Source organism: Phaseolus vulgaris, chromosome 3 (assembly GCF_051622355.1).
Source record: "Phaseolus vulgaris cultivar YP4 chromosome 3, ASM5162235v1, whole genome shotgun sequence".
In the NCBI taxonomy this organism is placed as follows: Eukaryota; Viridiplantae; Streptophyta; class Magnoliopsida; order Fabales; family Fabaceae; genus Phaseolus; species Phaseolus vulgaris.
The window spans coordinates 6,479,848-6,542,804 of NC_143500.1; the positions used below are offsets into that span (position 1 = coordinate 6,479,848).

General features: G+C 31.7%; 4 protein-coding genes, 2 non-coding genes and 2 pseudogenes across 7 annotated transcripts; 6 read left to right on the forward strand and 2 right to left on the reverse strand.

The window, feature by feature from the left end:
• The first annotated feature begins 3,589 nt into the window (after positions 1–3,589).
• LOC137806351 (putative methyltransferase TCM_000336) lies at positions 3,590–6,675 on the forward strand. Its single transcript, XM_068606402.1, has 4 exons — positions 3,590–4,255; positions 4,376–4,780; positions 5,014–5,286; positions 6,155–6,675. The coding sequence occupies exons 1-4, from the start codon at positions 4,181–4,183 to the stop codon at positions 6,485–6,487; spliced, it is 1,086 nt and encodes a 361-aa protein (XP_068462503.1). The 5' UTR covers positions 3,590–4,180; the 3' UTR covers positions 6,488–6,675.
• A 6,933-nt stretch (positions 6,676–13,608) lies between these two features.
• On the forward strand, positions 13,609–18,239 carry LOC150028639 (uncharacterized; annotated as a pseudogene).
• Positions 18,240–25,144: 6,905 nt separating this feature from the next.
• TRNAD-GUC (transfer RNA aspartic acid (anticodon GUC)) lies at positions 25,145–25,216 on the forward strand. Its single transcript has one exon. It is a non-coding gene; the product is annotated as a tRNA-Asp (tRNA).
• Positions 25,217–29,210: 3,994 nt separating this feature from the next.
• Positions 29,211–29,282, forward strand: TRNAD-GUC (transfer RNA aspartic acid (anticodon GUC)). The gene has a single exon. It is a non-coding gene; the product is annotated as a tRNA-Asp (tRNA).
• Positions 29,283–33,838: 4,556 nt separating this feature from the next.
• Positions 33,839–36,831, reverse strand: LOC137806352 (putative UDP-arabinopyranose mutase 1). 2 transcript variants are annotated; one of them, XM_068606404.2, is made up of 4 exons: positions 36,452–36,831; positions 34,929–35,179; positions 34,613–34,781; positions 33,839–34,373 (listed from the first exon to the last, which is right to left on the reverse strand). In XM_068606404.2, the coding sequence occupies exons 1-4, from the start codon at positions 36,773–36,775 to the stop codon at positions 34,026–34,028; spliced, it is 1,092 nt and encodes a 363-aa protein (XP_068462505.1). In that variant the 5' UTR covers positions 36,776–36,831; the 3' UTR covers positions 33,839–34,025. The 2 variants fall into 2 exon arrangements, with proteins under 2 accessions (XP_068462505.1, XP_068462504.1); XM_068606403.2 differs by having other exon boundaries at positions 34,613–35,179.
• A 1,551-nt stretch (positions 36,832–38,382) lies between these two features.
• On the forward strand, positions 38,383–41,020 carry LOC150028640 (nodulin-26 pseudogene; annotated as a pseudogene).
• Positions 41,021–46,059: 5,039 nt separating this feature from the next.
• On the forward strand, positions 46,060–47,572 carry LOC150028641 (uncharacterized). The gene is made up of 2 exons (XM_090299514.1): positions 46,060–46,100; positions 46,780–47,572. The coding sequence occupies exons 1-2, from the start codon at positions 46,060–46,062 to the stop codon at positions 47,570–47,572; spliced, it is 834 nt and encodes a 277-aa protein (XP_090155640.1).
• A 6,461-nt stretch (positions 47,573–54,033) lies between these two features.
• On the reverse strand, positions 54,034–58,345 carry LOC137806353 (uncharacterized). The gene is made up of 2 exons (XM_068606405.1): positions 55,041–58,345; positions 54,034–54,789 (listed from the first exon to the last, which is right to left on the reverse strand). The coding sequence occupies exons 1-2, from the start codon at positions 57,934–57,936 to the stop codon at positions 54,290–54,292; spliced, it is 3,396 nt and encodes a 1,131-aa protein (XP_068462506.1). The 5' UTR covers positions 57,937–58,345; the 3' UTR covers positions 54,034–54,289.
• Positions 58,346–62,957: the final 4,612 nt, after the last annotated feature.

Here is a 62,957-nt window from a genome sequence, read left to right on the forward strand (position 1 = left end):
TAACTTATTGTTTATAATGATTATTATTAAAAAATATAATATATTAATATTTTCTTAAAATTCTTCTGCAAAACTTTTCCTAAATTACCAAGTTTATGTTGTTTCCACGTGTCATTGTCCTATTAATTCATAGACCAACTTAGGTTAGAATACTTTTATAAGTTTCCACACTATCTCTTATCAACAAACAAACAACTTCCGTGAAAATTTGACTTGATCCATTTGTAAAATAATACAGGTTTCCTTTTTTATTTAATAAATCTCACATATAATATTTTATAACTTTAAGTTAGTAATAAAAGTATATATTAAAGAATATAATTACCATTTACATCTTTCTAACGAAAAATCAAATGCATAAAAACACTTAGTGGTAAGTTTAAAAAAAAATTAAAAACTACAACTAACTAATAATTTTTAAAAGTGACTTTAGTTTCTAAAATTGGATAAAATGTATTGTATGGTAACGATATTAAAAAAATGGCCATTCCTATAAGAAAAAAAAATTTGATATAACATTATAAATTGATTTAATTAACGAAGATTTTTTTAACCTTCGATATTAAGTTTTAAAGGTTATTTAAAAATCTCAGCAAAATAATAGAAGTTTTTTAACATTTGTTAAATTTTAAAGGTTTATTTTAAAACCTCAGTAAAATAATGGAAATTTTTTAACTTTTGTTAAATTTCAAAGGTTTATTCTAAAACTCCAACAAAATAACGGAGATTTTTTTAACCTTCGTTAAATTTCAAAGGTTTATTATAAAATCTTAGCAAATAAACGGAGGTTCTTTTAACCTTCGTTAAATTCCAACGATTTTTTCTAAAATCCTAATAAAATAAAAGTTTTTTAACCTTCTTTAAATTTTAAAGATTTATAGTAGAACCTCTATATTTTTCAAACATCAATAAATAAATATAATCAAATCTATTTATAAATAAATAATTAAAAATACATAGTTTTAATATATTTTATAACTAAATTCTCTAAAATTTTGAAAGTGTAACTTTACATTACAAATAAGTTTTCTAAAGTTTCAAACATTTATTTTAAAAACTCAACAACATAACCTTTGATATCAACAACTAATCTTGGATAATAAGTATTTCAACAGTACTTGCATATGTTTTATGATTGATGGTAGTTGGTTTATTTTTTTTTGTTACGAATTCATACTTCAAAAAACTTGACTTATTTTATTTTAGCTTTTGATGTACTTATATTTAATGTACAATTTTAGTTTTAGTTATAATTGTTAATATTTAGTTCTCATAATTTTGAAATATTTTAAATTAAGATCTTTATTTTAAAATGCATCTAATAATTAATTTGTTGTGAAAGTGAGAAGTGATCAAGTTAATTTCTCCTTGCAATATGTTCTTGCAATCTTTAGCCAAGAGCACACATGACTTTAAAACCCACATCTGATAGATAATGCAATTATTTAGGATATATAAAGCAGCGATAAACACCAGTTGTTATCGAGTTAGGTAACATAAGGGAGTAAGGAGAAGATAGTTCCTTATTTAGTATTTCTTCACCTTAGATATAATAGACATAAGTATGGCTAGATTGTGATTCCTTGTTAGGACTGTCATCGGTGGTCATTGAGCCTGTGTCGGAGAGCAGTGTGTCTACGGTGAATGAGAGAAGTCAAGAGGATCGTTAGAGATAGTGGAAAATATGGTTGAGGGTTATTTCAAACGACAAATCATTTTATGAAAATTTTCAAACTCATAGTATTTTGCTGAGGTTCTTAAACCTATGATGTTTTACGGAGGTTTTTAAACCCATGATATTTAACAGGGGTTCTGAAAGGCTTTTCCTGAGGTTTAAAAATCTCCGGAAAAAACATTCCCCAGGAATGGTTTAGCGGGGGAAACTGCAACCTTAGGTAAATAACTTAATAGAGGTTTTAACCTTTGATAATGTAAAAATAAACTTTCGTTTTAACCATTTTTTCTTGTAATGATTCTAAAAATACAAGGGTATACATTAAAAATAATAATGATAATATAATAATAAAAATAGTGATAATAATGATAATGAGTTATAAAAAATATTTTTCAAAAATATAATTTAAATTAATTTTTATTTTAAAAATAAAAAGTTAGTGTTTCAAAATAAAAAATGAGAGTGAACTTATAAAATTTAAAATATCATATTTCAATCTAGTTTATACAGTTTTTTTAATAAATTAAACTAAAATAATAATTGGTGTCAAAAGTTTTTATACAATTTGATCCAAGTGAATACAAATTTTAGTTTAGTTCATACTTTATGAACAACCCTAATAAAAAAAAAGGATATTGGTCTAGTTGTTTTTTGCATAGGTATGAAGAAGAAGAGAGGTTTTGTTTTTTATGGAGAGAACATATTCTCTTAACTCATTATTGATGGAGTTCAAAGTCGGCCAAACCAAAACCTAGTGTTAATAATAATGATGGGACCTCCTCATTCCCAAAGTTTTCAACCCAATCACGCTTCAACACCTTTTTCTGCGAAATTTTCCTAGTTCTATTGAGCAAACACATAATTTTTGACACTTTATAATTGAGAATAATCCTTCTTTCGTCAATTTTTTATTAAAAATAAATTTTAAGTTTAACTATTTTTATAAAGTTAATTTATAAAAATAATTAAATTTATTGAATTTATAAAGTTATTTGTTTTCAAGATATTATCGGATCATCTATATTACATAATCTCATATGTAAATTCACAATCTATACGAAAGAAAAAATATAAAAACGTGAATCAAAGATCTTACTTTATTTAAAAATAAAAATACTTTACAATATATAAGTTGATATAAATTTTATCTTATAAATTAATTTTATAAAATTAAGTTAAACTCATAAAATTTAATTGTTAATATTTATTATATTGTGTCTAATCTACCAACATTTACCCGTCAATTCCCAGAGTGCTCAATTGGTAACCACTGCCTCCAAAACTGGACCTTTTTTTCATGCTTCAAGCACTGGCGTGGGACAAATTATGGTCCTGTTTGAAAATTCGTGTTTTCCCAGTGCATGTAGGAATGATTGAATGAATATTCATGACAACATACCATCCACTAAGCACCACATTTTCCCACACTTGTCAACAACCCATTGCTTCGTTCCTCTATTTCAATATACCTTTTTTTTTCATCACTTTACGTGTCTTTTTAGGAGAATCACCCAAAAATTCAACCATAATCAAATAAAACATCACCAATTCACACCATTTTCCATTTATGAATTTTTTATATATACTTCTCAACTTCATGGTTTATATTCAATGGAATAGTTAGACTGGAATCAGATTATATACTTGTAGAGGGTAAGGTGCATACCACAAACATATGATGTATTTATGTATCTGCAACACAAACTCAGGTCACTGGTTAAACTAAAACAACAATCTGATACACCAGTGGAGTAACTGAATAAATGGTTTTGAATTTAAGGAATTGTGTGCTGTAAAATACAATATCTAATTACCCATCTAAAGCTATACTGATTTGATGGACTCAAAGTTGTTGATCCAGACAAAGTGGCAGTGACTAGCACCATCACAAGTTGGTCCAACTCCTACTCAATCACAGGCCCTTCTAACCAAATGATCAAACTTTTGCGGGGACAAAATAGTGAATATCCACTATAGGACTTTCACTTCAATGATGCCTAACATCAAACTTTTTGACAGATTGAATCATTAGTGTCAACAAAGAAAAAGGCAGAACCACCCCATACATTAAGCCCTTTAAGGTAGGAAAGGAGAGGGGGATGAATCACCAAATACATCAACTCCTGCTCTCTGAGTACTCTTCCATAGACAACATTTTGGACTTTAAAATTAATCAAATTCTCTTCAAGGATCTGGTTTAAGTTAACTTAACCCTCCCTTTACCACATTGCTTGGTTAGACTTGTTTCTCAAGGAGCATCATCAGCAGCAACAATTATGGTCACTTGTGAGGTGTGAGTTTTGTGGTTAACGTGCCACTCTAAAGGTGATTAATTCTGAAATACCATGATTAGTAATGTGCCATATTTTTTGGAAGAGCGGGGCTAAAGAGAAATTAGAAAAGGAAATAAAAGAGAAAGTAAATGGCCACATCATTGAAATCTCCCTTTATAAGATGGCCACAACTTCACTCACAAGCTAGAAAGGCTTAATCCAACTGAAAAAAATGGATGTAGAGAAAGCCTTCCACATGACTGGAGGAGTTGGCAAAACTAGCTATGCCAAGAATTCCTCACTGCAGGTTCTTTCTTTCTTTCCTTCCACCTCTCATCTCAATCCACAACCTCTCCCCCATCATTTTCTTGTTCTGGCTATGAATTCTTTGTGATTGTACTCACCTGCTTTAATCTTGTTCCTGCAGAAGAAGGCATCTGATAAGGTGAAGCACATAATCATACAAACAGTTGAGGAGCTTTACCTTGCAACAACTCCCAAGAGCATAGGCATTGCTGATTTGGGCTGTTCCTCTGGACCCAACACCCTATCAATCATCAAAGATATCTTTCAGACCATCCAAGGCATAAGCCACAAGATCATGCACCACTCCACTGAGTTCAGGGTCTACTTCAATGATCTCCCAACAAATGACTTCAATTCAATTTTCAAGGCCCTGCCAGAGTTCCACAAGTTGCTCAGGCAAGACAGGAAAAATGGGCTCCCTTCCATTTTCATGGGAGGCTACCCTGGCTCATTTTATGGAAGATTATTCCCAAACAGTTACTTGCACTTTGTCCATTCCTCCTACAGTCTACACTGGCTTTCTAGGGTATAATACACTTTCCCCTTCCTAGACATCCTCATCATCTTACACTGTTTTATTTACCCATATCTATAAGCATACTGTTTTCTAGACACAAGTTTTAGTACTGTTATAAGGTAATAAGTGATATGATGTGATAAGAAGAAAGAGACAGACAGTTATACTATTTGGTGTCCATGTTTCATTGTTTTACCTTGGAACATACTTAGAAGTAGTTATTGGTGGTTTGTGTCATGCAGGTTCCTCCAGCACTCTTTGATGACCACGAAAGGCCATTGAACAAAGGTTGTGTTTACATTTCTGAGTCAAGCCCTTCAGTGGTGTCTCAAGCATACTCTCATCAATTCCAAGAAGATTTTTCCTTGTTCCTTCGGTCAAGGTCAGAAGAACTAGTAGTAGGTGGGAGAATGGTTCTGATATTTCTGGGAAGAAGGGGCCCAGAACATGTCGACAGAGGCAACTCTTTCTTTTGGGAGATTCTTTCCCGTTCATTTGCTATTCTAGTCTCACAGGTACGTTAATAGAGGAGACATCATTATCATTATCATTATTATTGTGCTCTTCTAACTGACAAATTGAAATTCAACATACAAGGACAAAAAAATAAGGTTGAAAATATGTAACTTCCTTCCTAATTACTGAAGCAAAACTATATTGATTTAGATGCTACTTTTGTGGAAATTCTGTAATGTCACCCTTGCTAATTTCAGCAGTGTATTTGACAATTGACATGATCTTTCAATGATTTATTGATTGCTATATTTTGTTGTAAGTGGTTAGCTAATCAGAATTAGCTAGCTTGACATTAGAGTCAATGAAACGATTTTGGTTGGAATTTTATTGGTGAACTTGCATTATCATCAGTTTTATCATAAGCTCTCATGTCATAAAGAAAAACAACTTTTAAAAGTTCATGGAATATATAAAACTGGAGTTAATAATCAGTCTAAAACTGATAACTTGTGTTATTTTATTTTTCATACAAATTAATCCAGCAAGATATGAACTACTAACTTGATAAGATAATTTAGTAAACACAATACTTTTGACCCATATGATATACTTTTGGAAGTGAAAACAACATAAATGGTCGATTTTAAGAACCAAATTATGTAATATTACAAACTCTCTCTCTCTAGACACACCTAGGATATTATGATTTGTGCTTTTTTTTTAGGTTTACACAATCAAGGACTTTGCTTTTGTTAAAATAGAAAGAACTGTATGGATAACTATGAATGCACTTTACTCTTTCTTTTCTGCTTCAAATTCTGACCAGGTACTCCTAAAAGGTATATATGGATAACTATGAATGAATGAATGAATTCTTTTGTCACCTTTGCTTTCTTCTTTACTTCACTTTTGTTTTTCATTTTCCAGGGAGAAATAGAGCAAGATGTGTTTGATTCATATGATGTACATTTCTATGCACCATCAAGGGAAGAGATAGAAGATGAGATAAGGAAAGAAGGGTCATTGAAGTTGGAGAGGCTAGAGATGTTTGAGATGGACAAGAGTGAACATGGCAGTGAGAGCCATGGAACACAGGTTGCTGTAGCAGTTAGGGCCATTCAAGAATCAATGATCTCACACCACTTTGGAGAGAGGATCTTGGACAGTTTGTTTGAGAATTATGCAAGATTGGTAGATGAAGAAATGGCTAAGGAGGATATCAGACCAATCTCTTTTGTTCTGGTTCTCAGAAAAATATAATTGATTGTACAAAACAAAAACATTCTATTAAGGTCTATTAATCATTTTGGTTTGCTGTAATGAGATGTGTTTAAATTTCATCACTGTAATGTAATCATGATCAGTCCAATGTAAGTATATTGGTGTTTCAGTTTCCTCCATTTATGTATACTTTTTCAATTCAGATCATATTTCAAGGTTTTTCATCATATTTATAGTATTAATATTAATCGTGTGTTTGCAAAAGCAATGCATATGGGACCTCCAAAAAATGAGGAACAGACATTCTTTTATAAAAACAAAATTAATGTAATATTTCTAAAAGTTGTTTCTGACGTTGGATTAAATTTTTTTAATATATATAAATTATATCAAGATTTTTTTAAAATATTTCGTGCTCATACTTCAACATTATTATATAATAATGTGTATTAGAATAATAAAAATTTTATTATTTTCTTATTAGACTTGACATAAATAATTTAACTATAAAGTTCATTATATTAACATTTAAGATTACCCTCCCACAAAATACTGGCTAATTTATATAATTTAATTTTAAAACCGTTGAATAAACATGATTATCCATTTAAGTCACTATAGATTTATTCCTTTTTACAAGTCACATGGTTGTTCTGTTATATATATCAGTCACTTCAGAAAATCTATCAAACAATAAATGTTTTTGCAAATCTACTTTTAGTCTCTAATTACGTCATATTTATTTACTCTAAGCTTTTCAATTTTCCAATAACAGTGAGTGATCCCAACAGTTTCTAATATATAAAAATTAATTATATATTAGAAAGATAATTAAAGTGGAGTCTCAAATTAATATAGTGATGGATTTTTAAATAAGGATAATGTAGAAAGTTGTTATCATTCTTATACTTTAATTTGAGACTAACATTTTTAGCAGTTTTTTTAGCCTCTACAATAAAAGAAATATGTTTAACACTTTATATATAGTGTATAAACCTAATAATGACTTGTATATTTCTTTATTTAATTGTAGTGTAGTGTATTGTACGTGCATATATTTTTACTTGATCAAGTATACTATTTTAAACAAGTGTTTATAATATTTTTAATTTAAATGTATATTGTATTAATAATATTTGTTTGAACAATACTGGATATATTACATATTGCATGCACATGTAAAAATAATATAATGTTTGAACATATGTATTTTAACCACTTATTCATATTCATAATATTTTTAATTAAAAATATTTTATATACGTAATATTAAAACGTGAATAATTTAAGATTTGATTTAAATAAAAATATTATTTTAACTTATTCTGGTAATATTATTTTGGGAGAAATATTTAGTATATAATTTTCTAAGATATTAACTTGGATATGATATGTGTTAAATCACCATATCAAGGGTTTTCTTTTCTTTTTATATAACAGCTAACATGCCTTGCATTATTATGAAAGATGGACATTCCAACAAAAAATTCAGCTCAAATTTCAACCATCATTTATGCCATGTTACAATATTAAAAAAAAAGATTTTTTTCAATGACTAATTACAACTTAAAAAAACTTACATATTAAAGAATACATTTCTGACATGTGTTTAATTTTTATTATGAAAAAAACAACACTTACTACAAAGATGAACTTTGAGCAGTTAGGTTCTAAACAGAAAGTTTCCGTGCATTTTTTTTTTTATATAAGAAGTTAAGAACTTTTGGGTAAGAGATCTAAATGTAAATTTATTAGATTAGATTTGTTTCAAATTTTCATCGATCTTCAAAAGAATAGTAGCTCAATAATGTTTAGAAGGAATTGAGCATGCACTTTTAACTACCAATTATTTAGTTTCTAAATTTGGTTTCTAAAACTTTGGTTGCTAATTAGATACCAATTTAGAAACTACTTAACAATAATAGAAACTAATTTAAAAACCAGTTTTTTTTAGTTTCTAAAATGGTCTCTAATTAAGTTACTATTGCAACTAATTATTTTGGTATCTAAAAATTGGTTTTTATTTCATCATTTTCTTGTAGTGTTAGATTCATGTAATATTTATAAAACCTTTATGTGTATGAAAATTAAGAATGTTTGGTATTATATACTTGATAATTAAGATGGATGGTTAGAAAAGTGATTTCATGCTAATGAAGAATTGATGTAGTTTGAGTACACACAGTTAAGCACATGTACTCAAACTTTACTAAAGAAAAAGTCATAAGATCCAAGTTACGGAAGTTTTGTCAAAAGATAAGCAATTTGTGATAAGCAAATTTGGTTTGCTCTTATGAAAATAAAGATAAATATATCTTTAGATGTAAAAAAAGAAGTAAGAAGATGTTGAATTGTGTGTTTTTAGGAAATTTTAGATTTTTTTAAAAAAATTATATGAAGGTGTGGTCTTTGAAGTTGATATTTTCACAAATGATATAACTAAAATTAAAAGTTAGCCTTAAAGATAAAAAAAACAAATAAGTAACGGATAAATAATAGAGATAAAATTTTATATTAATTTATATTAACATGATATACTGTCCAATTTTTAACCAATAAGTCAAATTTTAATACAATAAATATTCAAGGTCACACCTCGCTTACACACATGATTATATTTTACATAGGATAAAGAACTCAAACTAGACTTAAAGTTAATCCCTAATATTGAAATACAACCTTTGCTTACTAAGTGTAAGTGCTCTCAAGATACACAAATGAATAGAGACTTATTTACATGAAAGAGAATAATTAAATATTGCTCAAAATACAAAGGTTGTTTGCAATAGGTTCTCGTATTTATTTATGTCTTTTTTTTTTCTTTTATAGCGAGAGACTCAAATTAGTAATTATCTTATTGGCTTTTTTTTTTTTTTTTACTTGCACCACTTGTCTTTGTGAATTTTAAAGTACTTGATGACATGTATTTAGTGTTTGCATACTTCTTTTATTGACGCATTAAATGCACTTAACTCACTTGTTTTCTCTTCTCTAATAGCCCATGTTGATTATCTTCTTGAATTGAGTTAGAGCAAAATTGCAACAACCTTATAATTTTAACTAAGTGCTTAATTAAACAAAGTATGAAACATGAAGAAGTTGCGTCTAACAGATGTTGTGTTAAAAGAGAAAATCATGTCAAATACAAGTGCTTCATCTAACAAATGATATAACATTTTTGAAAATCTTTCACTTCTTCTAATAGGTGTTGATGATTATTAGACCATAAAAGAAACAAATTTTAAGCTAACATAAACATAAAAAAATATACCCAAAGCTTAATTTTGTGTTGTAGGGAATGTCTTCATAATCTGTCTCCAAGATGATCCATGTCAAAGTCAAGTCTACAACAAGATCTCGTGGGATATGAGTTAAAACTACAATGTTCATCAACTATCCTTACACAATCATATGCCACTAGCCCAACTATCGGTCGAATATGATGTGCACTTTTATCATGTTTTGGTGTAAAAGACTATGCAACCTTGGAAGATAAGTAGGATTTTTTATCATCATGGGGTTACTTTTTTTGCTTTTTACCAAAATGGGGTCTGTTTAAACAAAATTACAAATCTAGGCAAGTCGTGCCAATTCGGCACGACTTCATATGCACAAATCGTCCCAATTAAGCACGACTTCTGCCTTGTCATACTCAAGTCGTGCCAACTTGGCACGACTTCTGCCCTGTCATACTGAAGTCGTGCCAACTTGGCACGACTTCTGCCACGTCATAATTTGTTTAAGTTCTAATTAATCTCTTCTCATCATTACGTGTTCTGTAAAATCATTACTTCTCAAGCTATTTATTTTGCAAATTCACAACAATAATTTTCTATTCAATTTCCAAATACAATAAATTTTCATTTATCTATTTATTTTCAAATTCAATAACAATTTTCTTCATTTTTTAATTAATCAAATGATCAAGTTATTGTATTACATTACCGTCAAACATGATCCATACACGATTATCCAATTTTTGTTTCCTTAAAACCAACACTCTTGGAAAATTATGTATCAAATTAATTTTTAACATTACATAACTTACTACACAATATATAAACAATAAAAAAAAATTATGACGTGGCAGAAGTCGTGCCAAGTTGGCACGACTTCAGTATGACAGGACAGAAGTCGTGTCAAGTTGGCACAACTTCAGTATGACAAAGCAGAAGTCGTGCCTAATTAGGACGATTTGTGCATATGAAGTCGTGCCGAATTGGCACGACTTGCCTAAATTTGTAATTTTTTTTAAACGGACCCCATTTTGGTAAAAAGCAAAAAAAATAACCCCATCATGGTCAAAAACCCAAATAAGTATTGTCAGCTATCAAAATTGTTGCGTGAAGAAGAGAAGATAAACTAATGTTGCATGAAGCACATTCAATACTTCTAAGATCATCAGATGATAAAAGAAAGATGAAGATACTCAAATGATTTCAAAGCTACTCAAGGACCAAAAAAAGGATTTCAATGACTACATCCTTCAAGTGCCTATATAAAGACGTGCTTAGAAGAGAAGAACAAGAAGTCACGTCGTTATTCGCAAGTGCTAAAATGTTGTCAAATTTTCTTTATGGTCAAAAAGCTTTAGAAGAAGACTATTTGAGCTCATTATTAAACTAGGAGAGAGTGTTTATCCTTGTAATTGGCGAAAGACACAATCCCTCCTTAGTGACCAAAACCTATGATATGTTGATCACATTATTAGACAACAATAGTATAATCTAAAACATTATTTTTTTTCTTAATTATTTTAGCAAAAGGAACATGAGGCATGCAAAATGGGATTTTGGGAAGGTTAGAGGTAAATATGGAAGTTTAGGTGGAAAATGGAAATGCTTGAGTGGGAAAGTGAGTTATTGGGAGAATTAAAAATAGATATAGAAAGGGTTGAAATCAAGTTGGATGTGGTGGAAGAATGACAATAAAAAGTAGATCAATATGGGAGGTATATAGCTAAATCTACATATAAGTATATTCACAATCTTATAGTAGGAAGTCGGCATATCAATATCTATATAGTAGGAAGTCGGCATATCAATATCTATATAGTTGTATGAGAGTTAGAATTACCTCAAAAAATAAGGGACTTTTGTGGAAATTGATAAGGAATAGATTACCAACAAGAGATTAATTAAGAAACGAATGTAATACTTTTAAACTTACCAACTATTTTTTTGTCCTTCTATCTTCTAGTCTATTGACCATGCTATGTTCTCATGTAGTAAGTTTGATTGAGTTTGGAAACATGTTATGGGTGGGAAAAATTAAATATAATTATGACATAATTTGCACAAGATCATTTTTGGAAACATAAGGAGAGGAAAAACTTTAAAGAGGAGGTGTGGAGTATACTAGGTAGCTTGCTTGCATGGTACATATGAAGGTAAATAAGCATATGTGTATTTTAGAGAAAATTATTATATGGAAATGAGGTTATTTAGATTGTAAACTTTTAATGTTGGGAGTGGTAAAAGAAAATATATAATTTCCCTATTTTCATACAATGGTATTTTTTCCTTGGCTTATGTTTTGCCTTATAGAATGGGTAAAGGAGAAATAATATGAAAAGAAAGTTGGGATTGACGTATTCTTTAAGGCTCTAATTATGGTGTTGATAACTATTGAACAAGATGTTTTGATGCCTCCAAATCTATGTGCAAAGCTTGAAGACCTTGTTGTTGGGTGTATGTGTGTTGTCTAGTACTTTTTAACTTTTTAATTCACTTCTTGAAATGATTCAAGCTCATTTGATCTTTATCTCTTTTGAAAGAAGTATTTTCTTAAAAGGTGAGATATTTTTATTCAGCTGTTTTTCAAATCAACTAGTTGAAAAAGCTGTTACTCAAGGGTTTGAGGCTAAGGCAAGTTTTTCAACCTGTTGAATTGTCGAAACAACCTGTTGTTTGACACTTAGTGATTTTCAAAATGATTTGGAAAAGTTATGCTTGTTTTGTCTTTGCTGTCAAACAGAAACAATTGGTTGCTTTTATGAAAACCTTAGGAGAAAAATTATTTCAATCGATTGTTTTGGAAAAGAACCTGTTGTTTTCATAACATAATCACTAGTACAAAATTCTTCAATAACGACATCCTTCAAAGACGGTTTGGAGACAACCATCGTTAAAAACTACGCGGTGGCAATCCTGTAAAATTTTCGAAATTTTTTGGACTTTTAATGACGGTTCATCCCAGAACCGTCGTTAAAAGTGCGCGAGTGGAGATACAACGACGGTTCATCCCATAACCGTCGTTAAATGTGGAGTTATGGAGATACAACGACGGTTCATCCAGAACCGTCGTTAAAACCTTTTTAAAACTCTTTTCCCACACTGTTTTCCCACTCTCCTATTTTCCCACTCTTTTTCGCTGCCCACGACCCAGCACAGTGACTGCCGTTCCTACGCGCGACCGCGACCCAGCCGTACCGCGACCGCACCGCGCCGCACCGTGACCGACCGCCCTACCGCACCGCGCCGCGACCGAGCTGCCCCTACACGCAACCGGTATCCCTGACCGCGACCGCGACGCACCCCGCCGTGCGACCGCACTGCACCGCGTCCGAGCCGCCCCCGACCGTCGCACCGCACCGCGCCGCCCCCTACGCGCGACCGGTACCCTTGACGCACGACCGCACCGCGCCACCCCATACTGCGACCCCGCTGCGCACGACTGCACCACGCCGCCCGCGAACCCTAAACCCCTGACGCACGACCGCACCGCGACCCCGCCGCGCGACCGCACCGCCACCCGCGACCGTGACCCTGCCCCAGCCGCCCGCGCGACCGCGACGATCGTTCCAGCGACTACCCTGCGTGCGACCACCGACCTTGTGCCGCGATGCACGTCCGTGAACACCGACTCCTTGCTGCAACCACTTGTCGTGACCGCCCATCCATTTGAGGTTAGTGTATTCTTATTTATTATCACCTATATTTTGAAAGTATTTGTTTTGAGTTTGATATTGATTCTTTATATTGAACGCATTGGTTCTGAGTCTGGAGGTGTTCGACCTTCGGCAATTTTCAGTCATTATATATTGTTTTGACATATTGAACGCACTGGTTCTGAGTCCGGAGGTGTCCGACCTCCGACACTTTTGTTTTATTTTTTCATGATTACATATTGAAAGTATTGGTTCTTAGTTTAGTAGTTCTATGGATCGGAGTTGGATTAATACACCACGAATAAGTGATATTTACGAAAAAGGGGTGAAAGAGTTCATACAATTCGCAAAACATAATGTCGTTAGGTATAAGAATGGAGTAAGGATAAGGTGCCCTTGTATCAATTGTTTAAATGGAAGGATATTGACTGTTTCTGAAATTAGAGAACATCTTTTGTATGATGGATTTTTGAAAAGTTATACAACATGGACGTGGCTTGGTGAATTGTTAGACTTGCCAAATGTGCACGGAGGTTCGGAGGAAGTTCATTTCTCAATGGATGATAGATTAGAAGACATGATTCGTGATGTGGGAGCAGAATTATTTGCTAATGCAGTTTTTGAAAATATGTCTAATGATGCAGAGACTCCTTTGTATCTTGGTTCAACTAACTTCACACGATTATCAGCAGTGTTAAGGTTGATGAATTTGAAGGCAATGAATGGATGGACCGACAAAAGTTTTACAGAATTCTTCAATTGCTTAAGGACATGCTTCCTGAAGGAAATACCTTGCCCAATCGAAATTATGAGGCGAAAAAAATACTTTGTCCAATGGGTATGGAGTATAGAAAAATACATTCATGTCCTAACGATTGTATTTTATACAGAAATGAATATGAAGATTTAAGAAGATGTCCCAGGTGTGGTTTGTCACGTTATAAGGTTAAGGTTGGTCAGAATGATGAAATTGATGAATTGACAAAGGAAGGTCCTCCTGCTAAGGTTGTTTGGTATCTTCCAATAATACCAAGGCTTAAGCGTTTGTTTGCAAATGCAGATGACGCTAAAAACCTTAGGTGGCATGCAGATAATAGAAAATGTGATGGATTACTTCGTCATCCTACTGATTCTTTGCAGTGGAAGAATATTGATAAAAATTTCTTGAATTTGGAAAAGAATCAAGAAACTTAAGACTTGGATTGGCAACTGATGGAATGAATCCCTTTGGAAATTTAAGTGGTAATCATAGTTCATGGCCCGTTTTGTTAGTGATTTATAACTTACCTCCTGCTTTGTGTATGAAGCGTAAATACATGATGTTATCTATGATGGTCTCTGGTCCAAAACAACCTGGAAATGACATAGATGTTTATCTTAATCCATTGATTGAAGATTTGAAATTATTGTGGAATGAAGGGGTTGATGTGTTTGACGCGTTTTAAAATGAATCTTTCCGATTACATGTGATGTTATTTTGTACTATCAATGACTTCCCTGCATATGGGAACTTGTCAGATTATAGTGTGAAAGGCCATAGAGCATGTCCAATATGTCAAGACAAGACATCTTATGAGCAGTTGAAACATGGAAGAAAAACTGTGTATCTTGGGCATCGTAGATTTCTAAAGAAATATCATCCGTATCGTCGATTGAAAAAAGCTTTTAACGGATACCAATAACATGACATTTGTCCCACTCCCTTAAGTGGTGTTGAAATTTATGAGAAAATAAAAAATGTTAATGTGACTTTTGGAAAAATGAAGAAGAAGCAAACTGTGAGTGAAATATGGAAGAAGAGATCAATCTTTTTTTATCTTCCGTATTGGTGTAAGTTAGATGTTAAAAACTGTCTAGATGTAATGCACGTAGAGAAGAATGTGTGTGACAGTCTAATAGGAACACTTCTGAACATTAAAGGCAAAACAAAGGATGGTCTGAATGCACGTCTGGATTTGATTGAAATGAATATACGAGAGGAATTGGCACCGAGAGAAGTTGGTAAACGTACATACTTGCCTCCAAGACAATCAGAAAAATGGGTGTTAATTAAGCATAACAAAACTTTCATGTCATGGTTTAAGCAACAAATAATGACTGATCCATCAGCATCTGAAACATTAACATGGCTTGCAAACGGTCTCAAATTTGATGTTTTATGTTGTTCTGGCTATGAAGTAAATGGTTGTTTGTTTTACACAAAGTCTCGAGATGATAGGAGTACAGTGCAAAATAGCGGAGTCACCTTGGAAGCAGAGTCTATGCAATTTTCAACTACAAAGGATCAAAATCCTGTTGTGGGATCAATGCCTTATTATGGTGTCATAGTAGAGATTTGGGAAGTTAATTATACCAAGTTTACTGTACCTGTTTTCAAATGCAAGTGGGTTGACAATAAGACTGGTGTCAAAGTTGATGAATCAGGAATGACTTTGTTTGACTTTCGAAAGATAGGTTATCATGACGAACCATTTATAATGGCACATCAAGCTTCCCAAGTTTTCTATATCCAAGATCCTACGTCTGACCACTGGTCTGTTGTGCTACATGGAAAAAAACAACATAATGACCCAGAAGATACAAACAATGACATTTGTGAGATTGAATCACTTACAAGAACGACCATCAATAAAGAGTACGAGGATGTTGCTGATGTTGTACATGCAACTCAAAATGATCATGATGAAGGAATATATATTTGTATGTACATGTGATTCATGTTTAGTTTTACAATATATTTCATTTTAATTATATTTCATATTCTTGATGCTTATCATATTTTTTTGATAACAGGAACATGGCAGATGATAAAGTTTCCCATTCAAAAACTGGTAGAGGACCTACAAGACTAAAGAATATGTTTAAGAAGATAAATAAAGATGACAAAATACCTTTGTCTATTGATATCCACACTAGTGTGCCCACTGGGCAACATGCAAAGAAATATAGGAGTTATCTCGGAGTACTATCTTGTGAAAGGATCTCTATCTTAACTTAGTCCTGGGATCACGTGACTGACCACGAGAAAAACATGATTTGGCAAGATATTCTGGTATGTAACTGATTTTACTTTGCTCAATCTAAAGTTCTTTTATACTTTGTTTTTGTTTATGAACTAATTCTTTCAAACAATGTAGACGCATTACAACATCCCGAATGTGGAAACCTTGAAAGCGAAGGTTCTTTCAGATGTGGGTGTCAAGTTTCGTCAGTTCAAATCAAAATTGACAACAGATTATATATATGGGAAAAGGAAAGAAGAAAATCCTTGTGCAAAATATGAGTGTTATGATAGGAGGTTCGGAACAAAGCAAAAGCCAATCAGGCACATAATGATACCCCACACTTATTGTCTCGTGGTGGTTATAAGTTGCTAGAGCAGAAGATGCTTGAAGAAAAGATTAAAGCACGTTCTACTTCCATTGAGGAAATGAATAGTGTAGATTCTTTAAGACCTCCATCCCCACCACTCCGACATGAGATGTGGAAGGGTGCCCGTATAAACACATTAGGGACATGGAGTTCTAAGTCTACAGAACAAACAGTTGAACGCATTATTTGACAATTTCTTTTCAATGTGTTATTTTAAATTCAATGTGTTGAAGTTTGTCAATTTCTTTTCATTTGTTTTAGGATTCTCTTAATGAGCAATCAACACAGGGGACTTTTAAACCATGTGGTCGCAATGATATTCTCAATGTTGCTCTCGGACGACCTGAACACCCTGAACGTGTTCGTGTAGCTGGATATGGAGTTGGGATTCGGTCATACTTTGGACCTCCATCACACAGCAAGGAACAATTGTCCAATGAACCTAGCCAAGAGTATTTACTACAACTATGTGAGCAGTTAAAGGCTGAGGTAACTCAAGAGCTTAAAGAAAGCTTCATGGAGGAGTTTAGTGCGCGAATGGAAATGGAGTTCAAAAAGCGGTGGGAGGGTTTAGGACACTCACAGTAACCACCTACTATGGTAGAAGATGAACCACCTCCGCCTCCTATTAAGAAAGTCAGCACTAAAGGGAGTTGTTCGGCAGTTGATCTGTCAGGGGATGACTTTGGCTCAACTAGCCAATGCGAATTATATGTTGAGTGTAATTCTTTGACCCGATTCGTTGCCTTGGGTAAGTGTTATGAAGGGGTCACAATGTTACACAATGTGCCTCTTCCTTCTAATTTCATGAAGGTCACGGTGGAGAAGGTCCTTTATGGTGATCTTGTAGTTCCTGTGCCGACATCAGAGGTCACAATTGTAGCAGAGGCATTACATACTTTCGTTGCCTGGCCTAGACATCTCGTCAGACCTATAGACTCTATGGTATATATTTGCACTAATACTAATAGAATTATATATCAGATATATTACATTCTAACTAATTTAAGTATTTTTTTGTTTTGATGAGTAGCAGGAACCTAAGACAAATCTGTCTCTGGGAAAGAAGAAAATAGTCTCCATTGATGATCCTCTGGCGGCATTGGTGGAAGTTACTACAGCTTTAGATACAATCGTCTTAGAGGATCCATGGGATGCCAATGTTTTTGGAAGGGATAGTAATCTACTGTTGTACGTTCACATGTCTGATTTGTTGAACCTTGCATCCGGAGATCAAGAGATTAACATAACAGTTCTGCAATTATGGATGATGTAAGTTCAAATTTTAAAATCTTTATACTTTTGATTTATTAAATATATTAGTACTAACTTATTGAAATTTAGGTATCTTTCTGGATTATGCTTTGTTGGAGATCCCACATCGACTAGAGATTAGAGTCTTTGATTGTATATAAGTGGATGCAAACCTCACCCCATGAGCCGGTTTTATGGGGTTGAGTTAGGCTTAAAGTCCACTTTGTAATATGGTATCAGAGCCATTTCGAGCTTCTATCAATCACTCTTTCGTAATATGGTATCAGAGCCGGTTTTATGGGGTTGAGTTAGGCTTAAAGTCCACTTCGTAATATGGTATCAGAGCCATTTCGAGTCTATCCTAGCGATTGTTTGTGTTGGGCCTATCGTGCCACCCGCTATCGGACCACCCATAATATATAGTCCCACGCACGAGTTGGTAGTCTCGGCGTGAGGGGGGTGTGTTGGAGATCCCACATCGACTAGAGATTAGAGTCTTTGATTGTATATAAGTGGGTGCAAACCTCACCCCATGAGCCAGTTTTATGGGGTTGAGTTAGGCTTAAAGTCCACTTTGTAATATGGTATCAGAGCCATTTCGAGCCTATCCTAGCGATTGTTTGTGTTGGGCCTATCGTGCCACTCGCTATCGGGCCGCTATCGGACCACCCATAATATATAGTCCCACGCACGAGTTGGTAGTCTCGGCGTGAAGGGGGTGTGTTGGAGATCCCACATCGACTAGAGAATATAGTCTTTGATTTGATGAGGGGAAACACAATATATATGGGTTTTTAGACCCTCAAATCACTCAATCAATTGGAAACAAGAAGTCAGAAACACAAACATACATCACCACTGCCTTAAAGAATGGTGGAAAACACATTTATTTTGCTCCGTACATCCATGAGTAAGTTCTTATTTATTAAATAAGTTTTAATAAATTATTGAAATAAGAGAAACTAATTAATTGATTTGTTATACAGGCGTCATTGGCAACTATTGATCATATCTGTTCAATATCATACCGCTGCATGGTTTTGCTCCTTGCATAAAAAACATCCTGCCTATTTTAAAAACATTATAGATAGGTACGACAGTTTCATTTAACATTTATTATTACTTATATATTATATAATGTTATGTATTCTAACATGAAATCTTATTATTTTAGTGCTTACTTTGGATATAATATGTTGTGTGGGAGGAGAACTTCAAACGCACAAAAACTCACTTGGATGTACCTTAAGGTATTTAAAGTATATTTGTTTACTTAATTTAATGTGTTTCACTCATTCATTTAATACATTTATTTTCACATGCAGTCCAACAGGCAACCTGAAAATTATGAGTGCGGTTATTATGTTATGCAGTGGATGTTGACTATTTTGCAAGCTGAAATTAAGAAAGGTTGGGATAAGGTAATACCTCAATACAATAAACACTTTAAAATTTGAGATTTACTATTCATGCACTAATTCAAAATATTTCAAATGTCACAGTTGTTCAACGACCAACACCCGCTAGATTTAGAAGCATTGGAGTATGTGAGAACAACATGGTCAAAGTATTTTGTAACCATGTATAACACTCTAGTATAGATAAATCATTACAATGACAAATTTTTTCATATATTACCAAACTTTTTTGTAAATGTTATAATTTTTTGTATGTAATTTTTATATTTAAATTATGATTTGAAATGTTTTTATTTTTTGGAATTGAAAACTTTATGCAGGTTGTTTGAGATTTTTTAAAAAATAATTTTTTTTTAATCAATACATATAACGACGGTTCCAAGTGGAACCGTCTTTAAAAGTCATGTTTACAACGACGGTTCCTCTGGGAACCGTCTTTAAAAGTCCCTTAAAGTTCCCCAAAAAAAATCACAATCCACCTTTAACGACGGTTTCCACAACCGTCGTTAAAAGTCGGAGTTTTAATAACGACTCCTGTCTTGAAAAATCCATACCTTTTAACGATTCCTGTAATAACGACGGTTCTGGAACCGTCTTTAAATGTTGATTTTAACCGTCGTTAAACTACCTTTTTGTACTGGTGAATTATGTTAAGTGGTTTGAACTGGTTTTAAAAGATTCCAACTACTTATGGTTTTTTATCTAACAACTTTGACCACTTGATTGATGTTATATAAAGGTTGTTTAACATTCTTTTGAACTGACTAAGAAAGAGAGATTATTTAAAACGTTTTCAAGAATTCAAAAGTTTTGGATCATCTCAAGTGTGTGGAATATTCTTTTGAACTAAAGCTTTGTAATACCCAGGTGTATTCTATTATCTTCTCCTTGAACATTGTATTTTCGTGTGTTCTTGTGTAAGGCAGTTTCATAAAAGTGTTTCTGGAAACTCTGGTGTTGCCAAAGAGTGGTTCATAAGTGTCTAATTTCAGTAATATTTCATATTAAAATATAGGCACTTACGAGTATTAACTGATAAAATACACATAAAATAATCCCTAGTTTATGAATTTATACCTTTTTACACATTTTATGATCTTTATTTGAATAAGAGCATTTTATTCCCATATTTGGTGTTAATTTCAAGTTTCTAAGGAAGAATGGAAATTTGGATTAAAGAATAATGGTATAAGCTAAAATGAGAAAGTTGGAAGGCTCATAAACACACAAAAAGAAAAAAAATCCAACTGAGCAGCGGAGTATCTCGCTCAAGCGAGCTCATTCTCACTTGAGCGAGAATACTCCGATGAAGTTTTCGGAAAATAACGCCTTTCTCACTCAAACGAAATATTCTCGCTTGAGTGAGAATGCGTCCGATTAATTGGGCTAATTTTATGTTTTATTAATCAATTCATAAGCGCGACGCAGGAAGTCACCTAACCCTAGTAAATTAGTTAAATAGGGGGTTAGAGACTCAAACCTAGTGTGCCAGATTAAGAGAAAAACACCATTGAGTGATTTGTAACCAATTGGAATAATGGAAGGTAGTAGAGCTATGCGTGGCTAATTCTACTATTTTAGATTGGGAGTAATCTGTTCGAGCTCTTATGTATTGAGGTGATATTTAAATATGATATAATATTATGTTCTTAATTGATTATTGGTATTGTTGTTTTGTTTTTTACTTTTGATCTAGAATCTTAAATCTGACTGGAAGGTATTTTTAGGGTTCTAACCTAAACAACAATACTTAATATATTTAAGTGTTAGAAATAGACTTTAAATGTTAATTTCTATTAACGTCTGAGCGAGACTCTAAGTTGTTTTTATAAGTATGCGAGAGATAGATATTTAGGAAACATTCTTAATAATTTTATATGTAAGAGATCGATTGATAAGTGCCTAATTTCCGTAATATTTCATATTAAAATATAGGCACTTATGAGTATTAATTGCTATTTTACATATAAAATAATCCTTAATTTATGAATTTATACATTTTTACATTTTTTATGATCTTTAATTGAATAAGAGCATTTTATTCCCAAGTTTGGTGTTAATTGTAGGTTTCTAGGGAAGAATGGAGATTTGGACTAAAGAAGAATGATATATGCTAAAAGGAGAAAGCTAGAAAGCTTAAAACGCACAAAAGAGAGAAAAAAGTCCAACTCAGCAATGAGAATGCGTCAAATTAATTGGGTTATTTTTTATGTTTTTATCATTAAGCCCGTGAGCGCGCCACAGAAAGTCACTTAACCCTAGCAAATTAGGTTAAATAGAGGGTAAAGGCACTACCCTAGGGTGCCAAATTGAGAGGAAAACACCATCATTGAGTGAATTGTAACCAATTGGGAGAATGGAAGGTGCTAGAAAAGTTTGGAACAAAGAAGTATATGGGGATGTCAACCGCATTAGTGAGAGCTTACAAAAGAGGATTATTGAGTTAGATGCAAGAGATGATGAAAGTGGTTTAGACGAGTCAGAAAGAGAGGAAAGAAGGTCTCTTTTAACTAATTTTAGCAAAAATCTGTTTAAGCAAGAGGCAATTATGCATCAAAAAACAAGCCTAAAGTGGCTGAAACAAGATGATCTTAACACAAAGTTTTTTAACTCGTCAGTAAAATGGAGGAGGGTAAGGAATGAGTTACATGGGGATTTTGTTAATGGTCAGTGGTGTGAGGATAAGGATGTGGTTAAGGACGTGGTCAAGGATATGGTTAGAAATTTTTTTGAAGATAGGTTTGTCAGGAACGATGCTCGTTAGGTCAGATTGGACAATGTTGGGTTCAACACTATTTTAGAGGACGATAATGAGATGTTGGTTGGTGAATTTTCTGAAGAAGAAACCAGGACGACTATTTGGGGTTGTGACAGTTTGAAGAGTCCTGGCCCTAATGGGTTTAACTTTGGATTCATTAAATTTAGTTGGAATTTCATTAAAAAGGATGTTGTGTCGGCGGTCAACGATAAATGGCTTAGGTTATCCAATGCGTCGTTTTTATGCTTAATTCTAAAAGTTGAAAACCCTCAATAGCTCGGCGAGTTTAGACCCATATTGTTGGTTGGATGCCTATATAAAATAATTTCAAAAGTGTTGTCTCTTTGTTTGGAAAAGGTGATAGCAAAGTTATTGACGTTAGACAGTCGACTTTCCTTGAAGGATGGGGTTTGCAAGATAGTGTGTTAGTAGCTAACGAAGTTTTGGAAAAAATGAAAAGGAAGAAGAGAAGTTGTGTTTTCTTTAAAGTTGATTATGAGAAGGCTTATGACTCAGTCAACTAGGAGTTTATTTATTATATTTTTAAAAGGTTGAGTTTATGTGGCAAATGCATTAATTGGATAAAGTGTTGTTTGGAAGCTGCTTTTGTGTCAGTGCTAGTGAATGGTAGTTCAATTAAGGAGTTTTTCCCAAAGAAGGGGCTTTGTCAAGATGATCTGTTAGCTTCGTTTTTTTTTCTTATTGCGGTAGAAGGCTTGGCAGATGTGTCAAGGATGGCAATAGAGAAAAATTTGATAGATAACGTGGAGATTGGAAGGGCGAAAGTGAAGGTTAACATGTTACAATACACTAACGATACCTTATTTCTATGTGAAGCCAACACTAAAAGTGTCTTTAATATCAAGACGTTTTGCACTGCTTTGAACTTTCTTCTAGGCTTAAGGTGAACTTTTTGAAGAGTAGAATAAGCAGGTTGGGGATAGATCAACTAGGCTTAAGGGGAACTTTTTGCGGTGATTCTTAACTGTGATGTGATGGTGACTCCTTTTGTATACTTGGGTATGTCGGTAGGGGGGTGCCATAAGCGATGAGCGTTTTGGAGTAGGTTGGTAGCGAGACTTAAGGCTAGGTTGTGTAGGTGGAAAGGTAGGTTTTTGTCGTTGGCTATGAGGATTTGTCTGATTAAGTCCATACTTTCTTCTATCCCGCTATTCTATATGTCTTTATTCAAAATGCCCCCCATGGTGGCAAACAAGTTAGTTAGGATTCAAAGGAATTTTCTTTGGGGTGGGGTTCTGACGACAGAAAAATTGCCTAGGCTTCTCGAAAAAATGTTTGTGAGCCCTGTGAGGCTGGGCATCTTGGAATTATCAATTTGAGGGTTTTTAACACAGATTTGCTAGGGAAGTGGATTTGGAGGATGGGGTCGGTTAATGGTGGTTTGTGAAAGGAGATTCTTGAATCTAAATACGGAGGTTGGAGAAGTTTGAGAGAAGGCAGGAAAAATTGTAGGGGCTCTCTTTGGTGGAAAGATTTGAAGGAGGTGTGGGCTTTAGAGGGTTGGGGAAGGAAATTTAAAGATGCTTTCAAGTGGAATATTGGTAATTGAAGGGAAATTTTCTTCTGGGAGGACAACTAGTCGAGTTGTGGTGCTTTGAAGAGAGTCTTCCCGAGGTTATTCTCTCTGAGCTCATCTAAATCCGCTAAGGTGGCCAAGCTTGGGTTCTGGACTAATGGCGTTTGGGTTTGACATTTAGCTTGGTGAAGGAGTTTCTTTGAATGGGAAAAGCCTATGGTGAGTCACTTCTTCCAGGTTTTACAAGGGTTGTGGTTGGACTTGGAAGAGGAGGATAGTTGGGTGTGGAAGGATGGGGAGTTTCTAACATATACGGTTAACTTTGCCTATGTTTCTTTAAGGAGGGATCGAGAATGGTAGAAGTACTCTGTGTACATTAAGTTTTGGTGGTGTAAAGTTTTGCCTTCTGCACTAATCATTGCTTGGAGGGTAATGGAGAATAAGATTGCTACTAGGGTTAATTTTGGAAAGGCATGGAATTGCGGTCAAAAGTCATTTGTGTAGTTCGTGCGGGATGAAGCAGAAGTTTTGTCGTCACTTGTTTTTCAAATGCAGATTAGTTTGGCTTGTTTGGAGTCAATGCATTGCTTGGCTTAGAGTGACGTCCGTGTTTCACAATGATCCTCTGACAAATTTTTTACAGTTTAGGATGTGTAATGCTTCTGATTCAATTAATGACGTTTGGGAAGCAATTTAGGTTGAAGTAGTAAGTGAAAATTGAAAATACAAGAACAATGTCATCATTAAAAGGGGCGTGGCTAATGAGTCAGAAGTGTTTGCAATAGTGCAAGTAAAGGTTTGATCTTGGATTTCCTCCAAGTCACATTTTGTTTCGTTCTCTTACTTTGACTGGTGTCTAGACCCTTTGGTTTGTATGATGTTGGTTTCTTGATGTTTCACCTTGCTGGTTACCTCTATTGTTGGTTTTTTAGGTTTAGTCAGGAGGGTTATTCTTTTGGTCGTTCGTGGGAGGATAAAGTGTAATTTTTGTATAAGGGTTGAACCACTCCTAAAGTGATTCATATTTATTGATTCTTTATTGCTGATAAAAAAAATCTATCTTTTTTTATTGGAAACATAGGTAAGATTCTAGTTTATAAGCATAGCCTATTAATGTGGCAAATCTTATAAATTTAATTGAGCAAAATAAATATTGTAACTCTTTCATTAACACAACATACACTACATAGAAAAAAAAAATACTAAATAGAAGTAATCCAACTATAGAGGGACTAAAAAAAATCTTCAGTTTGTTTTCTAATTTCTCAAATTTGTTTCAAAGTCAACTAAAAAAATAAATATAACTAGAATATACGATCATCACTCTCTCTCTGCAATTATCTGCATCAGAGGAAAAAAAACAAAAGAAACTTAGCCAGATAATGTCCAAACACGAAATCGTCAATTAACTAATTAACTATTGAATAATTTTAATTATTATGATATTAGCATAAAAGATAAGAACAAGGTCGTTGTAGTATAGTGGTAAGTATTTCCGCCTGTCACGCGGATGACCCGGGTTCGATCCCCGGCAACGGCGCTTTAGTGTGCTTGATTTTCCTTTTCAGTGTGTTGTTTTAACTGCATTCTTTCATTGTTTTTTTTGTATGCTTGTTTTCCTTATCAGTGTGTGTTTTTCACTGCACTCTTTCTTGTTTGTTTGTATACCGAAAAATACATTATGTGTGTGCAGACAAGCAAATACTGAGTTTGATTTTAACAATGCGTGCAAGCTATGCCAAATTCACTGGTACTGAGTGCTTTCAGTTAAGAAATTCAAAAGGGCAGGGCTGGCTATTGTTGTTTTCTCTCTGTCCTTTTTCTTGCTTTTCTTCTGGGGCGAATTTGGTTTTGTACTATTCACTTTACACTTTGCATATGAAAGGAAATAGTAGCCAGAGAGAAATGAATATATATGAACTGGACCTGTCAAATATCATATACTTTGATGTGACTAATTAGTATTTCTCAATCCCTTTTGCTCTGTGCCAAGTTTGGAATGCTGATGGAGATTGAACTGATGGAGTTTCTTGCTTCCATAACAATCTTTTGAACTATTCTAGCTGTCTAAATTCCTTCCACATGACCAATTTTGTTGGAACTGATAATATTTGAGAAAAGTTATATGTGAGTTCCATCCTACTAATCAAGGCTAGTTACAAATAATGCAGCAGTATTAGCTACATTATTCATAGTGCTTTTTTCCCTTCCTTTTCCAGATTTCATTAAAATCCAAGCTCAAAACTGATTTTCCTCAAGAATGCATATATCTAGGAATGTTTAAATGAACCAGGAGTTTAGCAGTGGCATTCCAAGTTTTATATGTTTGTTGGAAAAAGAAATAAAAGTATCACATGAGAGCATCAACAACATCTTCTACAAACAAATCATTGATTTGATTCAACATTAATACCTTCAACTTTATTCCTTTCCATTGCCATCACTAAACTATGGCAGTTATTCTTCTCTATCTTTGACTTTGATATATAGTCTCTATAGTTCTTCTGCTTGCAATCACTCATTCACTTCCTTCTATGTGTATTTTATAACTTTTCAGTAGTAAATTTGATTTATCTTATAAGTGTACAACCATGTTAGTATTTTCATAACATTTATCTTTGGATGTGCATTTTCAAATATGGGTGATTCCACTCATTGTCAATTTATCTCGCGTGATTGTTGGTTGTGTTGAAGAAGCGTATTGGATGTGTTTTTGTTGCATCTTTTTCTCCAAGTATTCGAAAGATAAATTGTTATCTGTTCTTGTGTTCCTGTGCTTGTATTTATTAGAATGAGATCAAAGTGTTTTATAAGAATGTGCGTGTGTGCATGCTAGGAAAGATCAAAGTGTTACGTGAATGTTGTGTTTGTTTAAGGCGAAGAATTCTTGACTGATTGAGTGAGTTAGTAGTGAAAGGGTAAAGGCATGGTTTACATTCCACAATAAAATAAATAACATGTATTGAAATTATTACATTTTCCATGTATATGGAGAGTGTATCAATGTATAATATATGCGATAAAAATAAGACAATAATTTGGTGTAATTGTTGAAAGATAGATATAACATATGGAGTAGTGAATTATATATAATATATCTCTTCAATTTAATTGTATAAAAATAGTAGACCTGTATTGAATGAATATACAAAAATATCATTTCCATAATATTTGATAACATGCTACCAACTTAAGGGTATCATAGTAATCTCTCATAACGTAATCTCTCATAATTTTATTAATAATAAAAAATGTTTTAGATATAATTTTTTTAGTTTATAAAATAATCTCTAATTTAATCAAATAATAACTAATTATTTTAATTTCTAAAATTAATTTTGATTTAATAATTTTCTTGTAGTAATGTTGATTCTCGAGTGATAACTAAATAGCCTTTAACAATAAAATATATTTAATTTTTTAAATTAAGAAGAAAGAAGGAAGAGAGATTAATTTTATAAATTTAGTTCAGTTTATAAACTCTAATTATAAAATATGTTTAAATTTTAAATCTAGGAGTTAGCTTTTTAGCTAACTTTAATTATAAAATATATTTAACGTTTAAATATATTAGCAATAGCGAAACCACTCTAAAAGTAAGAATATTTAATTTTAAATTTATGAGTTAGTGTGAGTTAAACCGATTTCAATTAAAATATATCGTTCTTATTTTAAAATTTATAGCAAGAGTTTAGTATCTATGTAGTCAATGCTAATAGCGCTAGTGTTAGCACGAATTTTAAATTTCAGAAGCAAAATATTTGTATTCTTTGTAATGTTAGATATGATATGTGATGTAGTTGTTCTAAATTGGAAGATGTATTTTAAAGAGTGGAATATAAAGTTTATTAATTAAAGAGTTAGAAAATAAATTTATATTGTAAAATTTCATTTGATTCTCTTACCACTTTTTCTCTCCTTAAAACAAGTCTTCTTTATAATAATATAAATTATGTCTTTATGGATTAAACAAGTATTCAGAATATGAACAAACTCTGTCTATATGGATATTTTCCTCTTGAATATAAAGATAAGATGTTCACGAAGATTGTTACAAAGGAATCATGTCATCTTTAAGAATGGTAGAGTAGACTTTATTGAAAAAAGTTTTACCTACGCGTAACTTAAGGTGGTCATGATTCACAAGTAAAGAAAAATTAACTGATTTTGCATATTCTCAATGATACATGAATTCAAAGAAGTGCTTGAATTGAAGCATCCCTAAAGTGTTCTCTTTCTTTAATTCTATCAATTCTTTGCTAATAAAAAACAAAAATTACTAAAAAAATTGATTTTATCGACGATAAAAATTTGTTTGTGATGTATAAAATTGACTTATATTATTTGTTGTTCTAATAAACATGATGAGTTACATGCTCTCAAGTTAGAAAAAATTACACATATATTAAAAATTGAACTGATTAAAGCTAAGAAAATGTAAATAAATTAGTACATTGAAATGAAATAGAATATTTATTGAAAATCATAGGTCTCTATTATTTCTAGCTTAATAAATATGTATGGTCCAAGTCATTCTGATTTATAAAAGGTTATTATCGATGAATGAGTTTATTTTTATTGTGAGGATGTTAATAATACTTACAATAACTTGACTTATTTGATTTTATATTTTTCTGACATTTGATGGAAGAAACAATGGAAATAGTGGATCTTCTAGCTTTTACCACTACAACTGAAAGATATTTTTCAATGATGGAAATATTAAAACAAGATTAAGGAATAAAATTGAATTTAAAGATAAACACTTACAACTTTCATTCTAATTCATTTATAGATGATTTTGTAACTGTAAGAGTGTATAATTGCAATTTAAGGCAATTTTTTTATATACTTATTATTGTTTGCCATAGTTATGTGTCTTAAAAGTTTGATCCATCCTTTTATGGGATTGTGGCATTGAATTCATCTACCAAATGTGAGGTAAGAGATAAAATATCCATTAACATATTGCATTTTCTTACAGTTGGGTTAATTTAGCATTTAAGATGTATAATGATATTGGTCAACACATTACCCTAAATATAAGAAAGTTGGTACAGTAGTTTAATATTAGGATAGGTTTTGCTATAGTACAAGTAAGGCTTTTCTATTTGGACTGTAAATTATATTTTATTTATTATATAATACTACAAATTTTATTTTCGTTCATAAACTTTAATATATTTTTTAATTTCAACTTCTTTTTTCAAATACATGCCTCCTCTAAAATAAATCTAACACGAGAAAGAAACAAATAAAATATACTTTTTAGAAGAATATATGAATATGTTAAATATGATGATATTTGGTATTTACTTTTTAGAAGAAAACAAAAACTCAAAGATAATTTTGCTTCCTGTCCAAATGAAAAGGTAATAACTTTCATTTTTGGTTAATGATTTTTGTTTTTGAATAAACCAGGCCATCAAGTGGGTTTAGGACTTTAATAGTCATGCTATTAATTATGATTCTCTTTTTTGTGTAACACATTATTTAATAAAGAGTAAAATATAAAACAACTTAATATCAATTGAGTCGTTGTAGTATAGTGGTAAGTATTTCCGCCTGTCACGCGGATGACCCGGGTTCGATCCCCGGCAACGGCGAATCTTTTAACTGTTTTTAGTTTTTTCTTTCTGATTTATTTCATACTATTGTGCACTGTTTTTCCTGCAAAATCTTTGTTGGTGAATCTAATGTAGCAAACATTACAATCTTTGATGTAGGTTTGTTCAATCTATCAAATTTTATGTTCTTCACATGTGAACAAAAACATTACTGGGATTAGTCTTAGTTTGATTTCAGCTATGGCATGCATGCAAGCTTCTTCTGCTGTGAAATTCAAAAGGGCATAGTTTTCTATTATTGCTTTCTCTGTCCTTTTTCATGCTTTTGTTCTGGGGAGAATTTGGATCTGCTGCACTGTTAACTTTACAGTTTGCATATATGAAAGGAAATAATAGCCACAGAGAAATGAATATAAGAACTGGACCTGACGAATCTTATATGGTTCTGATATGATTGACAGTAGTTATCATTCCCTTTGAGAATGGAATGTTGATGGACTTGCTTGCTTTCATCACAAGGCTAGTTACAATTAATTGAGGAGAATTATTTGTCACACCCTTTTGTTTTCAGATTCAATTGAAATTCATGTTCAAAACTGTGATTTTGATTCAAGTCATTGGGATGTGGTAAAGTCTATGGTGGCACTTTTGTTTTCCTCTTCAACAAGCGTATGTTGAGGAATTTTGAATGAATGGGGGAAGTTTATAGCATTGCCACTCCATATTGTTAGTTTCAAGAGTATCTCTTAAAAAAAAGAGAATTAAATTATCTCCAATTTTTGAAAAAAAATTAGAATGAAATCCTTATTAAATATGTTGATTTCAGGATTTAGTTGTTTTTAATTTTATGCACATAAACAAAATTAAATAATACCAAAAACAAAATCATAAATAAAGAGAAAAAGAAATATATTCACAAGAGATGTTTTTATTGTTTACTTTTATCAAAGAGTTATGTCTAGTTGTTTAGGCACATCAATTAAGCTCACATTAAAAATTTAGAGTTTTTACATCCACATAACTAAACGATGCAAAAAGACTTAGCCTGTCATAAAAAAACTACATTAAGAAGGTCAATTGTGGGAATACCAAATGAAAAATGTTAAAACATTAAGCACTCATCTTGTTACTCATATTAAACTAAGTGTTAAAAGAGTCCTTCAAATAAAGTTGAGAAGACAAATATAAGTAGAGAGTTCTTTATGCATTTATGATGGATAGTTTGATGTATGTAAGGATATGTACAATACCATTTTTTTGTCAAATCAAAGTAGAGAGCATTAGAATATTCTGAAATGAATTTTGAGGTATATTTATGGTACTAGTAATTTGAGATTTTGTTTTGGAGGTGATAAGTCTACCTTGATGGGTTAATCCGACTTAAATATGGCAAGAAACATTGATTTTAAAAGTCCACTTCAAACTATTTGATTATGTTTGAATGAGAGGTTTGGATTGGCAATAAAGGTTGTAGAGGTGCATAGATTGTCTACTACAAAGACATAGTTCATTTTCATCACATAAGTATGGAAAGAGTTGTTATGGTTGAAGAATTTTTTCCAGGAACTTGGTTTTGTGTAGGAAAACTATCCATTATTTCTTGACAATCAAAGTGTTATCTATCTTGGTAAGAATCCAACTTTCATATATGGCCAAAGATATTGATGTAAGGTATCATTTGTATCCTAAGTTGTTGGAGTTGGATAAAATTTTATACTAATGAAAATGGTATTGATATGATAACTAAGGAACTGCTAGAGCAAAAGCTTGAAGTTTGTTGTGTGATTATCAGATTGGTATATACCTCCACACAACTACCAAGGGAATATTTATTGGATTGGGCTCCCAACAACATGTCTAAAAAGCCCAAACTTTTCAAGGTCATTTTGTGTTCCTTAAGTAAAGGGAGGTCTTCTAGAGTCTAGAGAGTGAGTATTAACATCACAACCTTTGAGAGAGAGAAGATAGAAGAAAAACTAGTTTGCATATTCACTAAGAAACTTCCATAATAAATATATTATTCCTACTTTGTTCATTGTTAAATCATACGAAAAAAAAGTAAAAGTTGGTTTGTGATGTAGTATTTTTATTTTGATCGTTGGGATCATGGATTGTAAATATGGGGTTGGAAAAATCAATTTCTCATAGTTGCTCTAACTTTAGATTTCTTTTGTTCTTCAAATTTGAAAGCTTTATTATTTTGATATATGTGTTGGTTGTAAGCATTGATTTTTTCATTTGATTTCAATCTTTAGTATCGTTATTTGATCTTAATGGAGTTTGATTGGATGGCTTGTTCTTGTGAACTTTTACTTCTCACATTACGGGAATTTTCTACATTAAAAATATTTGTGTTTCTTTTGTGATTGTTGTTTTCATTTTATTTTATTATTGTTTTTCGATAATTCTTGCAAATTAAGAGAATTATTTCCAAATCATACTATTTTTTGTTGTTGTATTATTGTTTCCTTATTGCTTCTAGGTTCTATAAAATTGAAGAACCGATAAATAAAATCTGTATAACACCAAATCAATTGATTAATTAAGATAAATAATTTTAAATGAGTTTAAGTCTTGGGATACAAGTAGTGAATTTTTAGGCATGCTACTTATAGTGGTATTTTGAGAAGGAGTTTAGGAGAATACACAAAAGATTTCTCTTCTTATCTGGGTATGAACAAATCTTTTTATATGGTGAGCTTATGGGTGTTATCTTGACTATAAATAATGTTATGATTCGTGATTATAGTTGTTTGTAGTTAAAATGTTATTCTACTTTGATTTGTCAAGTTTTCTCTTGTCATGAATTTATTCCATTGGTTATTAAAGGGAGATAGATAAAAATGCATGAAAAATTATGAAGTTATGGACTTTCAAGTGTCTCGCATCTTTTGTGAACATAATTCATATGTGAATAATTTGGCTAACTTTGAAATTAATAATAAATTGGACTTTAGTTGATTTAATGTTTTACTTTCTTTTATTAGTTTAAACTTCTTCTTAATAGGTATTAACTTTCATATTTTTATTTTGTGTGAATTTGGTTATAAATTTTTGTAACATCAATTTAGTTTCATCTCCCATATTTTTGTATTTTTTATTTTTATTTTTAGATTTTTTATGATATTGAACTTTAAGTGTCAACCTAGTTGTAGGAATATCATGTGTGGAAGCGTTATAATTTCAACCAAAGATTATGAGAAATTAAAGTAACAAGAAAAATGAGAATGATACCAGAATTTTATAGGTGGAAAACCCCTTTAAACAGAGATAAAAAAAAAAAAAAATCACCGACGAGATAGTCAAAACTTCCAACAATTAATTGTGAACGATAAATAACTTCCATTTGATTTCAATTAATTGTGAACAGTAATTAACCTCTGAATTATGATAACAAAAAATATCAAAGGTAAATCAAATCTCACACTGATATGCGATCAAAGTTCATATCAATGTCTACCATGTGAACTTGAATACACTAAAATTAAATACTTAAAAAAAAAAAAAAACTATTACTGATAACGGTCTTAATTGGCTTGTTCGATTTCAACAAAACATAAAGAAACTAAACAACCACAATTATGTACAACTTTTCAATTTGTTTCAACATACATGGGTTCTTAACATGGTTGAGTCTCACTGTGTTGAATAATCATATAAAAAGAGTATTATGTAATTCTATGAGTCAAACTTAAATTATGGTTTCAGCAAAAAAAAGAAGACATAGATAATATATGTACCACTTTTATTACGAAAAAGGAAATTGTTTGTTGCTCCAAATCCAAACAGCTACAATTCAATTGTCCTTCGCTTTCTTTCTCTTCAATCTCTGAATTCAAAACATTCACATGATGCAAAATTCAAAGGTAGAGACAACAAAAACAAAAAATGAAGACAAACTACACCGACACCGACAATGGAAAATTCCCTGAAATTCAAATTAATTTTGAATTTAAATCATCACACAACCAAAGTTCTGCAGGAAGCCAGTGGATCCCACACATGCAAACAAATTACTTTTCTATTTTAATTACGAAAATTATTTTTTTTTCCTTTTAATCTTTATTCGAATGATCTTTTATAATTTGTAGAATTTCACGAGTAAATCCTTTTGAAATAGAACATGGAAAAAATTTAATTACCATTGAAAACTTTAAACAATAGCATTTTTTAAAATTACTCTCTTTCTATTGAATTTCAGAATTATAATATGTTAAAATGAATCATTATTCGAGTTAAATAGTATCTTTTAAAGCTTTGCGTACTGGTTTTAATCATTTACTTTCTTAATTTTCTAATCAAAACTAATTTCCTTTATACATTATAGTCAAATTTTGGAAACATTCAAGCAATGTGGAGAATAGTTGGTAAACGAAACTTCACATGATATCTAAATATTTTAATTGGTAAAATGAACAGATCGAAATCAGAATTCTGAGATGAGATCTGTCGGCAGTACACAAAGCTGGCACTCGCATGAAGGCATTTGAAAACTCGTGAAACTTAATAAATTCTGATTAGAAAATTAATTCTAAAATCAGTAACATGCAACAACGTCTGCATAACTAAATCACAGAAAATGTAACATTAGAAAAAGCATGATAAGAATAATATAATATATAAAAATAGTGATAAAGATGACATAAACATGAATAAAATGGTCTACAATCTTGCATTATAAAAAAATAATGATGAGCATGATAGTAAAGTAAAACTGACAAGAAAGAAACTACTCCAACGAAAACTAAAGTCCGCAACCTTAAAAGGTTATACTAGGTTGGTTTACTTGGCAGCCCCATTGGGTTGCTTTGAAGAAGTTTCTTCAGATGTGTTGTTGTTAAGCTCATCCCAAGCTTCAATCCAAGTGACCATGGCATCTGCAAGCTTGTTGAAGTAGGGATCAACAGCACCAAGCTTCTCTTTCACTTGCTTGGAGAGTTCAATGTAGCATTGTTGGACAGAGGTGCTTTCTTTTGAGAGGGTGGCACTTTGGAAAAAGGGAATGATCTCTTCTTGCCAGAAGATGCCTTTGTACTCCTTTTTCAGATTCACAAATGGGTTGCTTGCTTTGCTGTGCCATATGTATGGAAGCCCAGTTTTCACTCCCAACCCCAGATGGTCACAGATAACCTGCAAATTCATCACGAGTTCAAAACAAATGATAATATAGTTAGAAATCGTTTTCTGAAATATCACATTGTTTTCATTCATATAACAATGTGACAATAATGTAATTGCTGGATAAGTTTGACACTTTTTACAACTATTGGTGAAAGCATCATGGACTAAAAAGATGAAAACAGAACAAAAATCATATACCAAAATGAACATATGAATGGTAACAGAAAATGGACAAGTGATGGGTATACCTTAACACACCATCCAGCCCACATATCATCGTATCGTCCAATAGGTTGACCATCACCCATTAGTCCAAAGTACATAGCAGGTCCAATCAGCTCACGATCGAAGGCCAGATTCATACCACACATGGGGAACAATGTTCCTTTAGGAATGGTAAGAACAGCATCAACATACCTGAAATATACACTCACTAATTTAGATAGGCTATGAACAACTAAGAAGTATGAACTTTTCATGAACAAAATTAATTTTGTACACTGTCGTGTGATTGAAAATTGTTTCATGTACCAGAATTGAACAGTAAAATGACATAGTAGATACCTGGTGTTCCTCTCTCGGGGCTTGACAAGTTGTGTTGGAGCATCATAATCAGGTATGTTGAGCCACAGACCGTGAGAAACAGCAGTGGGTGCACCTTCACGAAGACTGAAAGGATATCCACGGACGAAATCAGCACCTTCTCTATAAGGATCATAAAGGGTGTTGAAGAAAAATGGAGTGGCAGGACATAGCAGATTCTTAATGTGCTGCTCAAGTGCATTGATGTCCTTTCCAGAAGGGTCCTTAGCAACCTACACATGAAAACAGGAGATGCTCAGAAAAAAAAAATCCCTACAATTCGTATTGAACATAGAACATTCTTTGAACAAAGGCTTTACTGACAGCAATAACCAAACGAGAGTCACTATTTCAATCCTTATTTGAAATTCAGACTCATACGAAAAGGAAACAGAGACAATAAGACAAGATCCACCTTCAATTTGAATGGCAATCATTATGTCCCCAAAGCCAAAATAAAGGTAAAAGAGAAAAGAATCTTTGTCTCATAATCATGAAAAAAAAAACACAAATTAATGTCAACAGTTTGTAGATCTAGTTGTATTCGATCAAAAATCAACTTTTGAGTCACAAAAATGCGATATAAAAAAATCCAACTATTAAGTTCAGAAAACTTTTTTAATTTGAATTACAATGACCAAACAATTTCACTCTATTGCATTAATAAAAATAAAATAAAAAAGATCGTTAATTCATAGAAAAATCAAAACCCAGTCATTACCATAACAGTTAAATCGCATTCACCCAAACCCAAGTAAACTATTCTCATAGAATCATACCCATTTTCAAAACCAGTCATTCTAGATCCAAACACACTCCAATCTCAAACGAGAGAACAACCAAATAAGGAACCTCTAACAACAGTGAAAACAACAGATCGTTAAGGTTACACGCACACACACAAACACAGGACAAATCACGAATACTTATAACAAATGGAAAAACAACAACCATTCATTCAGTCAACAAATCAAATCCACACTTAGATCTAGCCCCGTTTCAAAACCCTACCAAGCCCTTGTAAAGAACACACTAAAAAACCAAATAATTGAAATCAATAAACCGCATGAATATGAAACAATATCCACGGCAAAAAGAAAAGGCATTAAATCTCAGAAAACAGAATCCTCATACCATCAGAAAACCCGCAAGCAAGCATCCAACTTTAACCGAAACCCCTCAATTTTCCAAGTCGAAATGCACAAAATTTAACGAAACAGACGCATCAGAAAAACAAAAGGCTTCAAAACCTCAGGAAGCAGAATTCCCGACCCATCATAAAACCCACCAGCAAGCTTGCAACTTTAAGTCAAACCCACATTCTTTCAAGTCCAAAATTAAAAACCAACATAAACAAATCCACTATAAAACTAAATCAAGAAACAGAATTCCCAACCCATCAGAAAACCCACAAGCAAGCACACATCTTTAACTCAAATTCACGATTATCACAGCCAAAGAGGTACAAGAATTAAAAAATCTGGAGATGGGTAGGTTATAATTACGAAGCAATCGTCGTCGATGGTGTAGATGTACTTCTTCTTGGAGACCATGTAGCCGAAGCAGCGACAAGCAGAGTCCTTGAAGGAGATGCAATTGGCCTTGGGACCCAAGATCCTGTTGATGTCGTTGCGATTGTAGAGCTCGTAATCGAACCCTGCGGGGACATTGATGACCTTATTGGGGTCACCGTCCTGCACGATGATGAGGTGGTACTGCTCGAAGAATGGCCGCCACATCTCGAGGAAGTCGAGGTTGCGGATCGTGGGGATCACGATGTCGAGCTCATCCTTCAGCAGAGGGACGGGCTTGGCAGAAGGGTCAGCCATTGGAGAGGAAAGGGAAGAGAAGGGAGGAAGAAGGAGACTGTGTTGAGTTTTCAACGCAGCAAGTGTGAATCTGTGTGTCTGTCTAATTGTGCTAGGTGTGTGGGATGAATATATAAGGGAAAATGTTACGCGGTGGTGTTTGAAAAAGAAAAGAAAAAAAAAGGAAAAAAGGAAAAAAAGGAAAAAAAGACGAAAAACAGTGAGATCTTGCATCATTTTGTTTAATTAAGTAAATTATGGAGCTATTAATGAACCGATCTCCAATTTTATTTTATTTTTACAACTCATTTTGAGCTTTTTTTTTCTTCTAAAAACAAACAATATCTTGTGAAATCTGTGAACAGAATAAGAACAATTAGCTTATTGCTCCATTGGAAAAAGAAAGAAAGATTGATGAAGAAAAAAAAGAGAAACAAGGAAAAAATTAAAGAATATTGAATTGAAGATAATTGTAGAAATAAAAGATTTACTGTAATACTATTTAATTTTATCTGAATTACTTTATTTGTTTGTAATTATTATATTTGGTGTCCTTAAAAATTGAAAAAAAAAAATCATCATCAAGTCCTCGTAGGTTTTTTATAATAAATAGACTATGGGAGGTTATGGCCCTTTAATTGAAAACATAAAATAATTAATTATGATATACATTTTTAACTTCTTTTCTGAAAAAAAAAATTGTGAGTTCCAATAAATATAAAAAGATATTCTTCAATTTGTAACATTAAATTTATGGGGTTTTTTCTTTTCTTTCTTTTTTTCACCTCTTTTTTTAAATATCAAATTCATTAAATTTTTTTGTTTGCTTTGTATAGGTTATTGAGGCTTAAATCAAGGCATTTTTAAATAAAGATAAGGAAATTCACGTGATTCAGATTTTTTTTTCTTCTAATAAATATGTGAAGTTATTAATTTTATTGTCTTATTTGTAGTTGTAAAGGTTTAAAATTTCATTTTTATCATGAAACATTTGGTCATTTAGTGAATTATCAAATTAACTTATTTTTTTTACTTTTTTATATCAATTAAACCATTAAAAAATTATTTATTTACTATTACTTATTATTATTTTTATTAATTTAAATAATTATATTTTTCACTTAGTTCTCCAATCTTTTATTCTTTATTATTTTTCTGAAATTCAAACAAAGTGTAAATAAAAATACTTTTAAGTGTATTTTATAGTGAGAGACTATTCTGAGTTTTTTAAAGGCGTTTTTTAATTTTTAATTTTTAATTTTAATTTATCATATATATCTTTATTTTAAAATTAAATTTAATAGTTTTTGAGAAAATTATCAGTAATCAAAAATAATTTTGTATTACTAAAAAATTTGAAATTTAGAGTATAGATTATTTATTATAAATTCGAATGAAAACTCAACTTAGAGTTGTATATTAGGATATTAAAAAATAATATTATTTAACAAAAATTGTTATTAAAATAAATCAATTTTCCTTAGATAAACATAATTATTTATGCATTGAAAGGAAGAAATTAATGAGAATTTTTTTTAAATGTTAATATATTGTTAATAGCAATACTTACATTAAACACTGAATTTAATAATTTTGAGGAATGGTTATTGTATATAATTTATAAGAAAATGGGTCACATGTGTTTTTAAAACCTTTTCTATTTAAAAAAAAATTAAGTGTGAAATCAAATTTTAAACCATTTTTAATAAGGATATTAAAGTAGAAGAATGGACAAAAAATTTATACTGCTTTATGTTAAAGAGTAATAGTCTTCAAACAAGGGGTAGTTGATGAGGAAGAAATTTTCCACTTGGCCCAAATCAAAGCGTGGTTATGGATGAAACACAAACTACATTCGTTCAACTATTCTTTAGCAGAATGGCACATTAACTCAGTTCAGTGTCTGCATAGTTAATTGTATTAAGAGTAGTGAGGTGAGGAGCATGGGGTTACTAGAAGGCAGAGTAGATTTATCATAAAATAGATGTTACGAGGCAGTGAAAGGTGGAAAGGAAAGTGGCAGTATTAAGCTGAGAGCTGGGGGTGGAAACAACTTGGCTAAGTTGGTAGCTTAGGTGGTGGGCAGGTATTTCTTGATATTCGCAGGGTGTGCTTCAGTGGTTGTGAATAAGAGCAAAGAAAATGTGGTAACACTTCCTGGGATATCAATTGTTTGGGGACTAGTTGTGACGGTGCTCGTTTACTCTGTTGGTCATATCTTTGGTGCCCATTTCAATCCTGTTGTCACCATTGCTTTTGCCTCCACCAAAAGGGTTCCTTGGAAGCAGTTTTCAGGAACACTTCCATTTGGCACTCACGCCCAAGCTTTCGTGGTTGAATTCATAATCACATTTTTCCTTATGTTTTTCATATCTAGGGTTGTCACTGATAACAGAGCGATCGGTGAGTTGGCAGGGATTGCCATTGGGGCCACCGTGTTGTTGAATGTGAGGTTGGCAGGACCAATCACAGGAGCATCAATGAACCCAACAAGAAGTTTAGGCCCTGCGTTGGTGCACAATGAATTCAGAGGAATATGGATATATTTAGTGTCTCCAACGTTTGGGGTTGTGGATGGTGCACAGGTCTACAGAGCTGGGGGTGGGAACGACTTGGCCAAGGTGAATGTAATTACTGGGATGATCTTGCTATGTCTATGTTGTGTTGAGCTGGTTTTTATGCAAGTATAAACTAAATGTGCAGTGCAAAACGAAAAAACGTATAGGTAGTAGCTGGAGGGAGTGGGAACCTGTGAGAGGTTATGCAGAGTTGGTGGGAAACTTGAAGAAAATCTGTTAAAACAGATAAGGGTTATTGGGTTGTGATTATAAGATTTGAGGAATTGTGTAGGATCGTATAAGGGAAGACTGAAGTGCACTAAGGCTCTAAGGAGTTGGGTAAATCATGAAGTGGGAGGTGGTGGTTGGAAACTGTTAAAGTGGAAATATTAAATTAATGCACTATGGGTGAGGGATGAGATGCATAACACGACTTGGGGGTCTGGGACTTGGGTCAGCCTAATGGTTGTGGTTTGGCAGTATATGTTTTAGTAATGCTATGCCCAAGTGTGTGCTCTTGTTGTTGTATCTTTTGTATATAAGGGTTTTTGGACACCCCTTAAGTGTCCCGTTAATATTAATTAATTCTTTGCTGATAAAAAAAAATGTTAATGAGTAAGGTTGTGTTGTTTTCATTACTTGACAGATAATGCATATGAAATACAGAAAATGTGAGTAAGGAAAGGTGTAAATGTTGGTTTTTCCTTTCTCACTGTAATGTGGAGAAACCATAGAAAAGTCAGGATGGCAATTGTGAATTGATCGTGGTGCCCTTCGTTTTATATACATGTTTAACAACATGTTTCATCTATAGGTGATGTAACTTATCAAAGTAATAATTTCTTACATGATTTGTCTAATAGTATAAAATGCATTTGGAATTTCTTTAAACTTAAAAGATCACTTTATGTGTTGCATTTGTTTATTTATTTTATAGAGAATTTTTCTTCTAAACAAATGCATACCCACAAGAACTTTTGTGTCCAACCTTGAAGTTTAAAGTTCATGAAAGTAAAAAATAGGGTTAGGATTAGTGAAAATCAATTGGAGATTAGGGTTTTTAGAATTGCAATTAGGGTTAGGATTTTTTAATTGCAATTAGTGTGGCAAGTAGTGAGTTTGTGAGGTGTGATCCCGTGAGGTGCAATCATGTGAAGTGCGATTGTGTGGAACAACGATTGTGTGAGATGCAACGATTATGTCAGGTGCAACCATTATTAACCTTAGAAAGGAGCACCTTACACACAAAACTGCACCACGCTCAACAATTGATGTACCTCACACAATCGCTGCCCCACACAATCACACTTCACGGGATTGCACCTCACAGGACCAATACCAAACATGCTTCCACCAAGATTATCTCACAAATCATTCTTCCAAAGGAATACCTCCATATAGATTTCCACACAAACTCTCTTATTTGTCAAACTCGACCAATACATTGATCAAAATTCAAGAAAAAAAACACCCTAGATCTCAATACATCTTAAGGAATCACTCCTTCAAGCTAGAACTCAGGAGCACATTAAGAACGCAAGAAACCATCTCCTAACTTAGCCATCATGATTTCACTCACCATAGCCTTACTCTTACCTTTAAGATCACTATATAGCTCAAACTTATCCAACCTTAAACCTTTAATAACTTAGTCAAACATAAATCAATCAAGAAATTATCAAAGAATAATGCACAATGCAAGGAATGATATCAAGGGTTAGTCTAATAAGTCTTGAAACGTGAGTGGAAGATTCACCCCAACATAGAGAATCCTAAAAGGTCTTTATGAACATGTGTTGGATTTTTTATTTTTTATTTTGTTTCAAATGGTTTGGTTCAATTGATGTTTTTGATGTTTAAAATGACTTTGGTTTGATGTTTTTGATGTTTAAAATGACTTTGGTTTGAATATGGTTCTTGTAAGGATATTTATAATGTGGATTATATGATATTTATAAAGGTTTTTATGCTTATCCTTGACTTAGATATTTATAGAATAGATTGTTTAATTGGCCCTATTAGTTTATAATGAAATTAAGATTATGTTTAATGCATTTGATGTGATTATGAATGAATAAGAAATAAATCAAGAAGGAGGAAGTGAGAATTTAGAAGATGATCGATGAGTCCTAACAAGAAGAATAAAAGGTAAATAAATTAGAAATAAATTCAAAGGAAAATTTACACAAGAAATATTCAAAAGAAAAAAAAATAAGAAAAAGTATCATTTGTAATGTTTTTAGAAGATTCTACAATATTTTAGAAGATTTAGGAATACTCTAGAATTTCCCAAAATACCAAAGATGAACGACCAAAGATTAGAAAGTCACATGTGAAAGTTGTAACTTCTTTCATATGTCACTTTTAAGCACATGTAGTGATTGTAACTCCTTCAACTTGTCACTTTCAAGTGCATGTGATGGTTGTAACTTTTTTCACTTTTCACTTTCAAGTGTATGCGAATGTTGTAACTATTTTACATGTCTTCCTAACTAATTGGACACCACATGTGTTAAGTACATCATTAAGAAAGTTAACTTTGTGTAATCATAGGATCAATGTTCACATTAGATGTAATAGTTAGTTTAGTATAATCATTAGGCTTGTGTTCACAACAATGTAATCATTAATTTTGTGAGCACACTTAGGTTTCTTTAGTCTTGTGTTCACATGCATTGCTTCATACGCATTCCTCGTGACTCTTTGAAAAAATTCTAAAGTCTATAAATAAAGGCTTCATCTATTGTAAAAAATTACACTTGAATATTGAATGTAAATTGCTTTGTTAGGATTAGTGTTTACATTAGATTAGATGTAATAATTAGTTTTGTGATCACACTTCAGATTAATAATTACATTAGATGTAATCATTAGTTTTGTATTCACACTAGTCCAATCATTAATTTTGTGATCACACTTAGGATTCTTTATTCTTGTGCTCACATTACTTCATACCTATTCCTCATGACTCTTAGGACCAATTCTAAAATCAGTAAATAAAGGTTTCATCTATTATAAAAATTTATACTTGAATATTGAATGCAAATTGTTATGTGAAAATACTCTAAGTGTCTTCAGAATTTGAAACTCTTGTTTTGATTATTATCCCGAAGAATTTTTTGGACAAATAAATCTTTATTGCACTTATCTTTTGAAAATCTCTCTAAAGGTGACTTTTTTCTTTTATTTTTTTTTTATAATCTATATGTTTTCTACTTTGAAGTGGATCTTGTTCTTGTTTTATACTTTTATCCATAAAGGTATTGCAAGCTTTCTCTTCTCTTTTATATATTTTGGTTTTTTCAACACCTCTTTAAGTACCTCTTTAAGTTGATACATCTATCCATCTTCTATTATATCTACACTCAATGTTTAAGCTTAAATTTCAACAATGATGTGATTTGTGTGATAGAGATATGTGTTAGGTTTTATGATTTAGTGACATTTTGTTACTACTAAATAAAATGGATATAAAATGAATATAATGTTTCTGTGTATGCATTTGACTTACTAATGTTTATTAAAAAATAAAACTAAAATTAATTTTTTTAGAAAGGTAAAGGATTAGTTCGTGAGTCTACAATAAAATTTATAAAGTTTGAAAACTAAACGAGTTAGAGTCAAAAGTTTTATATATTTATAACAGATATGTTCGTATACCTCTAATCCTAAATAACAAATTTTTCAAAATAAAATGCTCATTATTTTTATTAAACTATGTGTGGTTTTGGTACATTATAACAAATATCTTTTTCAAAATTAGTCTTATCCAATTACTATAACAAATATTATTTTTCCAAAAATAATCTTATTCGATTCAAAGATAAATATTATAGGCTACAAAATTATATCTTTCGGTCTTCGAATGTAATTATATATTTAAAACTCGATATTAAGATGGAATAACTTCTTAATCTATTTTATTGAGGGAATAATGATGTGGCTATTGAGTATTAGGTGTTTTAATTATATTTAAGTATTAAATATTAAAAATTTCTTTTCTTTTTATTTATATTTAATTAGTTTTTATTTGAATTTTAAAATTTAATATTAACTATTAGATTTAAAAACATTTCCCTTCTGAAATAATACTTAATTTTGAAATAATTTTAATTATCATTGATCTTTAATCGAATTTGATTTTATGTCCATAATTGATACAAATGACGTGTTTTAATTTAATCATTTATGTCGATATGTTTTTGAAACGCACGCATCAGTTATCGGAATTCATTAGAAAATTATTTTTAAATTTTCATTATTGGTATAATTGTAAATAGTTTTAATAATATTCAATTACAAAGATATGCCTGTCATTAGTTACATATTTAATTAAATTTCTATTCCTCTCACACTCACAAAAGAAACAAAATATTTCGTTTATAATTAATAGTAGGATATATTTTGAACAAAAATAGAATAAAATTAATTATCAAATATATGTGACACAAATTTCATTAAAAATCACCGACATTTTTTTCAAAAATAACTTTAATCAAATTAAATAAGATTATTAAAAAAATTCTATTAATTTATTTCACAGATTAATTAAGTCAAAATATAATTCCATACTAGTTATTTTACTCAATATATATTATCTTTATAAGTTTAAGGATATATTGTTGGCCTCCTTTCAATATATACAAAGCAATGTGTGAGAAAATAAGATCACAAATAAGGTATATTTATAATAAGCTTCATGCTTAAAATTAAACAATTTCTTAATATAAATATTCACTTTCATATAATGTGTAAAATATTTGCATGATATTGTTGTTTTTTTAAGAATTTTTTTTTATATAAAAGTGATTTCCATTAGATCATACTTAATTGTGTTTTTGTTTGAAAGATGATCACTATAAGTTTCTAAATGAAGCTCTAAACATTTTTAACAATTAAAGATTGGACAACATTTGGATATGCACCAACATGTAAGAAGCCAATTACGTTTCAACCTATTAATTTGTTTCCTATCCTTAATTTAGTGTAACCAAAAACAGAAGATTGAAAATGTTATTTCGTGATTTTGTTTTTTACCATGATTTTGTTTTTTACCAAAAAGGAAAATGTTATCGTCTCATACGATTCTTCACTTAGTTAGCTTTCTATGTGTGACAAGTATCCCACTTTATAATTTGTTTTCAAATGGAAACCAAAATCCAAAAGAGAGAAAGAATCATTAACACACCACACTATGTTTTTCCCTCTTTATATTTTTATAATGTTTATTTTATTTTTGCTGGTTTTAATTATATATATATTATAACCAAAATGTATTTGAGATTTCGTACTCTCTAGACCTAAAATTGAGAAAAAAAAATTATTTGACCAACTTAAATATAAATAAGTATCTTTTTTTTTGTAAAGAAATTGAGAGAGATAGAAAGAAAGTTGGAATAAATATGTGAGTTAAAAATTTAATAAGAGAGAAGCAAAACACATGAAGGAAAGTGATTGATGAAATATAAAGTGAAGAAAGAACAAGGATATGATTGAAAGGTGATTGTGTCCCACTTGGGAAATGGCCTCCATCCATTAAACTGAAAATGGAATCAACAATGCCTTAAATTAATATTATTATTATTATTATTTTGATTATATTTGGGTTAAATATATTTTTTAGTCTGTGAACTATAACATAAAATTAATAATTATCAATTTTATTTATAATTTTCAAGTTTGAAATTTTTGAGAAATTATAGTAAGAAAATAATTAGAATAAATTTTTATTAATAATTTGTTTATATAATATTATAACATTTAGATATTTACTTAGTATGTTATGTGGGGTTAAGTTATGAGTGTTTTGTATAGTTATGCATGGGAGTGGAGTTATCATTATATATAAGGATTGAACCACCTCTAAAATGACTCATATTTATTTATTATTGATAAAAAATATATAGTAATAAGTTAACGTATAATATTTCAATATCTTAGTGGTTACTGAAAAATCGTTTATCACTTAAAAAAAATGACATGTTTAACTCAATCTCATAAAACCAACTCATAAAGTTAAGGTTTATACCCACTTATATACCATAAAAGGCTTTAATCTCTAGTCGATGTGGGATCTCCAACAATTCACTCTAATACTTTTCTTGATACAAATATCCAATAAATATAAAATTTAAACTAAAAAATAAAAATCAAATTCAAATTTCGAGTGAAAAATATATTTAATTTATTATATTTTGATTATGAGTTTAAACATGTGATGAGATTTGCTGGCACCCCTATCATGCATGGCTGAAAAAAGTGTTGGCACGCCATGCCAGCATACATATAGAATAAAAAAAACTAATGAAGAGAGTGTGGCAATAAAATAACCATTAAGACAATAGAATAAGCTTTCTCATATAGTTATAGAAACGTGGCATGATCAACATTTGGTTTTCTATCTCCTTTTTGCACGTACTTTTCACGTTCCCAGCCACTTCAAACTACTGTCGTTTTGTGTTGTCTCCATATTCTTTTAATTAAACTACACCGTTTACTTTTTCAATAGAGTAAGAATAGCTTACAATTCTAGCTTTAAAAAACTATTTATTATTATCAAATATTTATTCAAAATAAAAATAATCTTTTATTCTTATGACTAATTAAGAGTCTTGTATAAATCCAAAAATTTTAAATTTATTATCATATAAACATAAACTTTAAGATCGGAAATTTATAAGATTCGTCTTAAATTCATAACTCTAATATAATACTAGAATGAGAATGGTGTACCAAGATGGTTGAATAATGGGAAGAAGTTCTGGAATTGGAACCAGCTACGCATCAAGGTACCAACTCCTTTTTCAATTATGATATAATAAGAAAATAATTAACATAATTTTTTTAAAATATTATTTTGATAACCGTATATTAAAAGATATTAATTGTAATTAAGTCAATACAATTTAAATTATTTCAATTTAATAAAAAAAATAATTATAATTTAGTGCAGAGTTATGAAACATATTTACATTTTTTTATTATATTGCTTTGTATTTTTCGCAGTGGCCTTTTCAATAATTTGTTATAACATATATATTTGTTTTGGTCATTTGACAAAACTGTCCCCATCACGTAAATATATGTTCTCATCTCATCAGTTGTATTTTGGCACAAACCAGCATAATAGATGCAACGAGATACAACTCTTGAAACTCTTCTTTGTTTGCATTTTATTTTGAATTGGAGTTGTATACAACTCTTGATGTGATAGGTTTAGAAATAAATATATATAGTAAAGGGTAAATTTGTAATTAAATGATATAAAAAAGTATTAAAATAATAGTATTGAGAGTTGTAATGTGGTTGTATAAAAAAATGGGGTTGTCCATATATCATTGCTCTTTTATTTTATGACTTTTCTTTTCTTTTGTTACTTTTTTTTTTCTTTAAGCTTTTCTCAATAGTTGTAAATTTTATTCATTTTGTTTTTCTTCCATGTTAAGTTTGTGTTTCCTTGTTTCCCAGGCTTTTCTCCGTATCTCTGGACCAAGATAAGACGGTGGCTGAGGTAGGTAGTTGGGAGGATTCATATTGGAATTGGCGGTTAAGGTGGAGAAGAGCTAGGTTCAGTTGGGAAAGTGCTATGGAGGGAGAACTGCACAACCTCATAACAGGGAAGACCTTGAGCAAAGAAGATGAGGATACGTTAGTTTGGAGTGGGGATCAGAGTGGTGCTTTCTCTGTGAAATCTGCTCACCTAATTTTATGTCATCAGCATGAAGGCGCTTCAAAGGAAGTCTTTTCTCGTCTATGGGAAGCAAAAGCGATGCCCAAAGCCCTGGTAACTGCATGGAGGATCTTACTTGGACGCCTTCCAACTTTTGATAACCTCATTCGAAGAGGTTTGGGAGTCACCTCTTCGTCTTGCGTGTTTTGTAACGGTTTTGAAGAATCGGCACAACACATCTTCTTGGATTGTGTCCTTGCTCAAAGACTTTGGTCTTCATGTCTTAGATGGATAGGAATTTTGTCTGTCCAGCATAAGGACATTCTAGTTCACTTCGAGAGCTTTCAGCTACCACATTACACAGCCAATCAGAACCAGATTTGGATGGGATTTTGGGTTGCTATTGTACGGTGTATATGGGATCAAAGGAACTTGATTGTTTTTGAGCAAGGGGTAGCTGATGCTGATGAAATTGTCCACTTAGCTCAGTTGGCAGTATGGCTAAGGTTAAAACATGGGGTCTTTCCTTTTGACTACGCCTTTTCGGACTGGATTCTTAATCCGGGTCTATGCTTACAAAACTGCCACTAGTGATGGTGATGAGGGTTAAGTTTTCCCTTTGGTATATTAAGGAATCCACATGTGCAAGAAGGGGGAAACGTTGCAAGAAGGGGCCATGATATGTTGTAGGTATTCACTGATGTGTGCAGATTCAAATCCAGCAAGGTTTGTATGAGGAAATTTCCGCCACGTTCGCCGAAGTTATACAAGGTTAACATGATCGCCGGTCGATGAAATGGCGATCTCCACGCGGGTGTAGTCGGTGGTCGTCGAAGGTATGCAAAGGTCAACATGATCGCAGGTCGATGAAATGGCGATCTCCACGCGGGTGTAGTCGGTGGTCGTCGAAGGTATGCAAAGGTCAACATGACCGCCGGTCGATGAAATGGCGATCTCCATGCGTGCGTAGTCGGTGGTCGTCGATGATGAAACGACGATCTCCATGCGTGTGTAGTCGGTGGTCGTCGATGATGAAACGGCGATCTCCATGCGTGCGTAGTCGGTGGTCGCCGAAGGTATGCAAAGGTCAACATGATCGCCGGTTGATGAAGCGGCGTTCTGTCAACATGAACGCCGATCGACGAAGCGGCGTTCTCCTTAAGTGTGTAGTCGGAGGTTGCTGAAGTTATACAAGGTCAACATGATCACCGGTCGTTGAAACGGCGATCTCCTTGTGCGTAGTCGGTGGTCGCCATAGGTATGCAAAGATCAACATGATCGCCGGTTGATGAAGCGGCGTTCTCCATAGGTCAACATGATCGCCGATCGATGAAGCGGCGTTCACCATATGTGTAATCGGTGGTCGCTGATGTTGGTTATTTTTTTTGGGTAGGGTTTTCTCACTTTAAGGTTGTTCTGCTCCAACCATAAAGGAGAGTTTCGCTTGTGGATGTTATAGGAAGTCCACTTCTGGTTACTGTATATGGGTTGGGATACCCCTGAAGTATCCCCTTTAATTTTATTTATTCATTGCTGATAAAAAAAAAGTTTGTGTTTCGTTTTGATTTCTTATTATTATTATTGATATTATTATTAATATTAATAATAATAATATTATTATTATTAGTATTAATTGTAATAACATTAATTAATAATAATTATTATTATAATAGTAGTAGTAATTATAATAATAATATTATTATTAATTTTAATTTTAATATTAATACTAGTTTTAATAATATTATTAATAATAACAATGTTAAGATTAATAATATTAATAATAATATTCTTCCAACTTAGTAAGTGTTATCTATCTATCTATCTTCATATTCTTACAATCTCAATTTAGCCTAGTCGAATATGTTGTTAAATAAAATAAATATTTATCGTAAGTATACTTTTGAATTATACTTTCTTGACAATATTGTTATAATTTTATTCAAAATGTTGTTTTGTATGTTTAAATGCATATTGTGATTAGCTTCAGTATGAATGATTTTATTTATTGAAGTACTGACCAATTGGACTCGAGTATGGTTGAGGTTAATGTGTTGGTCATTCACAAAAACAGTTTAGAATGTTGTGACTTAGTTGTTGCATAATGGTTAGGGAAAATGATAAATAAGGTGAACTAAGTTTGTTTATCACATGTGAAATTTATTTATCACATGAAAAATGAAATTGATTACTTTAAACATTTTGAACAATGTAACATTGGTAACACAGACCCACCAACTAATAAAATTGTCCAACCTAAAACATAAATTACAAATATTGTACACAACTACAAGTTCGACTGGCCCACTATGATAATTGTACACCGATAATAGTGACATAAAAGAAATTCACCATTCCACTAGGTCATTTCACACAGACCTTATGCACCATCACCCCGAACAACAACAGTAAGCTTAAAATGTCGGGAATTTGCTCAGTGTGCAGAAAGTTGATAACATGTCACCACTTATTCCTACACAAGTCACCACTTACTGTGACTAACTACATTGATACTGAGATTAGAGAACTTTTTTCGGTGTCCTTCACTGAGGTCACTTTACACACACCTCATCTACCACCCCACCCAAGAACAACATAAAGCTCAAAATTTCAAAAATTACTTCAATGTGCAGAAACTTGATAATAGGTCAACATGTATTTCTACCTAGGTCACCACTTAGTTTATCTGTCACTAACTAAATTGACACTGATATTACAAAACTTGACCTTGGTGTCATCCACTAAGGTCACTTTACAAACACTTCATGTACAACCCCTTCCAAGAACAACAATAACCTCATATTTTAACAAATTTGATCAGTGTGTAAAACCTTGGTAGTAGATCTCAACTTATTCCTATACATGTCACCACTTATTGTGACTAACTACATTCACACCGAGATTAGAGAACTTGACCTTGGTGTCCTCCACTAAGGTTACTTTACACACACCTCATGCACCATCCCACCCAAGAACAAAACAAAATTTAAAATTTCTAAAATTACATCGTTGTACAGAAAAATGGTAGTAGGTCACCATTTATTGCTACACACGTCACCACTTATTCTGACTAACTACATTAACGTTGAGATTAAAGAAATTGACATTGGTGTCCTCCACCGAGGTCACTTTACACACACGCCACTGCCCAAGGACAAAACAAAGTTTAAAAGTTCTAAAATTGTTTAACTGTACATAAACTTGGTAGTAGGTCACCACTTTTGTCTATATAGGTCACCACTTAATGTCACTAACTACATTAACAATCACATTAGAGAACTTGACCATCTTGTCCTCCAATGGGGTGACTTTACACACATCTCATGCACTGCGCCGCCCCACCTAAGAGCAAAACAAAGCTCAAAATTTCTAAAATTACTTTGTTGTGCAGAAAGTTGGTAGCTGATCACCACTTACTGATACATAGTTCACCACTTACTCTAACTAATTGACACTAGGATTAGATAATTGTACCTTGGTGTCTTCCATTGAGGTCACTTTACACACACACACCTCATGCACCACCTCACACAAGAACAACACAAAACTTAAAATTTCTAAAATTACTTAACTGTGTAGAAACTGAGCAGTAGGTCACCACTTATTCCTACATAGGTCACCACTTAATATGACTGTCTCTAACTACATTAATGTCATATAAGAGAACTTGACATTCGTGTCCTTCACTGGGGTTATTTTACACATACCTCATGCACTGCACCACCCTATACGAGAACAACACAAACCATAAAAATTTTAAAATTAATTAACTGTGGAGAAAATTGGTAGCTAGGGTCACCACTTATTCCTACACATGTCATCACTTACACTGATTAACTACATTAACATTGAGATTAGATAATTGTACCTTGGTCTCGTCACTTTAGACACACCTCATGCACCATCCTGCCTAAGAACAACACAAAGCTCACATGTTTGCATAAGTGGTAGTCCTTGTATAGGGTTTTACCTTCTTAATGAGACCATCAAAACAAGGAACACCCTCAAATATGACTGGTTTAATTTGCTTGGAGTAGAATTGACTATATATAACTTATATTTAGCTCAACGGGGTTTGTGGTGGTGCTAAAAATGACAATCAAGCAAAAGGGTTGTCAAATACAAATGAATGCACACAAACCCTTTCGAATAAATGATTTTGAATTTCGTAATCCATATCATCATTTTGTTCTTTTTTTAATACTTTCTTTTATTTTCTTTCATGTAAGCAATGTATATTATTACGAGTATGTTTAATCAGTTTACGAGGTTAAACTTTCTGAATTTCTCGCGATAATTTAGGAAAAGCTTCTAAAGAATGTCTATTAACATTCTAACAAGAAAAAAATAAGGATGTAAATGATAAATAAAAAATATTATTAAAATTTACTATCTTAATAATATAATTATTTTGTAAGTTTATAACATTTATGTTCAAGGTTTTAAATTTTCGAATCATTTTAAATAGACATTAAATATGCAAATTTTTTTATGCTTAAAAATTATTAATCTCATAAATTATAAATAAATAAATTTGTTGGGTTGATAAAATATATTATTAATAATAACATACGACTTTTATTATTCTAATTTGTATTTTATTTTGAAAAAAAATAGATTTTCATATGCTCTATATAAATGATTTTTTTAAGAATCATGACATAATTTTTTTTTTTAAAATCATAACATAAATTTATTTGAAAATGTTAGTTTTTGAAAATGCTACACTATGAGATTTTTTTTGAATTTTAATTGTTTTGAACTTTTTTTATCAAACATTTGTCTCGTTTAATTGAATAGAAAGACTTTAATTATTTTAAGAGATTAGTTACTTAACAATTAATAATATCAAAATTTTAATTATTTTTTTAACTTTTCAAATTTAAATATTATATATTTTATTATATCAAAATTTTAATTATTTTTTTAACTTTTCAAATTTAAATATTATATATTTTATTATGTTGCTATATTATTAAAAGAAAATTATTGAAATGATTTTTTTTAAAACATGAAAGAATAAATTTTGAACTTTACAATTTTATTTTTATCACATTAATTTCCTATCACTTTACAGTTTTCAATTTTTTCATTCTTATCTGTTTTGGCCAATTGACAAAACTGTCCTCGTCACGTAAATATCTGTCGCATCTTATCAGTTGTATTTTGGCACAAACCAAACCTAGTTGTCTAAGAATCATTTTTTCTTGACAAAATTGTCCCCATCACTTAAATATTTTTCTCCACCTCATCGGTAGTATTTTGACACAAACCAAATCCTATTGTCTAATAATAATTTATAATATATATATATATATAATTAAATAACGGTTTAATTAATTAATTATATAACGGTTTAGGGCTCCAAAGCGTTTAGGGTTTATAATTAATTAATTAATTATATAACGGATTGTGTTAAGTGCTTTTTATCTCTTTGGAACTGAAATTAACTTTCCAATGTACTTCTAACGTGAATATCCATGTTTTGTGGATCATTAATGTTCATCGGAAATGTACGTAAATTCAAACACACTTTTAGTAGGAATGATCACTTATTGCAAGCATAGAAACACGAGATGTAACAGCAAGATGAACTAAAATGAAAATTAAATTGAACTAAAATTAATATTTTTATTATTATTAAGTTAAACTGCAATTTTTTTATGTGACTTTGGTTTTCTTTTATGATTTTAATCCATTTGTTCCCAAAAATCTACAACTTTAGTCCAATATTCATTTTTTCTTATCTGCTATTTTATTTTGATTAGTTAAGTTATTTCTCTATTATATCTTAGACGATATATTAAATATTAGGTTTAATTACAAATGAGTAAGGGTATTGAATTGAGTGTTGACCTTTTCAGAATAATTTGATTTGGTCCAAAATTGACCTGGTATAGTCCAATGGGCGGAGTCATTTTGAATATATTATCAAATTAAGGTTGTGCTTTATACACCTAAACAATTTTAACCTGCACCCTCTCAATTTCTGAAATTCTAAAATTGTCCTCACGATTTTAGTGCATTTTGGAATTGGAAATTAAAGTTGAGAATTATGCTCTAGAAATAAAAATTGAGATTTCACATCAACTATAATACCATCAACGTTATAGACCTACTTGCAACCAACACTATAAGAAAATCATGAAATAGAAACCAATTTTTAGATATCAAAATAATTAGTTGCAATAATAACTAAATTAGAGACCATTTTAGAAACTACAAAAAAAATTTGGTTTCAAAATTAGTTTTTATTATTGTTAAATAGTTTCTGGTATCTAATTAGCAACCAAGATTTTAGAGACCAAATTTAGAAACTAAATAATTGGTAGTTAAAACTTTAGTTGCTAATTAGATACCAATTTAGAAACTATTTAACAATAATAGAAACTAATTTAAAAACCAATATTTTTTTTTAATTTTTAAAATGGTCTATAATTTAGTTACTATTGCAACTACTTATTTTAGTCTCTAAAATTTGGTTTTTATTTCATAGTGAAAAGTATTGTTCTCAGGTTAATATCCCATGTATTATTCTTTTTGCTAGGTTGAAAGTTCATCATTCATGACTCTTTTCCACTCTTCTTGTTGAGAAGAAAATTCATAGCTTGTTGATTCAGAATTTGCATAAATTGAAAGAGTAACATGCTTAAAACAAGGGGAAAGTCTATTAAGAGAAACAAAGGATTTTATGGGATATCTAACTTTGTTGTTAGTACTACAGGATGCAAGAGTAGTTTGAAAATAATGAAGATACGAAGGAATGACTATATTCCCAATGGATCTTCTAAGAACAGTTTGATTAATGAAAAATTCATGGATTATCTATTCTCAAATCCATCAACTTCCCTTAAAACAGCAAGAGTGTTGTTAAAGTTATTATAGAAGTTCCAGAGAAAGATAAAAATGATAAAGAAAGAGTGTTGTTGAAGGTTATGAATTGATAAAGCAAAAGCTCTTCCTTACTGTTTGAGAAACGCTATTCAATGACTCAGAAAAAAAAGTGTTGACAGTATTCAGTTTTGCTAACCAGAAGTAAAATTTTAGGCAGTTCATCAGCTATAACACTGGCTGGATTTTATTGCTGTGCTGACATGATCTGAATTCGAAAATGGATATCACTAAGTACAAGCTATTTTGATTTGGATACACTTCAATGATACTCCAAAAGCCACACATGTAGTTTCTGGATCTATTTGTTGATTTTAATTCAGCTATAACATAATTTACAAGCATGTAAAGAACAATAACACAAGGATCATTGACAATGAAAGAGACTAAAACAGCATGCTTATGCTCTCCTTAGCTTCATCATTTGGAACCCATCTTGACACTTGAAGATGAATGGAGCAGAGAAGACACAGAGAAGCTTGAGTGATTGCTTTTTGTTTTCAAAGTTTGCATGGCTGGTACTGATGACGAAGCTGTTGGCAGAACTCCACCAGAGTTTTTATTTGCAGGAGACCCTTTTAGAAGCACATCAAATTTTGCATACTCCTCCCTTTCATGCTTTATCTCCTTCAGCATAGCCGCAATATCTCTCATTGTTGGCCTTTCATCAGGAGATGAGTTCACACACAATAATGCTATTCCCAATGCCTGCATCATTTCCTCTATTTCTGATTCTGGTCTAGAGAGTAAGCTAGGATCAAGCACTTCAAGACCCTTTTTCTGTCTCACCCAATCAACAACATGTAGACCATCTGGGATGGTTGGATCAATTGGTTGCTTACCTGTCAAGACTTCTAACAACACTACTCCATAGCTATAAATATCACTCTTCTCTGTGATCTTCATCATATAGCCATATTCTGAAACAATTTCAAAGTCAGATGTTAAAAGATTTAAAATATGATACGAAATGAAGCCAGTGATTTCATTAAAGTCCAAGCAACTATGTGAAGCTTTCTAAAACAGACTATTGCCTACAATTTCTTCACATTTGTTTTCCTACAATAAGACACTAACTTATGTAGAAGAATAGAAGCAACTTTTGCATGTAAACAAGAAGTAAAAATCCAGAAGAAGAATGTAATCAAGTTGGTGTGGAAGGCTCACTAACCTGGAGCAATATATCCGTAGGAACCAGCTACTGTATTGGAAGAACGACCAAAATCACCATCATCAACAAGTTTAGCCAAGCCAAAGTCAGCAATGTAAGGTTCAAATTCAAGGCCAATGAGAATATTATTGGCTTTAATATCTCTGTGGACTATAGGAGGGACACAGTCATGATGTAGATATGCAAGGCCTTCTGCAGCACCTAACAAGATTCTGTACCTAAGTTCCCATTCCAGAGAATTTCCAGTCCTCTCATGAAGTATACTACTCAAACTTCCATTCGGCATGTAATCGAAAATAAGCAATCTCGTTTGTCTGTTCCAACAACACCCCAAGAATCTGACAATGTTCTTATGACGGATTGAGCCAAGGGTCTTGACCTCAGCTGAGAATGAATCACGAACTCCACTTTTTTCCTCCTTAAATGCCTCTTCTGCGTCAATAGTTGTTGGCCACAATTTCTTCACAGCAATGACTTCACCATTGTCCATTTCCGCTCTATATACAACACCAGAACATCCCTTTCCAATAATGTTTCTATCAACTAAACATCTCAGTATTTGTTCCACTGAAAAGTTTAGCTTCTGAAATGGTATGAATTGCCATGGCCATGAGTCACCCAATTCTGAATCATCATCCCTGATGATTCTTCTTGCTTTGAGGACAGCAGTTATCCCCATAACAATCATTATTACTGTTAAGGCTATCAGCAATCCAATGGCTAGCTTAAGCCTTTGCGACTTCCTTACTTCATTTCCGTTCAGTGACATACCAGTCTTGCTAGAATCCTTCACAAAGCATGAGAGCCCTTGATTTGCAGTGAAGTCTTTTGATGTCAACTGCCTGAAAAGCTTGTTATCTGGGAGACAGCCAGAAAATTTGTTGTAAGAAACATTGAGCGATACAAGGTTGTCTAACTCAGAAAGAGGTTGCAAATCTCCTTCCAACTGGTTGTGTGAGAGGTCCAATATGGAAAGCTTGTTAAGAGAAGATATCTGAGCTGGGATTATTCCACGGAGTGAATTGCAACTAAGATTAAGAGCAATTTCTAGAGTCTCAATGCGGCCAAGTTCAGCTGGTATGTTTCCACTGAGGTTGTTGCTGCTAAGATCAAGCAGTTGGAGATTTGAGCATAGGCTCAATGATGCAGGAATAGGCCCAGAAAATAAGTTATTGCTTAGGATTAGCTTACTCAGAGAAACAAGACGGCCCAAACTTGCCGGTAAAGGACCTGAAAACCTGTTGGAAGATGCATCCAACACCTGAACTGCTGATAGTGAAGACAAATAATTAGGCAGAGGACCTTCTAAGTTGTTGCTGCTGAAGTCTATCATTTGCAGTTCAGAGCAGCTTCCAATCTCATCAGGCACCACACCGGAGAGGCGGTTCCCAGAGAGGTCTAAAAAGTTCAAGCTCTTTAGCTTGCCTATTGTCTCGGGAATGCTACCAGTAATCCTGTTGTTTCCAAGCCTCAACCTTATAAGAGAGCTGCAACTGCCTATTTCATTTGGTATGAAACCTGATATGTCATTGGAAATCAGAAGCAGTTTTGTGAGGTTTTGGAGCTTGAATAGGCCATCAGGAATACTACCAGTGAGTGCATTGCGTGACAAGTCTAGTGCTTGAAGATTACTACAGTTCCCCAAAGTGGAGGGAATGCTTCCCTCAAGCTGGTTCTGCCAAGCAAAGAACACCATGAGGTTTGACAACTGACCAAGCTCTGGTGGAATTAAGCCTGAGAGCTGGTTTGTGTCAACTTGCAACTGTTGAAGATTTTTAGCATTTGAAAGACTGGAAGGAATTGAACCAGACACATTGTTATCACTAATCATAAACTCCTCAAGATTCAAGAGACCCCCCACAGATACAGGTATAGTCCCAGATAGAGAATTTAAGGAGAAATCAAATTTTCTCAAGCTTGTACAGTTACCAATCTCTTCTGGGATGGCCCCCACAAGACCATTCTGCCAAAAAAACAACTGTTCCAGCTTCTTGAGCTTGCCAAGCTCAGATGGAATAGACCCTGATAGACTATTTTCATATAAGAACAAGTCAACAAGTTCAGAACAGTTACCTAACTCTGGTGGAATTTCACCAGACAGCATGGTGGTATAGATGGACAATGTCTGAAGCTTTGTGAGCTTACCCAAAGAAGCAGGCAAAGAACCAGATATTCTGGTATCAGCCAGTCCCAACACGGTTAAATTGCTGCATTCTCCTAGCTCTTCAGGAATCTTCCCAACTATATCTTTGTTCCCTCCTGCTCTTAGAGACTCAAGTTGTGACAACTTCCCCAGCTCATGTGGGATAGTCCCACTTATCTGATTGTCAAAAAGGAGTAGATTTTTTAAAACAATGCAGTTGCTTAACTCCACTGGGATCCTTCCAGTAAGCTGATTAGAGTTCAAAGACAAGTTCTGAAGGTTCTGGAGCTTTCCAATGCTTGCAGGAATTGAACCAACAAGACTGTTAGAGCTGAGGTCAATGACAGTGAGAGAAGAGCAATCACCAATGTCTGAAGGGATGGTTCCAGTTAGATTAGCATCAGATAAGACAAGCTTTTGAAGAGAGTGAAATGAAGAGAGGTTGGAAGGTATAGGAAGCTCTAGAGGGATGGATTGTATGTTGATTTCAGTGACAAAGCCTAGTGAGGAGCATGTTATGGATGTCCAGTTGCATGGATTGGAATGAAGGATGTTCCAGTTAGAGAAAGAAGGAGGTGGTGGTGATGCAGAAGTATGGAGCCAAGAGAAGAGAGTTGAGGCTTCATGATTGGCAGAGAAGGCAATGCCATAGAGAAGCGTAAGTTGGAGGAGAATGATACAAAAGAATGAAGAAGAAGAAGAAGAAGGAGAAGAAGAGGAAGAGATGTACAAGGATTGCCTCGAGCTGAGCATTGAAACAATGAAACATTTGCCTCAAATTCCAAACTTTTCTTCTCCTTGGGTTTGAGTCATTGGGTTTTGCACTCTTCACTCAACCTTGTGAGAATGTGTATGCTGTGGCTTTCTTGCTTTGAACTCAAACTCACAGTAGCACTTCTCTTTCCAAAACAAAGCTAAAAGGAGCAGTTCACAGAAACCATAGGAGAATAAAATAACATAAAACTGAATGCCTAGAGATCAGAAAATCTGCAGCAGCTGCAGAAGTAGCACCACCCCTCCACACCAAAGATGCTTCTTTGTGTCTAAGCAAAAGCATTAGAATAATGGGGGTGTGCCAGGTGGTGTTTCTTGCAATGAACATAGGCATCTTATTATATACCTCTGGAGCTTGGCTGCACTGCACATACATCTGATTTATGCCTTTTGTTTATTGCTCTGGTCTTCACTCATGCTACTGTCTTGGCCAGTTGTTTTCTTACACCCTCTCTCATTTTTAGTGAAAAGTTTTTAAGAAGAAAAGTTCTCTAAATTCTTAATAAATTATTGTCTCCTTCCTTTCTCATCCATCACACATGGTTTTTTTGGTATTTTCAAGCTATACTGGTCTATAGTAAAAAACTTTCATAAAATAGAGTATTTACTATTTAAGGAATTATCTATCCTATTCAATTTTAGAATAATCATTCTTATATTGTTATATGAATAAATCATACCCATTTATTCATTACCCATTTATTTATTCATTATTGGAGTGTGACATTTATTTTATTTTATTTAAAAATAGTTGAATTTAATGTACTATAAAAAAAAAGGTTTTATTTTAATCATTTTAAAGAGTTAGTTTTTTTTATCAGCAATGAAAAAAAAACCACTTTAGGGTGATCCATGTACAAAATCGCACATCGAAAATCCCTCCTCCTAAAAGTTTGTCACTAACTTCCTACTATAACAAATTCAGTTGACCAACCTAAATAAATCACTTATGTTTAATCAAATACATACAAACCAGAAATTTCAGACACCGGTCAGAAAAGGATTAACAAGCAAAAGAGACTTTAGAAATTAATTTTAAATAAAATCTTATATTTAAAATTTGTTAATAAAAAATAATATAAAAAGGAGATTTCAATAGGATAGTTAAAAAATTAGTCACCTTCATTAAAATATTTTGTAGCAAAACTTTGATAAGATATTATTATACGTTCACACACACACACATATATATATATATATATATATATATATGAAAAATAGATGCAAAACAAAACTTAATTATTTTTAATCAAACCTTTGAACAACCTTCATACTTGAATTTATATTTTTATCTTAATTGAATGAATTGAAATAGAGATAAAAAATTAATTTTTCAGTAGTAGGAATAAGTTTTTTTATAGTTAATGAAATTTTAATTTTTGAATTTTTTTTTTCTAACAGGGGTTGACCCTGCAGGTTTACCTCTTATGCGGGGTGAGTTAGTGAAATGATTCCGCACTCTTCTTATGCGGAGCCGGCCAAGCTGATCCACATTTTGTTGATTAAATGCGGGACAGACCTATGCGAGGTGAGTCAGCCCGTATTGCCACTTCTAATTGAAATTTACTCAACAATCAAATATTTTATTATTAAAAGGAGTTGTAATGTGAAAGTTAGAAAAAAAAAATCCTATGGAAATAACTCTATTTGGAGCTAATAATGTGGATAATGTTTGAATTCATTTACTTGTGTTTAGTTCTGATTTATTGTTGAAACTTGTAAATGGAACCATTTGTAAAAAAAACTTAACTTTCTTTACTCCTTTGATTTTCGTTGTTCCACTATTAATTGTGTTTGTTCCTCTTCCTGAAAAAGGTTTAGGGTGAATTACATCTCTACTTGAATTAAATTCTAAGACATAATTGAGACTATATATAATTTATATAAAATAATAATAATAAAAATAGTAAACAAAAAATAATGAATAATAATAACAATAATAAAGAAATGAGTTTATATGATAATAATATTAATGATTAATAATAAAAAAATAGTAGTAATAACAAAAATAAAATTTCAAACTAATAATATTAATAAAAAATAAATAAAATTATAATTTAATATTTAATAAAAATTAATTCATAATTATAAGATAATTTAGTTATTTTATAAATATATTTATTTTAATTATTTCATCAATGAAATTGTTTACAAGCTTTCATTTTATTTTTACTTTTACTATTTTTTTCTTAATCTAAATGACAACATTTGCTTTACTTTTTTTTTCTTTTTTTTTTTGTTTCTTCAATTTTTGTTACTCAATCCAAACAAATTAAAGGTGTAACTATCAGTTGGGAATAATTTTATATTCAACAGGCTCTAATGCTATTATGAAAAAAAAAAGTTCTTAAAATATCTCAATAATTTACTATTAATTGTTTGTTTAATGTTTACATAACTATTAATAATTACGCATTTAAAGATTCTTTTAATATATTAAACGTTCTTTCATCACAATTTTTGTTAGAAAAAATTTACAATTTATAATTTGATTTCTCAATAAAATAAAATTAAAAAAATATTTTAAAGAAGATAACAGTTTATACTTTATACTGTTTTACAGTTACCACTTGCAACGTTCTGTTAAACAAAATTATTATAAGAAACGTTATTATTAATTCCACACTTATTCATAATCATTTATCTGACTTTTAACTATATATGTATTCATTACAGTTTCTTCTCACTTGTGGACCAACAAAAATCACATTTTCATAATAGGTATTAATATCTGATTTAATAAGCATAAGAAAACATGTGGCAGGAAAAAGATTATCTATGCAAATAAAAAAAATATCTATAATGTTTGAGATAATTAATAAATAATCCTTTCACTATATGGATAATAATTTTATTATATAGAAAAACACACTTTTAAAGATATTATTGTTGATTGCGTGATAGTATCTAAGGATTTTATTTATTAATTACTTATATATATTTTTTTATTCATTGAAAATAACAGGAGGCATATATGCATATCTGCATGATATAAATAAAAATAAAATGACATGTTATAAAAAAATTACAATAATTATTTGTATGATGCACAATTAGATTATCATAAAAGAACTAAAATATCTGAAATTTATCATAACTTATATTTATAAAAGGATTACGTATAGATATATTTTATGTTACCTAATTAGATTAAGGAAATAAAAATGAATAAAAAACTTTATAAATCAAATTAACCTAATCTAGGAAATGTAGATCAGCCTAATTATATAATTAAATTTCTGGCTTAATTAAGTATGGTAATAAATTAGCCTATTTATAAGAGGACATCAATTACTATATTTTACATATATATTATTTGTCTTTTTAGCAAAAGTTTACAATATTTTCTAATATAATAAAAGTTAAGAGAAGTGGAAGTGTGAAACAGTAAGACTATTGTTTTATTTTTTAAATTATGAAAGATATCAATATGACTTTATATTGTGAATTTGTTTTCGGAGAAATATTTTTTTATAATATTTGATAACATATACATTCATTTTAATTTTAAATTAAAAATATTATATGATATAAACAATAATGTTAATATTTTTTAAGAATTATTACACAATAAGAAAAAATGGTTTAAAGGGGTTTATTTTTACATTATCTAGGGTTAAAACCTCTATTAATTCATTTACCCAGGATTGCAATTTCCCCCGCTAAACCATGCCTGGGGAATGTGTTTCCCAGGGTTTTTTAAATCTCAGGAAAAGCCTTTCACAACCTCTGTTAAATACTATGGGTTTAAGAACCCCGTAAAATACCATGAGTTTCATTCAAAACCTCTGTAAAATACCATGGGTTTCAAAACCTCCGTTAAACACCATGAATTTAAAAATCACCGTAAAATACCATGGGTTTAAAAACTAAAATACCATGAATTTCAAAATTTTCGTAAAATGACTTGTCATTTGAAATAACCTTCAACCTCATTTTTCACTATTTCTAACGATCCTCCTGACTTCTCTCTTCCAGCGTAGACACACTGCTCTCCAGCACAGGTCAATGGCCATCGACGACAGTCCTAACAAGGAATCACAATTTAGCCACACTTATTTCTATTTATCTAAGGAGAAGAAATACTAAATAAGACATTATCTTCTTCTTACTCCAATATTGTTTCTTCCATCAACTTACTGCCCAACTTGGTTCACAAGTCACTGTTACCTAACTCGATAACAATTGGTGTTTATCACTGCTTTATATATCCTTAATAATTGCATTATCTATCATATGTGAGATTCAAAGTCATGTGTGTTCTTGGTTAAAGATTACAAAAGCATATATTGTAAGGAGAAATTAACTTTATCACTTCTCACTTTCATATTGAATTAATTATTAGATGCATTTTAAAATAAAGACCTTAATTTAAAACAGTTCAAAATTATAGAATTAAATATTAAAAATTATAACTAAAACTAAAATTGCACATAAAATATACGTACATCAAAAGTTAAAACAAAATAAGTCAAGTTTTTTGAGGTATGAGCTAGTAACAAAAAAAACTATGAATTATATAAACCAACTACCATCAATTATAAAAAAAAATATGCAAATACTGTTGAAATACTTATTATCCAAGATTAATTGTTGATATACTTATTATCCAAGGTTAGTTTGCTGAGTTTTTAAAATAAAATTTTGAAACTTTATAAAACTTATTTGTAATATAAAGTTACATTCTCAAAATTTTAGAGAATTTAATTATAAAATATATTAAAACTATGTAGTTTTTAATTATTTATTTATAAATATATTTAATTATATTTATTTATTGAAGTTTGAAAAATCTGGAGTATTTTATTGAGGTTTCACAATAAATCTTAGGAATTTAAAAAAGGTTAAAAAAAACTTCCATTATTTTGCTAACGTTTTAGAATAAATCTTTAAAATTTAACAAATGTTAAAAAAATCTCTGTTATTAAGATTTTAAAATAATTCTTCAAAATTTAACTAAGGATAAAAAAAACTTCATTATTTCGCTGAAGTTTTTGAAT

Excerpts from the sequence above, each read along its gene's own strand:
- LOC137806351 (XM_068606402.1), top strand. The coding sequence starts at position 4,181 with ATGGATGTAGAGAAAGCCTTCCACATGACTGGAGGAGTTGGCAAAACT. Across the intron at positions 4,256-4,375 it reads CCAAGAATTCCTCACTGCAG|AAGAAGGCATCTGATAAGGT; the intron begins GTTCTTTCTTTC and ends TTGTTCCTGCAG. Across the intron at positions 5,287-6,154 it reads TTGCTATTCTAGTCTCACAG|GGAGAAATAGAGCAAGATGT; the intron begins GTACGTTAATAG and ends TTCATTTTCCAG.
- LOC137806352 (XM_068606403.2), bottom strand. The coding sequence starts at position 36,775 with ATGGCTGACCCTTCTGCCAAGCCCGTCCCTCTGCTGAAGGATGAGCTC. Across the intron at positions 35,180-36,451 it reads CCATCGACGACGATTGCTTC|GTTGCTAAGGACCCTTCTGG; the intron begins GTAATTATAACC and ends TTTCATGTGTAG. Across the intron at positions 34,374-34,612 it reads GGGCTGGATGGTGTGTTAAG|GTTATCTGTGACCATCTGGG; the intron begins GTATACCCATCA and ends ATGAATTTGCAG.
- LOC150028641 (XM_090299514.1), top strand. The coding sequence starts at position 46,060 with ATGGGAAGAAGTTCTGGAATTGGAACCAGCTACGCATCAAG. Across the intron at positions 46,101-46,779 it reads GGAACCAGCTACGCATCAAG|GCTTTTCTCCGTATCTCTGG; the intron begins GTACCAACTCCT and ends CTTGTTTCCCAG.
- LOC137806353 (XM_068606405.1), bottom strand. The coding sequence starts at position 57,936 with ATGCTCAGCTCGAGGCAATCCTTGTACATCTCTTCCTCTTCTTCTCCT. Across the intron at positions 54,790-55,040 it reads CTACGGATATATTGCTCCAG|AATATGGCTATATGATGAAG; the intron begins GTTAGTGAGCCT and ends AAATTGTTTCAG.